Here is a 72089-nt window from a genome sequence, read left to right as displayed (position 1 = left end):
GTGAGTGAGATGCTAATTATAAAGTGCTTAGCACAATAATAATAATAATAATAATAATAATAATAATAATTATTATTATTATTTTAGTTCTGCTTTAGATACATTCTATGATCCTTGGGCAAGGAATTCAGATTTTTTAGTATCACAGGTAAATAAGATTGTATAGTAAATTGTGGAGAATTTACTGCTCTGCCATGTGAGGCATACTAAAGAGTATTCATGAGAAGTTGCAAACATAAAGTAAAATTATAAGTAGAGTCCTTTCCCAGTCTCCTTATCAATATTAAAGCTTCCCTTCTGAGATTATCTTCAATTTCCCCAATTGGTGTATGTTGTCTACTACCTTTGACTGTGAAACCTTTTAGAATGGGAACTATCTTTTGCCTTTCTTAGAATATTCAGTAAAACAAAATATCTGATTCATAGCAAGTATATAATAATGTTGTTTCACTCACTGGAAGTTCAAAAAAATCACTCAGAATAACTAGGTAATATAAAAAATAATAATTATAATAAAATCACTTAAATAATTACACTACACATTAAAAAAAACTAACCACATGTAACAAAAAAAAATCACAAAGTTAAATATTGCAAGACTTTTTCTTTTCCATTGTCACAGGGGCAGCTATTTGGCTCAGTAAATAAATCCCTGACTGGAGTCAGGAGGACCTGAGTTCAAATTTGACCTTAGACACTTAGCAGCTAGTGACTCTGGTCAAGCCATTTAACCCTGATTGCCTCACCTCCAGGATCATCTCCAGTCATCTTGATTCATATTTGGCTCCAGATGGCTGCAGAGGAAAAATTGAGGCTGGTTCATAGCATTCCCTCATCAAATCCAAATCATGTGCATGTCATGGTATCACCTCTCTAATAACATGGTCTTCTTCAAAAACAAAGAACAAACAACGGCAACATTGTCATGACAGCTTGGTAAAGCAAGTGCTATCCATTTTACAGATGAAGTAAACTGAGACAAACAAAGGTTAAGTGAGTAGCCTAAGGTCAAAAAATTAGAAAGAATCTCTGTTTGAACTTGACTCAAGAGCTCTATCTACTGTGCCTCTGAATTTCTTCACTTTTTTCCCTTTTGTGAAATATTCAAGGATTGGATTTTATTTATTTTTCTAACACTTTCCTTTATTAGGAGCAGATTACCTATTCCCTATTCAGCCTTTCAGCTTCTAGTGTCTTTGTTTTCCCCTTTCTCTCACAATGTACCAAACTGTGATAACAATCTTGCAGAAATAGTTTTTTGCTCTAACCAGAGAATAGTTATAAGTCATTTTGGGGGTCTTTAGAAAACTGCCCTTCATAAATATAGAGCATAGACATAATCCATATTCAATTGCCACTAAGCTACATGATACAATAGCACATACAACTATCAGAATCTAGTAATTCCCAGTAATTGCAAAAGCCTCTCTGAGCATACCTTGTGTCTCCCCTCTAAGGGGAGTATAAGCATCAAGAATAAATCTCTATTTAACGAAACAATAGACTATAGGAAGAGATTGAGAATCCAACCCACTTTTTGTATTTTTTTAATACTTTGCATGTTAAAAATACATTTTAATGTACAGTACTTTATGTGCCATGGGGATGAGTTAACATTCCTATGGCAACACGAACTTTTCCATTGACTCCGCCAATTTATGTGCTTAAATTCACAACTCTAATGTCATAACATGTTTAGCACAGTGCTTGTTTAACTTCAGAGCACTTTAGAAATGTTAATTATTGGATATTCAGAAAACCTGTCAGAGACAGGAACTTCACCATTCAGTTTTCATTCCTAATACAGAGAAAAGTGCTCCAATCATTAAACTCTTGGTGATTAAATAATATAAAAGTATAAGATATAGAAAGAACAAGAGTCAACTTTTCTAGGCACCTGTTCGACAATGAAAGCTATAATTTAAAGATTCAGCTGAAAACAATTGCTCTAGAGCGTAATTCCAAAGCTTATTAGGTAATGTATTGTTTTACATTCTAGTATTGCGGATGGTAAGATGAAGAAAGTGTCTTTTTCTCCCCTAATAATTTTCTATTTCCAGTCTCTTGCAATCAATACTCTCATTATATTAATTAAATTAAAATTATATTATAGCATTTGTGTGAGTCAGAGGGATGGTAGATAGAGAGGGGTTTGAGGCTAGTTGAAGCAAGTCATTTAATCTTCCTGCTCTAGGACAGACATTAAATTCAAATAGAAAGTGTGCATAACAACTGCACATATTGACTTAAAATATGACAAATTACTATTGGTTAGTTTTTATTGTTGTTTTATTTATTTTTTAATTTAATTTACTTAAATATTTTAATTTGTCACAGGCTATACACAGTAGAATTGCAGGTCCATGAGTTGGTCACCTTGACTCTAAAATGCTTTCCTAAGACTAAAAATTAGGCATACTTCTTATCCCTTCTATTGGGGAGGACAAGGCTTGTGGATCTCTTGAATTCAAGAGTTTTGAGCTGTTGGAGTATCAAGTCTGGAGATTATATATCGAGTTCCTTGGAGCACCAAAAGAAAGGTAGGGGTTGGGGTGAGATGGGCAGGTTTTATAAGGAGGGCCTCAGTCAGCCCAGGCTGGAAATAGAGAAGATCAAAGCTCCAATCAGTATTAGGAGAGGGTTCATAAGTAGAATGTGTACTTTAAACTTGGGCAACAAAGTTCAATTTAATCTTAAAAAACAAAACACAGTCAACCAAACAAAAAAAAACTATATAAATTGCAGAGAAGGTGCCAACATTCATTGGTAAAAGGAGTCAAATATAGTCTTATTATACTAATTAGTTATAAATAAGAAAATTGCATATTCTACAAAGTCACTAAATAATCTTTCTAAAGCACAAGAGTGACCATGTTATTATGTTAAAGAATATTCCTAGGTTTCCCATTGACTCTAGAATAAAATAAAAACTCCTCAGTTTTTTTTCAGTTATCATCTTTATTAATATGATGACATTGTCAAGGATGGAAGTATACGAAATCATTACATTCTAGCTTTCTTCCCCCTCCAACTATTCTAATAAAGACTGAGCAAAAGATAGTGCATGGGAAATCCAAAGAGAAACAGCAATGCCATTTTACTAGTCCAAGATTGCCAATTTAAGCCACAGTTGAATAAATGGACTGCAACCAGGAGTGAGTCTGGAGCATGGTTACTCTGATTTCGGAGCAGGATCAAAGATTTAACCCATAAACCTGGGCTTTTTTCCTGGACTAGTGCCTGTAGCTGAATGCAAAAAACTGGGCCTGTGGACTTCAGCCTAAAGAGCAGGAATGTTCCTGCAAATGTGAACCTTTGAGTCCTCTGAGATATCATACAGAGGATGGGACCAGTAACTACCTCCTGGAGCTACAGTCAGGGGCAAGCCAATATTAGAATTTTTCTAAGTACCTTAATAGTCTCCCATTCCTGTTAAATGAAGGAAATGGGAAAGCCCAAATCCCCTAAATCACCCAGGCAAAACAAAAGAGGCCTATAGTAACAACTACAAGTCTCATTTCCTGATTGTGGGGATTCTGAATATCTATTAGTCACCAATTCCTCAGGTATTTCTCCCATCCACCTCATAGCATATATCAGCATCACTGTAGGAATAAGAAATAGCATAATAGGATCCTGCTTACTACTCCTAGGATCTCTAGATCCTAGGAGTCCTGCTCAACCAGTAAGAACCCCACAGAGTTTCAGTGCTCTACTCTTTTTGAGATCCTAGGGTAATGGACTTTTTCCATTCTTGATTCTCCTTACATTGTGAGTATTTCCCCTCAACAAATCTGGCTTACTTTACTTTTTTTCTACTGACTCTCTTCTTGGGTTATGCACTATCTTGTACTCCAGCCCCATCTTGTATTGAACCCTGGAATCCTAAAATTCACTCAAACTATGTTAAGACAATTGTCCATATTCAGACCAATACACAAAACCTATAAAGTGCAGGTCACAGGACAACAATCATACCATGTTCTAAATCATATCATTTAGGACACCATAAAAGTTTGCAATTCCTTGACCCGAGTTGGCTATGAATTCCTTGAAGAGCAAGTCACCTCATCTGTAGAGAAAACAATAGTAAGATCACAGATTATCAAAAGCAGGACCAATATAAGTTCAACATTCTCTCCAGAGCCTGAACTTAAGACAGTCCAAATTTAGGAAATAAGACTAGAAGGAATAAACATTTAAATTCTTTCATCATCTGGCTGTAGCTTACTTTTCAAGGTTTACTTCACATTAATATAAGTATACAAAATATATTCCAGGCAAGGGACATCAATGTCATCTAGTTTTATGCATAAAGGAACTGAAACCCAAACAGATAGGGGCTTATCTCTTACTACAGTTCCATGCTGCTTCTCAGTTTCTTCCTCTATGTGTCAGGGTGAAATTCAATTGATCAATTGACCTACCCACATAAAGTTAGTGAAAATCACTGTCCCTTATACCCTTTCCAAATGAAACAATAATCAGTTATTGGTGTGAACAAGGGCTAGAGGTCCCTATTGAATCAATCAATTATAGCCTTTAATTTTAATGTGAAAAATCTTTGACCAATTTGAGTCCTTAATCAAATTAAAAGTCTTTGAAAGTGATTGAAGTAAAATGATTCCACAGAAGATGAATGTTTGGGTTGGCTGAGAAGACTCATATCATTTATTGATTTTTTTTTGTAAAATAGCAAGCCAATTCAGATACAATGCACAAATGTCTTGTACATTGTTTTCCTCTATTTGTTGTTCTTTGCCTCTAAAATTCCAAGTACATACTAAGCAATATAAAGCTATGTACAAACTATTAGAATAAATACACAATTGAGAAAAAAATAGGTCTCTGTCTTCATACAATTTACAACCTAGAGGAGAAGAGATGAAAAGATAAACATATTTTGTAATATTATAAGTTTATAGGAGAGGTACAAAAATTTTTATGCGAGGTTGATGGGATAGGCAAGGAAAATAATTTTGTAGCATTTTAAAAAATTAAATCATGATTTTATTAATATTGTTCCCTCTATAAATGAAAATAGCAACCCATTCCTATCCTCTCATCCTATGTGTCTTTTTTTTTTTTTTTTTTAGTTTTTTGCAAGGCAAACAGGGTTAAGTGGCTTGCCCAAGGCCACATAGCTAGGTAATTATTAAGTGTCTGAGACCGGATTTGAACCCAGGTACTCCTGACTCCAAGGCCTGTGCTTTATCCACTAAGCCACCTAGCCGCCCCGCTATGCGAGTCTTTTATCTTCTCTTAATTTCTCAAAGGGGGTTGTCAATCCTCTCTCTCTCAATATTGTGTGTGTGTGTGGAAAATAATGTAGTACACAAGGTCATTTCTTAGCTTCACCACAAGATCTATCAACCTTCCCCATCTCCCCCCATAAACATATAATGAAGCTACAAGACTTTCTGGCCCTATAATCATATCTTGATGATTGTGATGCATAGATTCATCATTTGTGTTTTATCCAGGTGAAGCTGGGCACTACACAGTTGGTGGAGAGCAACACTCATAAGACCTGCTCTACTTCTATACCAGAGAAAGCTGTTGAGAGAATGGCAAGACTAATTTTAGGCCCACTGAAGAACAAGACTCAGGATTGTAGGGCACTTGTAACATACAGGAAACAACTGGCAAAAAGAGTTCTTAGCAGAGATTAAGTTAGGGAATAGTCTGAAGGCAGAAAGTAAGGATTATTGGGCATGTATCACATATGGTGAATGGATAAAGTAATTGCTGGTTTAAATATTTGAAGGACTGTCATGTAGAGGTCATATAGAAGAAGATTAGTTAGGTAAAACTTGGAGGAATTATAAATTGTTACAAAGAGGCAAATTTAGATTTGGCATTAGGGAAAAAACAAAACTCAGAGCTGCCCAAAAATTGGAATGTGCTATATTAAGAGGTGATGGATTTAGCCACATTTTGACACTCTTCAACAGAAGTTGGACTACCAATCCAAAGGGGCATTTTAAAATTATTTGTTTAGTGAGTAATAAATGTTAGCTTTAAGTTATTAAAGATAGAGAAAATTATACATAATTATTATAAATTTAATCTCTGCTAATAATTTATTTTTTAATTTCAGTATATGATTTTCTGGATAATATTTTGCATGACCTGAATAATGTTTAAAGATAATCTGGTATGGTTGATAAGAAAATAATGAAAAAGACAGCAAAACCTTAATTCCATTTACTTGCTTTTTTAATTTATCGGGATTATTTTTAAAACAGTTTTGTGTGTGTGTGTGTGTGTGTGTGTGTGTGTGTGTGTGTGTGTGTGTTTGGTTTCTGGATATAGTAAGATGAACACATTTATTCTCCAAAGGTTGAAATGACTGGGAATGAGGTAGGTGTATATCATTGAAGAAAATGATTTCCTTGTTAAATGACATTGCTATTTTTTTTGGGGGGGGGGAGGTGGAAGAGACCAGGTTCTGCTGGAAGAAGTGCTGAATTTCAAATAATATGCACATTTCACTTTCTTGTGCTATTTTTTTTGTCAATTTGCCTGTTGGGGGAACAAAACAATGAAAACAGGATTCTGTTTAATTGGATGATGCAGTCCACTGACCCTGTCATCAGGACTGTTGGTCTGCTATGTGAATTGAAAAGTCCATATTGGAAACTAACACAGTGGGAGAGAAGTAGGCATTGCCTAGGGTCTACTAGTGATTATATTTAAACCACAAAAGTCTTACTTGATTCCCTCACATTTCCAAGAAATGTGCATGACAAAGAAAAGTTTGTCCTTTTCTTCCCCCCAACACCTTTAGGTGTATTTCATAATTAAGTCTTGTCTCCTATTATAGATCAATCAGTCTTGACTGACTTAGATATTCTTCTATATGTGAAAACTTTTCAGACTTCATACTTTCTTTATATAGCTGTCTTTGGGCTCTGCTGAGACAGACAATCCATCCTCCTTTCAACCCCAAAGGGCAACAATGTGGAAACATGCTTTAAAACTGGGAGACATGCTGACTTTCTGGCCTGGTGCCCACAAAAAGAGACAAATGAGACCCTGCTGGTTATCATTCCCTCTTTACCTCCTCTAAAATGGGGTTGGGGAGAAAGTAAACTATCCAATTGGAAAAAGAGTCTTATTTCTTTGATCAGGTCAAAAGTTTAAAAAATAATAATTGGAGAAATTATTTAAAGTTAGAGTCTGCTTTTGCACAAGTTGGCTGATATTTTTGTAATTTATAATGAGGCAGAAAGAATGTAGCAAGGGATCCAGAAATGGAAGGATAGAAAGCTTTCCAAATAACCCTTTTTGTTTCTTTTTAAAATCATAGGTATTGTGCATTAGTAGTGTTGTCACTTTAGTTTGGACTATGACCATCCTTTTTTGTTATTTTGTAATCAAAATCTTATTCTTCTGAACCTCAATATTAGGGGAATTCACTATATGTAAAAAAGTAATATGCTATGAATTTTTAAGTGGATGATAATCTACAAACATATAAGTCCAAGTGAAGTTCATTTTATTTATGATTAAAGAACTAAACTCCATACCATAGTAGGTATTGTTAAGAAGATGCCTTTAATAGCTTGTGTAACCACCATTTTAATATCAGACAACTAGACCACTTCAGATTTCTGGAGTCCTGGGAATCTGGGTCTGATTTGGAATATGTCTACAATTTCTATAATAGAATGAATATTTTGGAGTTTTTACTAATTCAGGAGATTGTGAAGAGAGATCTTTTCAGGTTCTGACATGAAAATTAAGTCTTTTTACAAATTCTGTATTCCACAACATTAGTATATTATGAATTTTCGGTACTGGGATCATAGATCCAGAGCTAGAAGGGACCTTAAAGGTCATCCATTCCACCCTCCACATTTTAAGGATGAAAACCTCAGCTTCAGAGAGGTTAAGGTAATTTCCCCAAATTATACAGTGAAAAAATGAAAGAGACAATATTTTAAATTTGGTCTTGCTGATTCTAGGTGCTGTACTCTATATAATACATGATGCATTAAGTATGATTTAGTTTGTTCATAAAAAATCATCATACTTTTTCAAGATGCTAAAGATAGTGTAGAGAAGAGTTGTAATTGAAATTGGAGAAGGACTCTTCCATCTTTTCTTCATTTTAATTAATTAATAATTAAATAACATTTTGTAAGAAATTTAATACGAATTTTTGTGCAACTAGTAGGGAAAACCAATTCTTCTCCCCTAGATTTTAAGGCCAACTGAAAAAAATCTACTCTCTAGGCTTTCTATTCTTAGTCCTTATCTTTTGACTTTTATGTAGCATTTGACACAAATGACTTCTTCCTGGTTATTCTCTTGATTCTCCTCTTATCTGTCTGAATAATTTTTAAAATTGAATTGTTGTATCATTATTCTTGCACCATCCATCTGCTATGAGTGGGTAAACCCCAGAATTCTGTCCTGGGGTCTTCTCTTTCTTATTTCTAGAAATATGACTCCCAATTTTACATATTTAGCATTCATCTCTCTCTTTAGCTCCAGTAACTATACCTACCGGGGTGTCCATGGGCATTTCAAACTCAATATTGTCTTTTCTTCTAGCTATACAGCTAAGTAGTGTATTGGATAGCTTAGACCTGAAATCAGAAAGATTTGAGATTAAAAATGGTTTCTGAAAACTGGGTGACCATAGTCAAGTTGCTTAAACTCTGCTTAACTTAGTTTCCTGGTCCCAACATTTGGGAATACGTTTGTACCTGTTTTATATAAATAAAATGGGATATTTTTAAAGTGCTTTACAAATTTTGAAGTACCATATGAATGTGTGGTAATGCTATTGTCATAATCATTATTCAGTATTTTGTATCATGGAACATTTTGGAATTCTGCTGAAGCATATGAATCTCTTCTCTGAATGGTATTTTTATATAATACTTCTCTCTTTATATATGTTTATATTATATATTTATAGACTAGAAATAGCATTGAAAAACAGTTATCAAAAGACATCTAAAAGCAATTTTGTGAATTCCAAGTTAAAAACCTTAAATAAGCTCATCTTTCTAATTTCTCCAATACTGTTGAGTGTACTATTATCCTTCTACTTACACAGTTTGAGAATCATCCTTAACTCTTCAGTCTTCAACTCATAACTCTTCACTATTATTTACTAGATTTTACCACTTCTATCTACTTCTATAACATTTCCCCCATGTGTTTCCTCTCTCTAAAGACAAGTTCTTTGGACTACTGCAATAGCTTTCTAATTCATTTTCCTGATTCCAGTCTTTCCCTTGTCTAATTCATTCTCCATACATTTGCCAAATTAATATTCATAAAAGCACAGTTTTGATCACAAAACTTCCCTGCCTAATAAACTTTAATTGTCTCCTATTGCTTCTAGGGTAAAATGCAAACTCTTGTTTGACCCTTTTATTTCTTTCAAAATGTGACTCTAACTGACCTTTAGCATGCAGCTTTTTATTCCTCTCATATACTCTCTGTTCCACCCAAATCAACCTAATTTGCTGTCCCCTGAATCCAACTCTCTATTTTCTGTCTCCAGGACAACAAGCTCTCTCTTCAGAGAGAGAGAAAGGAAGAAAAACCTTCTCTTTTTAATCCTCATTCTGTACTCATGTAAGTCATCATTTCCTACAGGAGATATCTTACTCCCTTTGGTGTTAGTGGACTTCCCTAATTATTTTGTAAATTTGCATATTTACTTTTTTATGTGTATAGTTGCATGCATGAATGTGTTTTGTACTTACTTTTGTGTAAGTTCATTTTTCTCCAATGTATAAGCTCCTTGATGGTAATGACTCTTTTTTTTTTTTGCTTTTTGTTTTTTTGTTCTTATATCTTATATCTTTCTTTTGTTCTTATATCTTATTTCTTCTTATAGAAGACCATAGGATATCTGGAATGTAGTAAAAACTTAATAAGTATAAAGTAAATTGAATTGAATCAGTCCTCTACTCTTTTCTCATCTTGCTCCTCCCTCCTTCCCTGCATCATTTCCCTTCCTTGTTTCCTTTCTTACTTCCTTCTTTTTATAACCCTTTCCCTCCTTATTTTAATTTCCTCTCTTCCTCCCTCCCTCCATTTGTTCCTCCTTTCCTCCTTTCCTTCCTTCCTTCCTTCCTTCCTTCCTTCCTTCCTTCCTTCCTTCCTTCCTTCCTTCCTTCCTTCCTTCCTTCCTTCCTCCTCCCTCCCTCCCTCCCTCCCTCCCTCCCTCCCTTCCTTCCTTCCTTCCTTCCTTCCTTCCTTCCTTCCTTCCTTCCTTCCTTCCTTCCTTCCTCCCTCCCTCCCTCCCTCCCTTCCTCCCTCCCCCTTCCTTCCTTCCTTCCTTCCTTCCTTCCTTCCTTCCTTCCTTCCTTCCTTCCTTCCTTCCTTCCTCCCTCCCTCCCTCCCTTCCTTCCTCCCTCCCTTCCTTCCTTCCTTTCTTCCCCTTTCCCTTCCTTCCTTTTTCCTCCTTTCTCTTGTTTTCCTCCCTTCCTTCCCTTCTTCTCTCTCTTTCTCCATCCCTTCTTTCTCCTTTGGTTTGCAATTTGATTTTTTTAATGTATGTAGATTTCAACCAGTCTTTTTATTCTACTTGTGAATGTGTAAGTCCCAGAGACACAAGACTAGACCAAATCATTTAAGAAAAATTTCAGAATAACCAGGGTGATTTTTCAGTCAGTGGGTTCCTTTACAAAACAGAATTCCTAAATTCTGCTAATTCTCCTTCAGCTAAATTTACATATTCCCAACTTTTAATTGAAATCTAGCTGAATCTTTTTAATATGTATATTTTACTACCACACCTCTTCCCACACACTGAAGGAATAGCTATAGTCACCTGAATAATTTTTACAAAGAGGTAAATCTTGAAAGAATGTTAATGTTGAAGATTTAAAGGATTTTCTGTGAAATATGAAACTATGAAATATTTTTCTGATTTTATATACATATGTGTTTGTTTCAGAAACTTAATAATTTTCTAAATCAGTGATCAAAATGGAATGCACATTCCTAGAAATAAGTGGTAATCATTTTGGGTGGAGTGGGTGGAAGAACTCTTAGTGAGATCTATAGTCAGATTTTCCCATTACATGGGAAAATGGATGCTGACCATGCACTTTATTCTCATCTTTCAAATTTAATAGCATTATATTTTCATTCTTAGGGGAAAGCAATAAAACTATTTTACATTAAAAGAAAAAATTAATTTTTAAAAAAAGGTGTGGTAATTGTGAACTATAGTCCTGGCTCTAGCATAAGTAAATGAATTGCTTTTTTCATCCTATAAGTTAAAATATTTTCATTTTCAAGGTTTATTATTTTTTAATGCCATAGCTATTTTATTTGATTCTACACCTATTATTTCTCTGAAAAGAGATGTGAATCCAACTCTCATTAAACTTTTGAATATATATGATTGAGTACATTGAAAAGAACAAGAAATAGAAAAGGAGAAGGAAGAAGAATAATTGTAAAACAAATCTAGTCCTTGGATTTGATATTCATTATCTCCTACATCTCATTTAAGAGGTGGAAAGGTTATTTTACCCTCTATACTTTTGAACTGATAGTTAGTAGAGATTTAAATATTGCCATTATATATATGCATAAATCTTTCTCTCTATATATATAATATACATATACTTACATAAATATACATTCTCTTGTGTAAGTATAAATAAGTATAAATTATATATATACACATATATATGTATATAAATGCAGATGACATTAATTGCTGAATGGAAAAACTCTTATAGATCTGATAGGTCAAATCAATAGAAAAAGAGTCATTTGTATTGCTAAACCAGTTTGAAGAGCATTCATTCCTAATTTATTTTAATTGCTTGTTAACTTACTAATTAACTTCATACATCTCAGAGTACTTAGGTGCCCAATCTACAGTATGGTTTCAGAAAATAAACAAACATGTTTTAAGATTTGTTTAACAAACATAGAAAGGAGACAAATTTGAAGATCTTTGAAGCTATAAATTCCATTTGAAAACAAAAATTGGTGATATATTATTTTCATTGTGGAATAGCAGAGGGAAAATTTGCTTATCATGCCATTAGTAGTTTATGAATGAATTCTACTTGTACTATTTGGTATATTTATAATCTTGGCATAATACACTCTGCTGACTCTTAAAGATGCACTTGGATGATTTGAAAACTTGAGTTCTGAAAATAAGGTAGGGTCCAAAGTAATAAATTAAATAGAACCCTCACAGAAAATTCATTAATAAATGTTCTCATTGAGTTCTTGTTGGATCCCAGTTGACCTCTCCCTGGGCTTCTCATGCTATAGACTACTCTCAGCTCTTTTTATATGCAAATTAGTTCTATCCCTTTTTAATTATGTGAAACTGTACAAGCCATTTCAAACTCTCTTTACAGCATCATTCTTTTTACTGCTCGTATGTTCCATTTCTTTTCTCTGTCTCTGACTCTGTCTCTCTTTATTACATACACATACAAACACACATATGCTTCTGAACTTATTTTATTCTGACTCTGACACATATCTATGCTTAAGATATATTGAAATTGGGGCAGCTAGGTGGCACAGTGGATAGCACACTGGCCCTGGAGTCAGGAGTACCTGAGTTCAAATCCAGCCTCAGACACTTAATAATTACCCAACTGTGTGATCTTGGGCAAGTCACTTAACCCATTGCCTTGCAATGCCCCCCACCCAAAAAAGATATGTTAAAATCCAACACTGTTGGATTTTGAGTAGAAGGAACCTTAGTTAAAATTCTGACTTAAAATCCTGAAGTGGTTCTGGAAAAACAAAATCACTTAAAATGTCTGGGGAGGGGTTGGATTAGATGACATTAAGGTTACTTCTAACTTTAAAACCACATCCTTTAAGGAGATAATAATCAATGATTATTTTTTTTAATATATCATTTGTGTTAAACCTTTTAGTCACTTTCCCCTGTAGATACAATGACTTTAATGGAGATATCTAAAATACATTTAAGGACCAGATATGCAATTAATTAATTTCTTTCCCACACTCTACCATGGCATTCCTCCTACTCCTGCCTTATTGTTTGCCTCCTTATTATTATTTTTGGATGTGATCCACCTGGGCATAACATCTACCTTTGTTCCTGTGGATTTGGACATTATAACTTCCTCATTTTATAGGGAAGAATGGGGGAGAGGTAAGAGAAAACCTGCTTCATATCAATGATTCACTGGTATTTGTTATCTCAGCAGAATAAAGTTCCCGCACTTTTCATACCCTTCCTTCCTTGTTTCCCAGGGGAAGGAGTGGCTGACTCCTTTTTTGAGTAGAATGTTCCCTGGGCTTGGCCTGAGGTGAACAATGATGAAAGTAGATGTTCCTGGAACTTTCTGTTTGCTTTGCTAACTTAAAAGTGCACAGCAAACAGTGAGCGTCAGTTATAAACTATGCAACTAAAAAAAAGAGAGAGGGAAAGAATAGTACTAATCATAAAAATAAGGCAAGGGGAGAAAAAGAGAGATCTGAACATGTACAGTTCTTGACAATAGAATCAATGTGGTTTTCATAAGGATTACTGTTATATAAACACATTTATATTAGATGAAATATGCTTTGGTAAAAAGTTCATTTTGTTTTGCAAGGAGTTAAAATACCGTTTGATTTCATCTTTGAATGATGGCTATTAGACATGACTCCAGAAACTGCTGAACTCCACATTTTGGACAGTGTAGTATCAACAAATAACTTTTCCAACAAAATGCCAAAACGTGGGGGGAGCAACTGAGAACATAAATAATTCAAGTTCAAAAAGTAAATTCCTTCCCTCAGAGGACATGATTATGAATGATTGAAGTTATGCAGCTCTCTTATGGGGATTGTTGTGGCTTACTTGGACATAGTACATAGAATACACATTCTATTTCAACAAATCAGCCACACTTTCATGTCAGTGAATTTTAAATTGACATCTAATGGAGTCAACTAGGCAGTACTGGTCTGTCCACATCTGAGAGGTGGGGAACAAGAAAACAATGGTGCAAATTGGAAAGTTATTTACCCTGACATAGGAAAGGAATACAAAAATATTCTGAAAAGGCAGGTGGTCCAGCTTTTGCAACCTGCTCTTTGGTCATGGAGTGAGCCTAAAAATTCAATGACTCTGGTAGAATTACAGGGATAATATTTTCTTTAGGACAAATTGTACTTGAACAAAGAAACTGGCATAAGTAGACTCTTAGCAAGGAGTGCATCTTTGTTCTTGAGCAGATAAGTTTGTATGTGCTCAATATGTGGAAACATACTAGACTGGTGTCTGCATTTCTCTCTGCTTGTCTTAAGTATCCCAGGATACATGGTGAGCCAAGGATCTTGCTCCTCTCCTGCTGGGTTACTTTGGTACAGAGGGAACTATTTTCAAGTTCTCCATTGTGGGTGGTAGTTGGTGACCACCTTCTCAATCCCTATTTTGAAATTGGAAAGTTTTTTTTTAAATGTCATGTGTGAGAATCTCAAATTTAATGTCAACTTTAGAGAGAACAGTAAAAGATCTATGTGTCAGATAGAAATAATAGAAAACCAGGAATTTTAACTTAAATGTATGCTAGGAACTTAATTGGTCCCTATGTTCAGTTAATATTAACATCCAAAGAGACTTGGGAATTTAAAAGAAAACACTAGATGTAGTCATCACCCATAAGATGCTTAGGGCAATTTAGGAAACAAACTTCAATTTTTGATATCTCCCCAAAAGCCATTACAATACTCCAAAAGTCTTTAAATCACTCGCCAAAGCTGTTCATTTCCTACTTTGCAGGGATGTGTGAAGGAGAGATGCTCATGGAGATAAAAGTAGTGATGAAAAATAATACTTATTTTTTCATATAATTTTAAATTTTTACTTCATATTCTCAGATTGTACCAATCATTTTTACCAGGCTTTGAATTTTACAGTTTTTCTCCTTTCCTTCTTTCCTCCTTTTATCCCCTTCCCCCAACAGAAAGAAATCTGATATAGGCTTTATATTTGTAATCCTGATAAACATAGATCAAAATAGAACTTGCTGTGAGAGAAGAATCAGAAAGGATGCCCTTTTCACTACTATTATTCAATATTGGTTAAGAAATGTTAGCTTTAGATGATGCAGTGGATAGAGCACTGGCTCTAGAGTCAAGAGGACCTGAGTTCAAATCCAGCTCAGACACTTAACTAGCTGTGTGATCTTGGGCAAGTCATTTAATCCCATTGTCTTGCAAAAACAAAAAACAAAAACAAAAACAAAAACAAAAGTTCCTATTTCTACTCTCAATAGGAGATTCCCAATTCCTTTGGCTCCCTTTCATAGGAAATGGACCTAAGGCCCTTCACCATCTTAAACATATTGAGCAAGTTGGGATTATGTAAATATCTATACCTAGAAATAAATCTTTTTTTAAACTTTTTTTTCTCTTCTCTTAGTTGGAGATTCCCAATGCTTTTTATATGAAATAGACTCAAGATTCTTTACCATCCTAAACATATTGGACAAGTTGGGATTACCTGGTATCTATGCTTAGAGATAAATCTTATTTTTAAAATTTTGTTTTGTTTTGCTTTTTTTTGAAACTGGTACTCCCTGTCTAACTAGAAGTTGCAAAAGCAACTGTTGGGTCTGATCCATATTCTATTCATGGGGCATCTTTCTCTAGTTTCTCTAGTTTCTACCAGAATCTAGTTTAAAAAAAATTTTTATTGATATTTTATTTTCCAAATACATGTTATGAAAGTTTTTCCAACATTCATCCATATGCATATATATATATATTTTTAAGTTACAAAATTTCCTTTCCCCCCTTCTTTTCCCAACCTCACACCCCTCAGTGGAGAATAGTTTGGTAAACATTGTACAAACATATTTTGAAAAGCGGACTTATAGATTACTCATTTTCAGTATTAGGAATTAGGATTAAGGGAAAGTGATGCATAAAAGATAATTTTTATAAAGTGTTCATCAGATTCTGAAGGGTATTTTGTTTTGTTTTGTTTTTCTTTTTCTAGATGGGAATAATATTGTCCATGACCTGTCTAATAGGGTTGTCCTAGCTCTCTGAACTGCTGAGAGGAGCTGATTCCATCAAGGTAGATCATCTCAAAATGTTGTTGCAGAATTTACTTTTTAAAGTAAAATTCACAAGCCAGTCTCGTCTTTATCAGGAGGTTTTACTCTTAGACTTTCCCTATAATGCTCCTGCCGCCTGTGTTTTTCTTTTCCTTTTTTTGGTGTCTTTTCCGGGTTAAAAAGTAAGCATCTTACAGTGAATTGAGCAGAACCAGGAAAATGCTGTACATAGTAACAGAAAGATTGTATAATGAATAACTGTAAATGACTTAGCTATTCTCAGAAATATAACGATCCAAGACAACTGTGAATGACTTAGCTATTCTTAGAAATACAATGATCCAAGACAATCCCAAAGGACTCATGATGAAAGCATACTATCTGCCTCCTGAGAAAGAACTGATATAATATGAATACAGAGTGAAGCATGCTGATTTTGCCTTTTCCATCCCTTCCTCCCTTCTTCCCTTTCTCCCTTCCTTCCTTCCTCCCACTCCTTCCTTCCTCCTTACCTCCTTCCTTCCCCCTCCCTTCTTCTGCTTCTTTCCTTCCTTCCTTCCCTCCTTCCTTCCTTCCTTCCTTCCTTCCTTCCTTCCTTCCTTCCTTCCTTCCTTCCTTCCCTCTCTCTCTCTTTCCTCTTGTCCATTTCTTTCTCTCTTTTTTAATTCAAGTTTTCTTGTACAGAAGTAGTAGGATAAAAATGTTTTGTATATATATATATAATGATTGCTTGCTATCTCAGAGTGGGGGAAGAGGACCAGAAGAAGGAAGGAGGGATAGAATTTGGGACTCAAAACTTAGAAAAAAATTTTTAAAGTTTTCTTTTAGTTTTTTTTTTTTTTTTTTTTTTTTTTTTGCAAGGCAATGGGGTTAAGTGGCTTGCCCAAGGCCACACAGCTAGTTAATTATTAAATGTCTGAGGTCAGATTTGAACTCAGGTACTCCTGACTCCAGGGCTGGTGCTCTATCCACTGTACCACCTAGCCACCCCTTTAAAGTTTTTTACATGTAATTGGGGAAAAGGAAAATATTATTAAAAAAGAAGATAAACATCTGGAGAGCAGGTCTATCTGATATTTTTGTTCTCAGAATCTAGTACCATGCCTGGCACATAGTAATCATGTTATCAATGCTTATGGACTTGAACTTATTTTGTTATATTGAATATAACACTATTATGACAAGAGATCAATGGAGACAGAATGATAGAGGAGAAAATGTGTTGGATCCTGAGTCAGAGACCTACATTTGTATCCTAGTTTTGATTATTTACCACTCCTAGCCTCAGATTCCAATTTTGCAAAATTGACTAAATATAAATATATATGTATAGATATAGATGTAGATGTAGATGTAGATGTAGATAGAGATAGAGATAGATATAGGTATAGGTATAGGTATAGATATAGATAGATATAGGTATAGGTATAGATATAGATATAGATATAGATATAGATAGATATAGATAGATATAGATAGATAGATATAGGTATAGATATAGATATAGATATAGATATGGATATAGATATAGATATAGATATAGATGATATAGACATAGACATAGACATAGACATAGATATAGATATATGTATCCTAGCTATTTTCTGGGACTGCTGTCAGGAAAATATTTTATATATCTTAAATTACTACATAAATAGAAGTTTCATTATTTCCCTTGGTGACTAAGAATAGTAATCTTAGAATCCATCCTCTCTTTTTTCTTTACATTCAGGCTGTCATGAATAATTTTTTCTTCCTTCAAAAATATTTGTTCAATAAATATTTTCCTTTTGATTTTTATTTTCATCATTAATAAGTCAATAGATAAATAGTAAAAATCCTTCCTCTGACAAGTCGCAACCTGTTATTCCCCCAGGGAAATATCCAAGATTGTACAATGACAAAAATATTTTAACTTGATTGGTAAAAAAGAGTTCCCTCCTCATACCAGTGAAATTAGTACTTTCATTTAACCCCTCCTTTTTATTCAAATCAAGGTTATATCACTTCACTCAGATTATAGCAGTACTAATACAAATCCACTCCCTTGATACTCTATTTTAAAAAAGTCCACTAGGCAGACCATTGTCATATTTTTTAAAACTATAATTTTCTTCAAGTAACTTTGATTCGGTAATAAATATTTTAATCCATGAAATAATACTGTCTTTATTTGGCCCTTTGATAAACCAGTTAATCTCTACACTGTCAATTTTATGAGAATTTCTTACTCTCCTATCCTATTGCTGTTAAGTTTCAACTTTGGATTACTTCCATCACTATTTTTGTTACTACTCTTGCTGCTGACTGAAGATTGAGAAAATAGCCTTGCTGACTTGTTCTGCTTCCAATTTAGATTGGCTAAGCTTAACTGGACCCTTACTGTGGCAAGTCAGAGCCTTGTCTAATTAATTTACTATCTTAATACAGTGGATTTTAAAATTATTTTCATGCTTCTTGATCTTTTTAAAATGTTTATTTAAAATTTTATTTTTCCCCAATTACATATAAAACAATTTTAATGTATATTTTAAAAAATTTGTTAGTTCCAAATCCTCTTTCCTTCACCTTCCCTTCCTTCTCTTCCACCCTTATTGAGAAGGCAAGGAATTTGATATAGATTATACATATGTAGTCATGTAAAACACATTTCCATATTAGTTACGCTGTAAAAAAAAAAGGACCAAAAAATTCAAGAAAAAATTTTTTAAAGTATATCTTGATCTGTTTTCAGACTCCACCAGTTCTTTCTCTGGAGATTGATAACATTTTTCATGATGAGTCATTTTCTTTTGGAATTGTCTTGGATGACTATATTGCTGAGAATTACTGTCATTCACGTTTGATCGTTATACAATTTTATTGTAACTGTTCTCTTATTTTCTTAGTTCTACTCAGTTTGTTTTTTAGCATTTCATATATTCCTCACCCCTTTCAAACTCCTAAGGCTCTCCTTTCCTTTATCTTAGTGACTGAGACCCTTCACTAGAAAAATTAAAGCTATTCAACAAGTTCTCTCCTTTCTTCTTTCCTTCTCCTCTCCTGTCACTCAGATATTTTCTGCCTCTATCTCATAAAGGTGCAACCAGGGGACCCAATAGATAAATCACTGCTTCTGGAGTCTTCCTGAATTCAAATCTAGCTTTAGATATTTACTTGTATGAGCCCGAGTAAGTCACTTAACTTTTGTGTGCCTCAGTTTTGTCATCTATAAAATGGCAATGATAATAACACCTACCTCTTAGGGTCAGTGTGAGTCTCAACAGAGATAATTATCAAGTGCTTGACACAGTGTCATTTATAAAATAAATGTTATATATCATCATCATCACAGTCATCAGCATCACTACCATCCTCATCTTTACTCAATCAAGAAGTGATCCTTCTCCTAGCCAAGGCAAATGCTTCCACAAGCACAACTGATCCTGTTTCCATTTTATTAACCTGATAGCTGTTATTTCATATCTCTCCTCCCCTTGTTAATATCTAGCTGGAGAAGACAGATTAAGTAAGGACTTTTTAATAGTTTTTTTTTTTTTGCAAGGCAAATAGGGTTAAGTAGCTTGCCCAAGGCCAATCACACAGCTGAGTAATTATTAAGTGTCTGAGGTCGGATTTGAACTCAGCTACTCCTGACTCCAGAGCCAGTGCTCTATCCACTGAGCCACCTAGCTGCCCCTAAGTAAGGATTTTTTGAAGATGGAAGTGCCAATAACATTTTCTGGTGATCTTGTGTTATTTGAGGGTTTTTTTCCTTTTAGTTTGAAGGGCCTTTTTTCCAGATGTCTTGCAGCACTCATTTCTGATGTGAATCATCAAATTTAGTCGCTTATTTGTTTTGGTGTTTGAAGTTTTTTATTTTTTTCTTGCAGGTGATCAATTTTTTTTTCAACTGATATCTACTTTTTATGTCCAAAAGCTCAGGCAGGTTCTACTGTTCTTGATTTTTTTTGGTCCTGTTATAGTCTTCTTTGAGACCTAGATGGTTCCTGTGCATCTTATCTTCAAACTATGCTTTACTTTGTTTTTCTTTGTCTCTTCTTCTAAATTGTCCTTCACTTCTGGGCTTTTGTGTTCCCAATTGTTGGGAAATTTCTTTGTTGACCTTTGCCATTTTAAGTTCAGGTTTTTTTTTCATTCTGCACATTATTTTTGCTATACAGGTCATAATTTAACTGGCAAAATTCTCATTTCTTTCTAGAACCACTTGTTATTTTCCTGTTGACATATATTTTTGTTCATGGTCTTTGAGTTTTCTTCTTCCCAAGATCTTTGATAATTTCAGACTATTCTCCCCCTTTATTTTTCCCTATTTTTTCTAACTTCTTTCATTTTGAATTTCAAAGAATTTTATTAGCCTCTTTCTTTGTATGGTTCAATAGTCTAGGTCTCTATCCCAAGTGATTTTTGTGTGGGCAGAACTAGTTTCAGTTAAATACTGACTACTTTCTCTCAGACTTGGGTGAAGTGCCACAACCTTCCTACACACCCATCCATATGCCCACAGATTCAAATACCCCCTCAGACCCTGGCCCCAATGCATAGAAAACTCTGTCCTGACTGAGTGTCCTGTCCTTCTCTCTTTGTTCCTCAATTCTTCAGACTGTCACTGAAAGATCAGAGAACTGTCACATTGATACTTGGGGCTTTATTTTTTTTCTCCAAAGCTCTGGAAGGAGCTGAGGGGGTGAGATGTACTGCTAAACTATATTGCAAGCCCAGGTATATGTCCGATCCCTTTCCCTCTTCTTGACCCTCCTAAAGCGATCTTTTGAACTCTCTTCAATTTTTGACATTATTAATCACCCTCTTCTTGATATTCTTTTATTTTAGGTTTTTGAGATACTGATGTTGTTTGTTCTTCATTCTCGAAGAAGGCCATGAACTTAGGACGGTAATGTCATGATAAGCACATGAATTGGATTTAAGGGGGTGTTATGCTAAGTCACCAGTCTCATTTTCTCCTCCAGAGCTATCTGGGTCCAGTGGCCAGATATGAATCAGGACTACTGAAGATGACTCTATATGCTAGCCAATCAGGTTTAAGTGACTTGCCCAAGGTCATATAGTAAGTAAGAGACTGGATTCAAATTCTAGTCCTCCTTATTCCAAGTCTAGTGCTCTATCCACTGTGCTAGAATAGTGATACTACTGTATCATAATTCTCTTCCTACCTGTTGGATCACTACTCCTAAGTCTCCTTTGCTGGTGGATTTTCCTCCAAGATATGTCCACTATCAATTAGTGTCCCCCAAGTCTTTTTCTTGGGTTTCCCTCTATACTATTTTGTTTGGTGATTTTGCATATCCCATGAATTCAATTGTTATCTCTTTGGACATTATTTCATATCTACTTAACAATCCTAACTGCTCTCCTGACATATCTCCAACTGCATATTGAATTTTTAAACAACATTATTAAATTTAAAATTCATCATATATAAAATTGAACTCATTGTCTTCAGCATCCCCAATCAAAAAGACTTCACTCTTCCTAGATTTACTATTACTATGGAGGGTGCCACCATTTCCCTAGTCATCTGAGTTTGCAACCTACATATTATATTATCACCACATTCTCACCTACCATATCCAATTTGTTACCAAATCTTAATGCTTTTATCTTCATAATATCTTTCATATAAGATTCTTTCTCTCCTCTGACATTGCTACCACTCCTGTAGTCACTTTTCACTTCACACCTATTTTATTTGCCTTCTATTTGGACTCCTTACCTCAGGTCTCTCCACTTCAATCCATTATCTACAGCTATCAAATTGAGCTTACTAAATATTGAGTCTAACTATATCACTTCCAATCAATAAACTGCAATGACTCCTTACTACCTCTAATATAAAATTTAAAATCCTGTGTTTGCTGTACAAAGACCTTCAGAACTTATTTCTCTCCTACCTTTCTCATTTTTTTTGTATCTTGCTCATGCTCACATATTCTGAAATACAGTGATAAGGGCTTCCTATCTATTGCTCAAGGAAGTTCATCTTCTTCTTGGAATTTCCTCTATTTTCCCCTCATTCATAGACTTTTCTCACTCTTCTTTTTTCTTTTTCTTTTTTTTAGGTTTTGCAAGGCAATGGGGTTAAGTGGCTTGCCCAAGCCCATACAGCTAGGTAATTATTAAGTGTCTGAGGCTGGGTTTGAACTCAGGTAGTCCTGACTCCAGGGCCTGTGCTCTATCCACTGTGCCACCTAGCTGCCCCACAGAATTTTCTCACTCTTAATCTCTACCTCCTAATTTCTTCAAGTCTCAGGTGAAATCCTATCTTTTACATCAGATATTTCCTAATTACCCCTTAATGTTAATGCATTCCCTTTGTTTTGCCTCCATTACTAGTGAACTAGTTTGCTAGCCATTCCCTATACATTGCTTTTGATCCTATTGAATCCCACCTCTCATTCCCATTTGTAGAAATTTATATTCCTGATACCTATCACAGGATCTTGCACATAATAGATATTTAATTGCATTGAATTGAATCGAAAGGAATTTTTTTGTCTCTTAAAACATAATATGCATTCAATTGAAGTGAAATTGATTTTTCTCTATCTCCAAACATAACAATTAACTTTTTATTTATTTTATTTTGAAAGGCAATAGGGTTAAGTGACTTGACCAAGGTCACACAGATAGGTAATTAGAAAGTGTCTGGGGCTGGATTTGATCTCAGGTCCTCCTGACTCCTGGGCCAGTGCTCTATCCACTGTACCACCTAGCTGCCCCTATAGCAATTAACTTAAAAAAATTAATCCACTATTTTTAAAAGTTGTTAACATCTCACTTTGCTATATTTTATTTTTTCCAAATAAGTGCCTCATAGTTTATTAGTTAAATTTCAATTTGATTTTGTTTAAATAGTTGAATAAGTTTGGTTTTGTAGATAAATATCTAGATAAGTACCTGTTATTTTAACTATTAAGTTTGTGATCAAGTTGTCCTCATAACAAGGCTCTTCAAAAATATATTATAGGGGCGGCTAGGTAGCGCAGTGGATAGAGCACAGGCCCTGGAGTCAGGACTACCTGAGTTCAAATCCGACTTCAGACACTTAATAATTACCTAGCTGTGTGGCCTTGGGTAAACCACTTAACCTCACTTGCCCTGCAAAAACTAAAATATCTATATCTATATCTATATCTATATCTATATCTATATCTATATCTATATCTATATCTATATCTATATCTATATCTATATCTATATCTATATCTATATCTATATCTATATCTATATCTATATCTATATCTATATCTATATCTATATCTATATATATCATCTGTATCTGTATCTATATCTATATCTGTATCTAATCTATATCTATATCTATAACTATATCTATATCTATATCATCTATCTACATCTAATCTATATTTATCTATCTCTATCTTTATCTCTACCTCTATATCATCTATATCTATATCATCTATATCTATATCTAATCTATATCTATATTTATATCTATATCTATATCTATATCTATATCTGTATCTGTATCTGTATCTGTATCTGTATCTGTATCTGTATCTATATCTATATCTATCTCTGTCTCTGTCTCTATCTCTGTCTCCTCTGTCTCTATCTCTATCTAAATATCACTCAATGGCTTTAAAAAGTAAGTTACTGTAAATAAAATAACAAATCTTCATTAATTATTTTGAAGCAAGTGAAAAATTAATTTTGTAAGTCAAATAGATGATTGCTTTAGAATGAATATTGTGAATCCTATATAATAAAACAAATTTATCTACAAAGCATAAGGAATATATGTGAAGTATGTACTTTATTTGAGGGGAAAATGGTCAAATCTACTTTTCACCATCTAGTAATTTAAATAGAATTAATTTATATTAAATCTATTAATATAGAAATGATTCAAATTTTATTTATATTTTATACTTTTAATAACTTAATTGGGAAAAGAAATTTCTTAGATAAGTGTAATTACCATTACCATATAAATGCGAAATGCTCAACTGCTGAAAAATCAACTGAAGAATACTTTATATCCAGAACTACTCCAATAACATATAGTTTATAAACATTGATTCCCTTCTTCCCCCATTCACTTTTTCTACTTTTTTTGTCTATATGTTCTGCCTAGGGTTTTCAATGAGCATAAATTCTGGCTTATGGGTATAAATTAATGTTTCTAAGTGGTCTTTGGTCTAATTTTTCACTCTACCTCTGGGGGGTAGGTACTATTATTACCTCCATGTTCCAGATATGTTAACTGAGGCACAAAGTAGTTAAATGACTTGTTCAGGGTCACACAGCTTATAAATATATGTATGAGATCACATTTAACCTCAGATCTCCTGACCCCAGTCTCAATGATCTGTCTACTGGATCACCAAAATTCCCCTATATTAAATCTATCAATGGAATTTATTCACAAGCATTCACTAAGTGCCTGTTTATTTAGAATCTTATTGGATGCTGGATCACAAAGATAAATGATGAACTATCCCTTCCCTTAAGAACTTTCATTCTATTTGGAGAGTTACAGCCTATAATTTAGATGATTTTATTAGGGAGAGAGAGTATTAAAATCTTGGGAAGGGGAGGATCATTAAAGTTTACATAGACGAGATCCCTCCTGAGCTAAACCCTAAAGTAAGTTAGGGAAGGATGTAAGAAGGAAGTTCATTTTTATCAGGGGGAATAGCTTTTGTTAATGCACAAAGCTGAGGCATGACATGTTGAATTCATAGAACAGCTAATACATCAATTTGGCAGGCACAAAGAATGCATGAAGGGGAGTGATATAAAATGCTACTTGAAAAGTTATTATGAGCTAATTTTTGAAGAGCTTTGTATGCCAAATCTCAGGAGCTAATATTTTAGCTTAGACGTGGTAATAAGGGATTAGGAAAAACTTTTGAGCAATAGAATGAAATGCTAAGACCTGTAACTAAAGACTATTAATTTGTCAGTTTTAGGGCAAACATTTTGGAGACAGGTTATCCCAGAAGATGTCCCCAGTATAATAGGGATTATATTGAAAAAGTTCAGAAGATAAATGATCAGGTATTGAACTTGGGTTGTATTTGTATGATTATTAGACAGAAATGTGATTCAGTCACATGTGGGTGCCAGTTCCTGATGTAAAATTTTATGGAAATGATTGTTTTATTCCAAACTTTAAAAATAGAATAAATTTCAAAAACTTTTTAAAATGCAGAAATTTGCAAATGTTACAAATCAGGGCTTTATTTTTTTCTTGTTTGTTTAGACTTAAGCAAGTGATGGAGAAATTGTTAAAAGGGTAGATTAAAATTAAAAATGCTGTGAATTTTTTTCTAAAGAATCTGTTGTTAAATATTTACCAGCACCACCTTAGTTATAAGGGTTAGAAATGTGTAAGTACACTGTTTAAGAACCAAATTCAAGCTTGCAGGAAAACAGGATGGTGGTAGATGCATTGAGTTCTGTCTTTTCTGAATTTTTCATTTAGTTGTAAAACCTTGGTTTGAATACATTTAGTTGTTTTGTATTTTTACATTTCATTTCTTTTCAGCCTCATTGATCAAATAAAAATTAATGCTTTTCAGTTGTGTGTTCATTTCTTTTGTTCCTGCTTTTAGGTATCAGGGATAAGAACTCCTCTCCCCATCACCATATATCATTTGATCTTTTTCCCTTTAGAATTCTGAGTCTACAAAAGTAACAACTATTAAGATCAAGAAGAACCTACAAGCAAATGGGGTGGAGGTTAGGGCTTATATATTATTTATTATTCTCAAAGAGAGAAGCTAGGTGGTGTAGTAGATTGAAGTAAGGAAGATTCATTTTTCTTTTAATTCAAATTTGGCCTAAGATACTGATTTGTGGGACCCTTGATAAGCCGTTAATCCTATTTGCCTCAGTTTTCTCATCTATAAAATGAGCTGGAGAAGGAAATGACAAACCAATCCATAACCCCATATGAAATTAGGAAGAGTGAGACATAATTGAAACAACTCAATAACAGCAAATTGTTATAATAGACTAACATCAATGGTATAGTAAGCAATTTTCAATGGCTTGTAATTTCCATCCTATAACATTGATATAGTTTATTATAGTAAAAGAAGTGACATGTGGCTACAAGAGAAATTTAAATATGATTTAATTCTTTTGAAACATTAGGAACATAGAACTTTATGTCTATGTTCGTGTTTATTATTTCATCAAATATCATTTTCCAGGTGATAAATGAAGGACTGATAACTTAGGAGGTGGTATGGTGCTAGCTATAGTCTACTGACTCTAGGGTCAGATATATTGGACTGATATCTTGCCTTTGGTATTGACTTCAAACCTTTGGAAAACCTTTAAGCTTCTCTGGGCCTTATTTTCTTCATCAATAAAAAGATGGAATTGCATCAGATGACTTTGAGGTACCTACTTGATTCCTAACTTTAAGTCAGACAATATTAAATACGTTGTTGTTGTTGTTGTTGTTGTTATCATTTAGTTGATTAGGCCTTTCCAACTCTTCATAACCCAATTTGGAATTTACTTGGTAAAGATACTGCAATGATTTGCCATTTCCTCCATCAGCTCATTTTAGAGATGAGGAATCTAAAACAGACTTAAATTACTTGTCCAAGGTCACATATCCAGTAGGTGTCTGAATCAAATTTGAACTCAGATCTTATTGAATCTAGTGCTCTAACCACTTCACTTAGCTGTTCCTAAGACTGACTTTATCAAATAATAACAGAACATTTGATATATTATGGAGAGAACATCAATACTAAAGTTATGGAAGACAAGTCTTTAGATTGAGAAAATAAATTGGCTTGATATAACAAAATCTCTGAGTTAAAAACATCAACAGAATGCTAAAAGACTTCTGAGAAAGGCTTATTTGCTTTGGTGTTGTCATTAAAAAAAAAAGAACAAATAATCCAGTCAGTTGAACTCAAGATAAGAATTTCAGAACTAGAATGCACTTGAAAAGTCATCTAGTCCAACCCTGCCCTGAAATGGGAATCTGTCTATTCTTCAGTGTTTATATTCATGTAATGGAAGAGGAAATAGATTCTGCACCCCACCCCACCTATAGTTTATGTGCAATTGCTCATTCCACATCACAACTTCCACCTTCATGATCTCTGGACAAACATAAGAAATTAAATAGGAGGCAGAGTCAAGATGACAGAATAAAATCAGGGACTCACCAGAGCCTTCTCCCAAGCCCTCTTAAAAACCTTTAAATAAAAACTCTAAATAAATTCTAGAGTGGCAGAACCCACAAAAAATGGAGTGAAACAATTTTCTAAGTGACAAGAATTTGGAAGTTCTGTGGGAAAAGTCTGTTGCACCAAGGTGAGAGGGGAGAACAGTGCAGAGCAGGCTCTAGAAGCATGTACTGGTTCCAGCAATACAGGTACCAGCAGGCTAGTGACTGAGTTAGTGGCAACAATGATGTTTCCCAGACTTAACAGTCCAGAGAGACTCCAAAAGACAACTTTGAAAGTTAGCAGACAAAGTCTGTCACACCAAGGTGAGCGTGTAGCAAGGTCCAGTTCAGACCTCAGCCCCAACAGTCAAGGAGCAGTCCTTGGGAGCCATTGAATCAGTGGCAGTGGCAGCTGCTCCTAGAGCTCTCTGACCACTGACAATTAGGGGATCAGAAGGAGATTACAGAGGTTTCTTTGCTATTCCAGAGACAAGACACTCTTGCTTTACTCATACTTGGATCTGAGTCAAAGACCTGGGTTACAGTCCCTGGAAGAGGAGGAGCAGAAGCACAAAAGAGCTTCCTGCTTCAAGGGAACTGGGGAGTCTTCTCGTAGTTTGAGGTCAGAAAGGAATGCTTATGGTTACCCACAGATCAGACTACAAGTCAAGAGAGTAGTAAAAAAATCTCTCTTTACATCATACCACCTTGGAAGAACTAAAAAGTTGCAGGTGCCTAGAAGTATCTCTGAAAACAGCTGCCAAAAATACTTCAAAACTTGGGACAGTGTATCCTCTACCCTGGAAGCAGACTTCAATCTTAACACAGAGTTAAAATCAAGTCATAGGACAGGGATATGAGCAAACAACAGAGGGAAAAAAATCTGTCTGTGAGAAGTGTTAAGAAAAAACAAAACACATGCTCAGAAGAAGATAACAAAGTCAAAGCTCCTGCAAAAAAGATTTTTGAAAATAAGGAAGGCAGAGGAAATATTGGGAAGAGAAATGACAGTGATGCAAGAAAAATCATGACAAACGAGTCAGCAGCTTAGTGGAGAGAGAAAAAAATATTGAAGAAAATGATGTCTTTAAAACCAGACTGCAATTGGAAAAAGAGTTACAAAAAGTCAAAGAGGAGAATACTTTAAAAAGTATAATTGGTGGAGCAGCTAGGTGGCGCAGTGGATAGAGCACCAGCCCTGGAGTCAGGAGTACCTGAGCTCAAATACAGCCTCAGACACTTAATAATGACCTAGCTGTGTGGCCTTGGGCAAGCCACTTAGCCCCATTGCCTTGCAGAAAAAAAACAAAACTGAAAAAAAAAGTATAATTGGTAAAATGAGGTAGTAAAGAAAATAATTCCTTAAAATATATGTGAGCAAAGAGAAACTGCTGATTTTGTGAGAAATCACGAGACAATAAAAAAAAACAAAAAATGAAAAGAATGAAAAACTAGAAGACATTGTGAAATATGTCATTGGAAAAAAAAAACAATTGAGTTGCAAAATAGAATCAGGAGAGTTAATTTAAAAATTATTGGACTACTGGAAGCCAAGATTAAAAAAATAAAACCTAGACATCATCTTCCAAGAAATGATCATGGAAAACTGCCCCTGATATTCTACATTGGAAAGAATACATTGATCACCTTCTGAAAGAGATCCAAAAATGAAAACTCTCAAGAATATAATAGGCAAATTTCAGATCTCCCGTCAAGGAAAACATACTGTAAGCAGTCAGAAAGAAATAATTCAATTATTATAAAGTCACACCAGAATAACACAAGATTTAGCATCTTCCTTATTAAAGGATCATAGGACTTGGAATATGAAATTCTGGAAGAACAAAGAGCTTAGATTAAAACCAAAAATGAACCAACCAGCAAAAGTGAGCATCTTCTTTCAGGATAAAAGATGGAATTTCAATGAATTAGGAACTTTCAAATTTTCCTGGTGAAAAGTCCAAAATTGAAGAGAAAAATTGATTTACAAATATGAGCATAAAAAGGTAAACAAGGAAGGGAAATCATAAGGGACTTGATACTGAACTGCTTATATTCCTGCATGGAAGATGATGCTGATAACTCATTTGAACTTTCTCATTAGTTATTAAGGCAGTTAGAAGGAGTATTTATGGACAAAGACTGAGGTGGGAGTTGAATATGAAGGGATAATATATTAAAAAGATAGAATTAAGGGGTGGGAGAGGAATGTACTGGGAGAAAGGGAAAGGGGAAGATAGAAGGAAACAAGTTATTTCACATAAAAGGGGCAATAAATGCTTTTGAGTGAAAGATGGGTAGATGAGGAGGAATGAGTGAGCCTTACTTTCATCAGAATTGACTCAGTGAGGGAATAACATATAAACTCAATTGACTAGAGAAATTTATGTTACTCTACATCAAAGTTGGAGGGGAAATAGATGAGAGAAAGGGAATGGAGGTTGTTAGAAAGAAGGCAGAAAATTTTGAGGAGGGAGAGTGTGAAAGGAAAGAGAGAATGGAACAAAAGGGGGTGAGGGGAATAGGATGGAGGAAAATAAAGTTAGCAGCATTAACTGTGGGCGAAAATACTGCTACAAATTTCTCTGATGAAAACCTTAGACATAGAGAACTAAGTCAAATTTATTAAAAATTGAAATTATTAACAATTAAAAATTAAATTAAATCAAAATTGTAAATAAGCCATTTCTCAATTAATAAAAGATCAAAAGAAATGAACAATTTTCAGATGAGGCTGTCAATGCTAAGACCATATTTAAAAAAATTCTAACTCACTATTGATTGGAAAAATGCAAATCAGAACAATTCTGAGATACTTACCTTATGCTTATTGAACTGGCTGAGGGAACAGAAAGGAAAAAATGATAAATGTTGGAGGGGATATAAGTAATATAAAACATTAATGCATTGTTGCTAGAATTGTGACCTGATTCAACCATTCTATAGTACAAATAGAACTATGCTCAAAGTGTTATAAAACCATGCATTCCCTTTGACATAGTAATGCCATTACTAGTTCTAGATTCTGAAAGAAATGAAAAATGGGAAAGAAAAGGTTCTATAATGTATCAGGTTTCTTATAACAACCTTTTCTGGTTGCAAGGAACTGGAAATATAGGGGATGGCCATCAGTTAGGGAGAGCTAAACAAATTGTGGTATGTGATTATGATGCAATACTATTCTACTATAAGAAATGATGATTAAAAGGCTCTCAGTAAAACCTGGAAAGAGTTACATGAGCAGATGCAATGTGCTATGTGAAATGTACTTTACACAAAGTAGCACCAATATTGTAGGATAATTAGTATGAATGACTTAGCTTTTCTCAGAAGTGCAGTGATTGAGGACAACTTTGAAGGACTTATGGTAAAGAATGTTGTCCATTCTCAGAGAGAGAGAGAGAGAGAGAGAGAGAGAGAGAGAGAGAGAGAGAGAGAGAGAGAGAGGCTGAATACAGAATGAAGCATCCTTTTATTTTTTTTAATTTTTATTTTTCTTCAGGTTTCTTTTTTTGTGGGGGGAAAGAAGGTCTTCAGTTTTCTTTCACAATACGACAATGTTTACATGAGTACACATTTTCAACCTATATCAAATAATTTGCTTTCTCATTGTTGGGGGAGTAAGGTAGGACAAAGGAGGAGAATTCAGAGCTCAAAGTTTTAAAAGTGAATGATAAAAATTGATTGTACATGTAACCAAGGGAAAGTTAAATTAAATTTATAAAAAAGAAAATTAAATGGTAATTTTGGGAGAATGTTTGTGGTAGCCATAGACAAAAGCCTGTCAATGACCCAGAACCTAAATATTTAAGCCAAATTTTAAAATGTGAAGGGAGGGCCAAAAATTTTTACACTTCTTTTCCATATCTAGGGGATTCCAGATCTAACCCCCATGATGTGAAAGGAAAACTGTAGCTTTATTAAGTAAGGAAAAATTAATAGGTTTAATGAGGGAATAGGTAAAGGGAATAAACATTTATTTAGTTCCTATTATATCCCAGGCATTGTATTCAGTGCATTTATCTACACTATCTCCTTTCATCCTCACAACAACTCTAAGACATAGCTGTTTTTGAGGGAAATGAAAGACATGTTAAGTGACTTTTTCAAGATTACACAGCTAGTAAATATCTGAGGTTGAATTTGAACTTATCTTCCTGACTCCCAGTGCTCTATCCATGTATTACCAGCTGCCACAAAGGAAGATGTTAATGGGATCCTTTTATGTACGCAAACTTTCCCAATCAGAGACATTGTGGGAACCACCTCATTACATGTTCAAAAATTGGACACATTTTTCACAAAATTTTAGATTAAGTCCTAGATGAATTCATGAGTTCAAGTGATTACAGACCCAAGTAAAGTACAAGTGCAACCTGTGGAAGAGAAAATTGAAAGTCTGGTATAGAGGAGGAGATTTTCTTCCTCACCACCCTCTTCCACTTTGAAGGGAAACTGTTAACCAATAAAAGACACTGAAATTATAGAACAGACAAGCACAGGTACAAAGAGGCAGGGACTCAAATAAGGAAATATCTTAGAAAAGTCAGGCTACAGATGAGAGAGAGAGAGAGAGAGAGAGAGAGAGAGAGCGCTATGGACTGAAGAATGAGTTGCCTTTGGTAATTCAGAGTTCAGTTGATGGGAGCAGACTGCTTTAAACCCACCAGAAACTGCCCAGAGAGAACTTTTAGGTCAAAAAAAGCAGGTGTGTCAAAAATATGGGCCAAATAATTCCCAAGTTTGGTCCAAACCAGATTAAAATATAACTGGGAAATATTTAAGAAAAAAAGTAAAGATATGATAACATTATATTTTTAAATGAATATAATATGACATCTTGAGAAGAACTTATGCATGCTTTAGTGGGCCTTGTTTCTATTTGATACTACTGACTTAGAGTATCAAAGAAGTATCTTTGGCCTCTTGTGTTTCCCACTTATGCACCTAACTTTTCATTGTAGTTTAAGTTTCTGACCAAGTTTTCCATATATACATACATACATATCATGTTTATTAATGAAGGAGTGCTTCATAGGAGTATGGGGCAAGATGCATTGTTTTCTTAATTATATCTTTTTAATAAATTCTTTTACTAAGAGATAATATATATGATTATTATTGAGAAATACATTTTGAGGCCTTGTGAGTTATAGTTTAAGCGTGAGTATACCAGAATGTTCTTTCCTCATTTGCCTGTAGTACTTATTAATTGAACCCTCATGCATGTGTGCAGATTAGAGGAGGCGCTGCTAACACTAGGCATAGCAGAAATTGCTGAATGCTCTGTAATTTCTATGATTTTTCTATTCTATTAAACTAATTCTGGGAGCTAAGATGGTGGAGTAAGCAGGAAAATTCTCATAACATTTCCCTGTTAACCTCCAGAGAATCACAAAGAAGTGTTCCAAAAGTAATTCTGAAATAGCAGGAATGATCAAAAGATGGGCAGGAAGCAAGCTTTGTACCCAAGAAATTTGGAGGGTTGTCTCATTCAGGTAAAAGGGAAGCACAACTAGGAAAGAAAACATCCCAGCAAGCCAACAGCAAAATTCAACACAGTGGGAAATTCTGAGCCCCAGTAGAATGTAGCAGACAAATGCCAACACCAGGACCTTCCATGTGCCTCAGTATAGCAAGGGAAATTGTCAGTCTTCAGTTCTGAGAACCTTCAAGTGCTTTAGTACAACCCCAGACAATCAGATAACTTCTTGCAACACAGAGTTCCATGTATTTCAATGTATCTCCAGGAAATGCAGAAATACTCTACCAGCCTCAGCACGTATAAGACACCAGAACTATGATCTTGCCTCAACCCCAGGTAAGATGCCAGATTTCTGCAGTCTCCAGAAGTGTCAACCATGACCCATTTCCTTTATATATACCTGATACAAGGATCCCCTATGGGCCTCAGGGACATACCAGGACAGCAACCGGTAAATAGCCAGAACCTGCAGTCCCTGGCACAAATAAGCTGAGGCATTGCTCCTCTATCTTAGCAACAGAGTTCAAATTTAAAAGAAGAGAAAATAAGCAAAAACACCGTAGAAAATTATTTTGGTGATAGGGAAGATTAAGACACAAACTCAGAAAACAACAAAATCAAAGCATCCATGGGTAAAACCCAAAGAAAAGTGGGAAATTGTATCAAGTTCAGAAACTACTAATGGAGGAGCTTAAAAGAGACCTAAAAATTATAAAAGAGACTTAGAACAAAAGTTGGGAAAAGGAATGAATGATGCAAGAGAATTATGAAAAAAGAGAAATTAGTTAGGAAAAGGAAAACAGTTGCTTAAAAAAATAGAATTTGTCAAATCGAAAAAGAGATACCAAAAAATCCCAAAGTAGAATTGACCAAATAGAAAAGAAAATACAAAAGTTAATTGAGGAAAACGCTCCTTAAACATTACAACTGTACTGATGGAAGCTAATACTCCATGAGACATAAGGATCAATCAAACAAATGCAAAAGAATAGAAACAAATAGAAGAAAATGTAAAATACCTGAAGGGAAAAAAACAAGTGACCTGGAACATAGATCTAAGGGAAACAATGTCAGAATCACTGGATTACTTGCAAGTCACAACCTAAAGGAGAACCTGTATAGAATTTTTCAAGAAATTATTAAGGAAACTACCCCAGTATTGTGGAACCCAAGGGCAAAATGGCCATTGAAAGCCTCCATCATTCACCTCAGGAAAAAGATCCCAAAATAAAAAAATCAAGGATCATGCAGTAAAATTTCAGAGCTATCAAGTCAAGAAAATCAATGCTACAGTTGGCCAGAAAGATACAATTGAAATATCAGGAGACACAAATAGGATTACACAGGACTTGGTAGCTATAACATTAAAAGATTGGAGGTCATAGATCATGCTATCCAGGAAGGCAAAAGGTTAGGATTACAAACAAGGACTACTTACCCAGTAAAGTTAAGCATAATATTTCAAGGGAAAACATGGCCATTCAGGAAAAGAAAAAGATTTCAAGTTTTCATAAGGAGAAGACCAGAATTAAACCAAATATTTGATCTCCAATATCAATGCCCAAGAGAAAAATAAATAGATAAAAAGGAAAAAAGATAACAAAAGGGGTTCATTAAAGACAACTGTTTACAACTCTATTGGGAAGATAATACTTCTTAAATTTTTTTAATCTAAAATGTTTTGCCATTAATAGTATAGGTAGATAATATATAGATAGAAGATATGGATATAAGGTGAATTTGAGAGAATTGCATAAAAAGTAATTAAACATGAAAAAGAGCAGTATATGAGGTACTAAAGGAAGGGAGAGGTAGATTAGAACAAATTGCTTCCACAAAAAGAGGCAAAAAAGATTCATTACAATTAAATGGAAGATGGGAGGTTGAGTCATTGGTATCTCTGGAATCTAACTCTTTTTAATATTGGCTCAAAGAAAAAAATAATATACAATCATTTGCATATAGAAATCTATCTTACTTGACAAGGAAGTAGGAAGGAAGAAAATTTATTATAGGGAATTAGGAAACTGCCAGAAGATAGGACAGATCAGCAAAGTACTAGGCAGAAGAAAAACACAGATGGAAAAGAAAAGGATGAAAGAAGAGAGAGGACAAACAGGAAGAATAATACGATGGAAGGAAATGCACAGGTAATAATCATAAAGGTGAATGTGAATGGGATGAAATCTCCCATAAAACAGAAGCAGATGGTAGAATGGATCAAAAACCAAAATCCTATAATATGCTTTTTACAAGAAATATTCATGAAACAGAGAGATACACAGTGAGTAAAGGGGCTAGAACCAAATGCATTATGCTTCAAATGAAATTAAAATAAAAAATCAGGGTTGTCAATCCCAATCTCAGACAAATATGAAGCAAAAATAGACCTAATTAAAACAGTTAATAAAGGAAACTATATCTTATTAAATAGATAATAAAGCAAATCAATACTAAACATATTTGCGTCAAATGGTATAGCATCCAAATTCTTTATATGTTGTTGGGGTTTTTTTAGGTTTTTGCAAGGCAATGGGGTTAAGTGGCTTGCCAAGGTCACACAGCTAGGTAATTATTAAGTGTCTGAGACCGGGTTTGAACTCAGGTACTCATGACTCCAAGGCCAGTGCTCTATCTAGCTGCCCTGGCATCCTCAATTCTTAAATGTGAAATGAAATATAGGAAGAAATAGCAAAACTTTACTAATAGGACCTCAACTGTCCCCTCCCGGGGGAAACATGTAACCAAAAAGTACACAAGAAAGAAACCAAGAAGGGGAATAGAATATTCATGTGACAGACCTTTGGAGAAAACTGAATGGGAAAGAAAGGACTATACATTTTTTTCCTAGAAGCACATAGGAGTATTAGGGTGTGTTCAAGGAAAATGGTACTTTGGTGTGAGGGCTGTTGAATTCTTTTCAGGGCTACTTGCCACCTTTGATGTCCATCTGAGACACTTAACCTGTGGCTCCAAGAAATTGTAGCAAACACAGTAGCCACACTCCAGTAAACCATTTCAGCAGGTGGGCTCAATCAGGTTGAGGGCAACAAAGGGAGTTTCAAACTCATTGCTGAGTTGTGGGGGATATCTATCTGTCTCAACCATGTGAAGTCTTCCACTGGTGGAATGGGCAGGTAAGAACATTTCATTCCAACAGCCATGAAACCAGTGGAAGTGGGTACTGTGGAGCTTGGTTAGATATCCAAGATGCCAAGATTATCCCTGCATCTAGACCATCACCACTTGCCTTGATTCTGTCTTTTCTTGCCAAATCATGATGACTTTGGAAGAGAGAGTGAGGAGAATGACTTCATGCAGCTTTACCTCACTTAAATCCCATAAAAATCTCATATTTTTACCACTCCTCAAAGTCCTGTGGTGACAGCCAAGTGATGAAGCAGCAGGTGCAGATACACTGGGAGTTGTAGTCAGAATCCTGCACACAGATGACCCAGGTCATGGGGTTATTTCCCTACTGAAAGCAGCAGTGAGATTCAGCTGCCCCCTGGGTGACTGAGCAGTCCTTTAAAGATCTCACTGCTCATCTCTGATGTAAGGAAGGAAGAAAATTTTCCCTAAAAACTGCTTACTGACCCAACCCTGCTCTGATTACTGCAGCAGGCAGGGGTCATGATACCCAAATATCTATAAAACTTTCAAAGAAGATTCCACTCACCCCTGGCACATGGAACTTGCACACACTCATAGACAACACGAGATCAAATAGAACTAAAAGATGAACAACTCTTTTTGAGAGAGAACTCAGCGGGTATCATATCCAAATAGCAGTCCTGAGAGAAGCCAGGCTGGCAAATGAAGTCCAACTTACTGAAGTCAGAGTTGGATACATGTTTTTCTGAAGTGTAAGCAGTGAAGGAAAGCATGGTGAAGCTGGGGTAGGTTTGGAAATCAAAACTAATCTAGGCAACATTCTTGCATGCCTACCAAAAGGAGTAAAAATGTCTCATGACACTGAGATTGCCACTTTCAGAATACCATGCTACCATCATCAGTGCTTATGCTCCCACCATGACAAACTGATAAAGTCAAAGAAAAATTTTGTGAAGACAAGGGGATCTTTATCATCAATGTACCAAAAGAGGATAAGCTCAGAATTCTGAATGACTTTAATGCTAGAATAGGTTATGATTACTAGATTTGGCAGGGATTCTTTGGGAGGAATGGAGTTGGAAACAGCATCAGCAGTGATCACCTACTCCTGAAGTCTTGAACATCTCATGACCTTCTAATCACAAGCATTGTTTTCTCATTTACTGAAATGTAATAAAACTTCCTGCTTGCACTCTCATAGCAAACAGCGGCATCTAATAGACTATGTGATCATTAAGGAGAAGAGTGATAGGATGTGAGAGTGACAAAGGCAATATATGATGCAGATTATTGGACTCATCACAAACTCATCCTCTTTAAGTTAAATATTCACATTCAACCAAAGAAGTAGTCCCAAGGTGTTAGGGACTGTTGTGTGTGACAATTCTGTAAACCTTCACCACCTGGTGTCTTTGAGCACCAGAACATTATTTTACTAAGTGCTATGGGAGTGGGAGTGGACCAGGGACTGGGGAGGATATTTAAGCCCTTGTATTTGGTTTAATAAAAGGAGATCTTGATGGAGAATTGGAGAACTTGTTATTCTTGTCTCCCTTGTCTCCTGCCCCTAGGCTAGCTGACAGGAACCTAACACTTCCTGAGCTTCTAGCCAACAGGAACATAACAATGGCATCCTGAACATGGACACAAAGGCAGAGTTATCTGAGTGGAATAGGGGATAAGATCCAGCAGATACAAGCAATATCCAGGCTACATCCTGAAGCAGAGGACTTTGGAGAGGTAACAGATTGATTGTTACCAGGGGCTGATTTTAAGTTGGAACAAGGAGGTGTGAAGGAAAGTGAAAGTAAGAAGAAACAAATAAGTATTCAGCATTTAGGAACCAGCAAAAGTGAGAAGAAATAAATAAGTATTCAGCAGTGAGGAGCTAGCAGGAAGTGGAGTCTCTGAGGAAATGAAGCAGGGGCCAGAGCTTCTTCCTTAGCAGCAGTCTACTGTGGAGCATCAGTGCTATGAACTGGATGTGGAGGACTTGCTTGCTGTTCCTTTGGCCACTGCTGCCTGCCTGGCTATGCTAAGAGTGACCCAAACCCCTAAATATATAGTCAACTTCAGAGACTCCTTGTCCATGCCATAGACCCTGATACCAACCCTGTCTCTTATGACAAATTCCACTCCAGAAGCCACAACTAATTTCACTCTTCAACCTATCTACAAGTAAGCACTCTTGCTCCAGCACCAGAAAGCCATGAAGTACACACTAATTGCACTTCCTCTGTTGAAAGCAAAAATGTCACATGCTATTGGACAGTTTGTAATGGTGTTGACTACTGTTCAGAAAATGCAGCAACTCCAAATTCTACTGTTGTCAACAACTCAAGTAATTTCAAATGCTCTCTCTCATTCTCTGCTGCTTCCACCTTCTGCAGAGGGAGTGGGGAGGGAGAAAGGAAATCTTCCTTTGTGAAACTTCGAAATTCAAGCCTATGTCTCAAAAAGCTTATTTTAGAAATCAAGGGACCCCTATGCCTTTTACTTGGTTTGGGAAGGAGGCTAGATTAGGCAATGAGTACATTTTTCTTAGGCTTCTGATTGGGAAACTTCATGGTCACTTTTTTTAAGAAAAAGAGGAGGAATTTTCTGGGACTGGAAATTTCAGATTTCATCTTTTGAATGCATTCTGTGCTCATGGCTAAAAATTTGATGTCTTATATATGTATTCAATCAACCATAGGACTTTCTTTTAGCTTTTTACAAGGCATTGGGGTTAAGTGACTTGTCCAAAGGTCACACAGGTAATTATTAAGTTTCTGAGGTCAGATTTGAACTCAGGTACTCCTGACTCCAGGGCCAGTGCCCCAGATCTCTACTAGTCTGGAGTGGTGGGAAAATGTTTCTATATTCTGAGATCTGGTACTGACCAGGGTATCAATCTCAGCTTGGTAAAAGTGATACAAGAGAGTTGTTTCTGTAAATGTCTAAACTCCTGTGTGTCTGTAATTCAATTCTTGAATAGTTAAGTAAGGTTAAATGTTACTCCTTTTAGTTTAGATTTTGAATTTAATTGCTTAAAAAAGCTTTAAAATTAAGGAATTAATGACGTTGGGATCTTCTAAGTGGCAAAGTTTGTGAAATTTCAGCTGTGAGTTAAGTTTTTGTTAATGTAATATTAATTGAAGGCTGTATTCGACTTAGGTCAATTGAGACTTTAAGGTTTAGTAAATGTAGACTTCTTGCCCTCAAGGGGCTTTGAAAAGAGGGCAGGAAGACTACCTTGTGTTTAAAAAAATGCTACCTGAGAGCTAATTTAGTCACCTAAGTTCTGTAACAAGTCTTGTGAATTTGTGTATGCTATTAAGAAGGAAAATATAATTGGGATAAATTGTATTTCAAGGAATTTGGGAATATTGAATCATATATACTCTATTGATTTCTTTTAGGAAAGAGTTATTTGTATTGTCTTATTTGTTTTGATGTTAAATTGATACAATTGTGCTTCAAAAAAATGAAAGGGGGGAATATGTTAGGGATTATTGTGTGTGGTAATACTGTAAACCTTCATTACTTGGTGTTCTTGAGCACAAGAAAGTTGTTTTAATAACTACCATGGGAGTGGGAATGGACCAGGGACTGGGGAGTATATTTAAACACTTTTATTTGGTTTAATAAAAGGAAATCTTGGAGATCTGGGAGAATTTGGAGAACTTTCCATGCTTGTCTCCTGCCTGGGTAAGGATAGGCTAGCCAGAAACCTAACACATCCTGAGCAGCTAGTCTAACTGGAACTTAACACCAAGTCAAAATGATCACTAGAAGAATTAATGTCAAGAGATTAGAGTGCCTCTCTGAGGGGGAACAGTTTGTTGTTAATTTGGAGGGAAAACTGAGCCATCACACAGCTGGCAATAGTGGTGCAGAAAAAAGAGTTAGCAGCTTTCAGAGATCTGGTGTACAGCACTACATTTGCTCATCTGGACCAGAACACTTGCAAACATCAAGACTGGTTTGATGAAAATGATGGGGAAATACAGAAGTTGCTAAATGAAAAATGAGACCTCCACAGAGTTTACTAGCAAAAATAGTTCATCCATTTCTAAGAAGGCAGCATTTAATTCCATCAAAAGTAAAGTATAAGCGAAACCTAGAGAGATACAGAACTCTTGCCTCAGTAAGAAGGCAGATGAAATTCAGTTTTATGCAAATGGTAACAAACAAAAATGTTTTTAAGATAGCCTGAACATTATTTATGAGCCAAAGACATATGGCGCATCTCATTTCCTTAGTGTTGATGGATCCACATTGAGTAACAATAGGGACATGGTCCTAAAGGAATGGCCTGAAAACTTCCTTAGTGTTCTTAACAGACTATCATCAATAAATGCAGATGCCATTGACCATTTTCCTTAAGTTGAAGTGAATCAATTCTAAGCTGAAGTTCTAACTGAAAAAGAGGTTTGAATGCCATTAGGCTTCTTTCAAATGGAAAAAGAACCTAGTATTGATTCTATTTCACCTGAGATCTACAAGGTGGGGGCCCATTGCTCATCCAAAAAATGACTGAAATTTTCCAGTTTATATGGCATGAAAAGGTTATCTTCCAAGTATTCAAGGATTCCTCCATTATCTATCTCTATAAAAGGAAAGGGAATAGATTGTCTTGTAACAATCATAAGGGTATTTCTCATTTGATCATTGCTGGTAAGATTCTTTCCAGAGTCATTCTCAATAGGCTGGTCCTTCACCTGGAAGATGGTCCCCTCCCTGAGAGTCACTGTGGCTTCAGAAAGGGTAGAGGAACAGTCAACATGGTATTTGCTGGCCAAACATCTCCAAGAAAAATACCAGAAACAGAAAAGAGGTCTGTGTACAACATTTGTAGATCTGACCAAGGCCTTTGATACAATCAGCCATGAAATTTTATGGAAAATTATGTCAAAATTAGTTTGCCTGGAGAAGTTCATCAGTATTGTATGTCAATTTCATGATGACATGCTTGCCCCTTCAGTATTCTTGATTCCAAGCTGAAGGTTTTATCTAATGCAAAGATGTAGCATGGTATTGGAGAAAAGAATGCTGGTTTCAAATTTAGAAGACAAATTTAAATGGAAGCTCTCTCTCTCTCTTTCATTTACTGCCTTTGTGACCTTCAGCAAATTAATCTTCTTTTGAGACATTTTCCTCACTTGTAAAACAAGAGTGTCTGATTAGATGTCCTTCAAGATCCTTACAATCTCTAGGTAGCTGATCAGGAGAGTTTCTGGCTCAACTTGATGAGCATACAGGGTCTAAGTGTTTATTAGGGTAGTTGATCATTTCTCCCTGAAGAGCATATGGACAATTTCATTCAGAGAACTGGGAAGCATCTATTGTGAGCATGCCCATAGAAGATGTTGAAATCTCTTTAAATGGTCATTAATTGGTTGCCTCAGGCCATTATGATTTAAAGTCATCTGTTTTATACTGGGCCTATAAAAGTAAAATTTATTGTACAGTTAGTCTTTTTTATGTAGTGGAGAGATCCTGAGAAACTAAGTAAAGACAAGTGAGCAACAGAGTTAAGATGCAATCTTTCTCCCTATGCATGTATAAACTGTCCTCCCTGGAGGGGAGAAACTGTTGATACTTGTTCTTCATTCTTGAGGAAGACTCTGACATCAGGGAGGTGATGCCAGGACAAGCAAGTGAATTGGATTTGAGTAAGGGGTTACCAAACTCACTTTTCCTTCCAGAGTCATCTGTATCCAGTGGCCAGACATGAATCAGGACAACTGACTTCATCTCTAGGACAACTGGAGATGGCCCTAGATTTGATGTAATCTGAGTTATGTGATTCATCTAAGTTAGTGTCAAGTATCTGAGGCTGGATTTGAAATCAAGTCCTCCCGAATCCAGGATTGGAACTCTATCCACTGCACCATATAATTATCCCAGATACTAAACCTTATCCCTCCCCTCTCCTCCATCTCCTATCAATTTTTCCTTTTGCTGTAGGAAATTACAGCATTCTCCTATTTCCTCAGATTCAAAACTTGCATGTCATTCTTGACTTTTCACTATCTTTAAACTATCCATATCCAAACTATTGCCAGTACCTATCAATTTTATCTTTGCAACAACGCTCAAATATTCTCCCTTCTCTTCTCTGATAGTGAAATCATTTTGGTTTAGGACCTCATGAATTCATTCTTGGACTCCTGTAATAACCTGCTGGTGAGTATGCCTTTCTCAAGCCTCTCACCACTCTAGTCCATTCTTCAGAATTGTTTCACTCATTGTATTTGTGTCACTGGCATTTATCCTGGTACAATGTTGTTTGTTGTTGTTGTCATTGCTAGTGTTGCTAGTAGCAGTGCTGATGTTGATGTTGATGTTGATGTTGATGTTGATGTTATTGTAGCTGGTACTTTGTTTTAAATGAAGACCAAGGACATTAGAAGTGATGACTTACAGGTGAATTTGACTTAATGAGGCAGAGTAGTACAAAGTTGTCAGCCTCACTCTCTTATCCAGGTCAACTGTGATGTTGGCATATAATAGCTGCTTCATAAATGAATACTGATTGATTGATGAGTGAGAGGAAGGCAACTAAATAAGCCATTGTAGTTCACCTAGATTTTATGGAAGATGGTCACCTCCCTGAGAGTCACTGTGGCTTCAGAAAGGGTAGAAAATTTCAGTTCACCTGATTTTAAAATGCTTAAAAGAGAAAATATATAAGATTTGTTGAAACCTAAAATTGGTATCATGAAGATTAAAGCCCAGCATGAACAAATGCCTATGAAAATATTGAGAAGAATGGGAAAATAAATTGGGCAAAAATGTTATAACTAATAGGAGAGAGAATGCAAATTACTCAGCTGCTATACCATTTTACTCTTTTCTATTCATTTATATGCTTTAAGAAAATTAAGTGGTAGGGACGGCTAGGTGGTGCAGTAGATAAAGCACCGGCCCTGGAGTCAGGAGTACCTGGGTTCAAATCCGACTCAGACATTTAATAATTACCCAGCTGTGTGGCCTTGGGCAAGCCACTTAACCCCATTTGCCTTGCAAAAACCTAAAAAAAAACTTAATTAAGTGGAAGACATTGTAAAAGAAAATTAAAACAAATAATTGAAGTTGTAGTTGCAATGACAAAAGAGGAATTGGTTATTTTTAAGATCAGTCCTTAAGGTCTTAATAGATTATATGGTCAGACACTGAAAGAACTTGAATATGTGACTGAAGAACAGCAGGAACTGTTGAACTGTGGAGCTTGGTAAATATGCTAGTGATATCAATCTACATGTTCCAGTTTACAAATAGATAAAATGGAGAAATTCTTGAAACATCTAGCCAATCAATAGGCATAGTCTATCACCATCTTAGCAGTCAGATTAAAGTAGGTTGAAGGTAGCCAATGAGCCATAAACCTATTGGTGAGTTTGGAGTACGTCTACCCTGAGCATATGAAGACTTCCTCCATTGGAATGACAGATGGGAACAATATGTTCCATTGACTATAAAGGTGGCTGAAACAGATACTGTGGAACTCTTGTACCTTTTTCAGATATCTAAGACACCTGTAATATCCTCCTAACTTCTGTACTGCCATTGAACTTTAAAGACTCTGGAAGCGAGACTGAGGACAAAACTTTGTGCAACTTTGCCTCACTTGAATCTAATTCACTGGCAAGTTAAGACATTACCCTCATGACATCATTGGCCCTCTTTCAAGGAAAAACAACAACAATAAATAATTTTTAGGACAAATTATTAATTACAAGGATTTTTTGCCACTTCAGGAAACATTTTATGGTTTCATGATAGACTTGAATAGGTTCTAAAGTGGTACCTATTGAGAACTGAGCATCAAAAATGAGCTATAAGAGTCTTTTAGATGGTAGGCCTTCTCTTATTTTTTATTTATTTATTTTCATTAATATGCACATGTATATTTTTAAGTTACAAATTTTTCTTCCACCCTTTCTTCCCACTCCCCTCCTCTCAGTGTAGTCAGGTTAGCATTGTACATACATATTTTGATAAATATTGTTATAGATTTGCTATTTTTGGTATGAGGAATTAGGATTAATGGAAAAAATGTAATTTAATATAGTTAAAATCATTCATTTTGCAATTTATAATTTGCTCTAATTCTTGTTTGGTCCTAAATTTATCCCCTTTCCATAGATCTGATAGAGTATTTCTTAGTCTATTAATTTATCTATAGTGCTGCTCTTTATGTCTTAATCCTGCACCCATTTTGACCCTATTTTGGTATAGGTGTGAAATGTGGATCTATGCCTACTTTTTGCCATACTATTTTCCAGTTTTCCCAACAATTTTTGTCAAATAGTGAGTTCTTATCCCAGAAGCAGATGTTTTTGGATTCATCAAATAGATTGCTGTAGTCATTTACTGAGACTTCTTTTAAAACTATCCTAATCCACTCATCCATTACTCTATTTCTTAACCAGTATGAAGCAGTTTTGATGACTGCTACTTTAAAATATAATTTTAGATCTGGTAGAGCCAGGCCACCTTCCTTTATATTTTTCCCCATCAATTCCCTTACTGTTTTTTCCCTTACTCAAGATGAATTTTGTAACCATTTTTTTCTAGCATGGTAAAGTAGTTATTTGGTACTTTGATTGGTATTGCTTTGAATAAGAATTTAATTTGGGTAGAATTGTCATTTTTATTATATTAGTTCAACCTATCCATGAGAATTTGACTTTTTTCCAATTATTTAGATCTGACTTTGGGTGAGAAGTGCTTTTAAAATTGTGTTTATACAGTTTCTGAGTTGTCTATAGTTATATTAAATGGAATTTCTCTTTCTATCTCTTGCTTTTGGACTTTGTTTTTCATCTATAGAAATATTGATGATTTGTATCAGTTCATTTTATATCCTGCTATTTTGGTAAATTTGTTAATTGTTTCAAGGAGTTTTTTTGAAGATTTTCTGGGGTGTTCTGGGTATACTATACTATCACCTGCAAAGAGTGAAAGTTTTGTTTCCTCATTACCAACTTCAATTTCTTTTTCTTCTCTTATTGCTACAGCTAGCATTTTTAAAACTATATTGAATAGCAATGGTAATAATGACATTCTTGTTTCACCACTAATTTTATTGTAAATTCTCCAAATTTATTCCCATTAGATATAATATTTGTTAATATTTTTGATAGTTCTATTTATCATTTTACAGAAAACTCCATTTATTCCTATACTTTCTAGTGTTTTTAATGGGAATGGATGTATTTTTTCAGACTTTTTCAGAATCTGTTGAGATAATCATTGGTTTTATGATTGATATGTTTAATTATGTTGAGTGTTTTTCTAATATTGAAACATCCCTGTCTACCTGGTATAAATCCTACCTGATCATGGTGTTTCATCCTAGTAATAACTTGCTGTAGTCTCATTACTAAAATTTTATTTAAGATTCTGCATCAATATTCATTAAGGAGATTGGTTTATAATTTTCTTTGTCTATTTTGGTTCTTCCTGGTTTAGGTATCAGTACCATGTTGGTGTCATAAAAGTTTAGCAGAGTGCCTTCTCTTATTTTATTGTATATAATTATTGATTATTTGCTGTTTGATCCACCATTATTTAAGATCAAGTTATTTTATTTCCAATTAGTTCTTGGTTTATTTTTCCATAACCCTTTATTACATGTAATTTTTATTGCATCATGGTCTGATAAGTGTGCATTTATTATGTCTGCCATTCTACATTTGATTATAAGGTTTATGTACCCTGCTACATGGTCAATTTTGGTATAGGTGCCACATACTGAAAAGAAAAAGGTATATTTTTTATACCCATTAAGTTTTCTCCAGAGATCTATCATATTTAACTTTTCTAAGATTTCATTTACCTTCTTAACTTCCTTCTTGTTTATTTTGTTGTTAGATTTATTTAGTTCTGAGAGAGGGAGATTGAGGTCTCCCATTAATAAGTTTTGCTGTCTATATCTCCTTGTTATTCACTCAGCTTTTCCTCTAGGGATTTGGATGTTATATCACTAGGTGCATACATGCTTAATAATGATATAGCTTCATCACCAATGCAGCCTTTTAAGAAAAAATCAGTTTCCTTCCTTATCCCTTTTAATGAGATTGCGTTTTGCTTTTATCTCAGACAAATGTGGATGGTTTGCAAGGCAATGGGGTTAAGTGACTTGCCCAAGGTCACACCACTAGGTCACACCCGTGAGGCCAGTTTTGAACTCATGTCCTCCTGACTCCAGGGCCAGTGCTCATTCACCGTGCCATCTAGCTTCTCCAATTATTTCATTCTTATGTAGGAATATGTGGAGGATATCAACATCTCATATCCCATTTGTGCTTTGTATAGAGCATTTTCTATGACAATTGACATACTACTTTACTAATAAAACTTTTGTTACCAAGAAAGTGAAGCAGTATAATTTGTGACCTTACTGAAATGGTGTTACAACTAACGCAGTAGACCTAGCTATGTGACTTTGGGCAAGTCACTTAACCCCATTGCCTCACAAAACAAAACAAAACAAAACAAAAAGATTACTAATTCTGCATTTCCCTCTGTACTGTCTTTCTCCATTTATATTTTTCTCTTTCTTTTTCTTTTATTCCTTCTCATCAAAATTTTACTACCTTTCCCTTTTGACTTTTCTTTTAAAAATTTAATTTTAAGTTTATTTTGACTTACATCTTTGCATTCCCTTTTATCAGTCCCTTCTTCCCTTATCTTTCCCTTTCTCAGCTCCCCCCCTCTTTCCTGTAGATTAGGGTAGATTTTTAAATCCAAGTGGGAATTTAACTTATTCCCTCTCTGGGCTAAATCTATTGAATAGGATTTATTCAGCATTCATATTCTCCCTTCTTTCCCTCTAAAATTATAAATCTCTGTGCCTCTGCCCCTGGTGTTATTTATTGCTCTAGTACTATTAATGAGGTATCACATTCTGATGATTTGATTGCTTGATAAGATCATATTATTATCAAGGTATCAATACAGATTGTTTACTTGTTTGCTTGATTAGCAGCATTGACTCAAATTGCACTGAATTATAATATAATCAGTTTTTACCTTACCTCCTTTTCAAGCATCTTTCAAGTACACCCAATCCTCCTCATGAGCCAAAATATCATCTAAAGTCATATCATTTCTTGAACTATTTGTGCTCCCCACCCAGGTCTATTTTCTCTCACACTTTTCTCCCTCCTTCCCCTCCACTACCTAAGGTCAAGGTACTATCAGATTGACGAAGATGGATTACCCTTGTTAAGTGAAACAAGACCTATTTTCTTTCACACTTTAGCCCCCTCCCTCCTTATCCAAGTTACTTAACCCGTGGTTAAGGGAAGCATGGGTTAAGACAAACCCTGTTCCAATTAATTGCAAGAATCTTAAAGATTTCAAAGTATTGGGAGTCTCCTTTTCATTTTTTTTAACTTTATAATTTAAGATGCCTTGATCTCCTCTTATGCACCACAACTCCTCATGACACTTCTCAGATGGGCTTTCCTTCTTTAGTGGCTTTGTAATTTCTTCATAATTAACTCCTTCACACCCCTCACATCAGATACCTTTCTTTTGCTCTAACTTCAAATTTACTAGTAGAGCAATGATTATAGATCATACATAAGATCAGTCAACAACCTTTATTCTAAAGTTGTAAAGATATATGTGAGATTCTATCCATAAGACTGAATTATTAAAACAAAAAGCAGTAAGCACATGATGTTTGCAAAACCATATAATCTCTCAATTTCTCTAGTGTGACCATTCATGGTTTCTTATACAACAATAGCACTCCATAATATTCATATATCATAACTTGTTTGGCCATTCCCCAATTGATGAGCATCCTTTTTTCAATTTCCAATTCTTCACCAAAAAGCCCTCTAAGAATATTTTACATGTGGAATTTTCAATTTTTATGATTTCTTATGGATATAAGATTAGTACTGGTTTTGCTCAGTCAAAGGGTATGATCAGTTTTATTACTCTTTGGGCATAATTTCATATTCCTCTTCAGAATGGCTGGATCAATTCACAGCTCCACCAACAATTCATTGGTAACGCAATCCTCCCACAACCTCTCCAACATTGATCATTTTCCCTTTTTGATCATCTTAGTCAATCTGATAGGTATGAGGTGGAATGTCATAGTAGTTTTAATTTACATTTTTCTAAAGGGTGATTATTTGGAATATTTTTTTCATAATATTACATATAGCTTTAATTCCTTCCTTTGAAAACTGTTTGTTTATATCCTTTGGCCATTTATCAGTTGGGGAATGACATGTAACCTTATAAATTTGTTGCAATTCTTTATATAGTTTAGAATTGAGACTTTTATTTTTATTCTAATTTTGGCAGCATTGGTTTTATTAGTGCAAAACCTTTTTAATTTAATGTAGTAAAAATCATTAATTTCGCAATTCATAGTGTACTCTATTTCTTGCTTTGTCATAAATTTCTCCCCTTTTCATAGATCTGACAGAGTATTTCTTGATCTTTTAATTAGTTTATAGTGTCACACTTTATTTCTAAATCTTGTATCCATTTTGACGTTATTTTGGTATAGTAGCAGTGTTGATATAGGGTATTTGGTATAGAGTATGAGATAGGAGTTTGTCTAGTTTTTGCTGTCTGATTTTCCAATTTTCCCAAAAATGTTTTTGTCAAGGCAGTGTGTGGTTTGCCCAAGGTCACATAACTAGGCTATGATTAAGTATCTGAGGCCAGATTTGAACTCAGGAATTCCTGACTCCAGGGCCAGTGCTCTATCCACTGTGCCACCAAGCTGCCTAACAATTTTTGCCAAATAATGAGTTTTTCAGGAACCATTTTGGGGTATCTACAATGGAGAATACCATCTGGACTCAAAGAAAGAATTGTGGAATTTAAACAATGATCAAAGATTATTACCTTTAATTTTAAAAAAGTTATTTTGTCATGTAATTTTGTTATCTCTTATACTTCATTTATTTTTCCCTTAAGGATATGATTTCTATCTCATCACATTCAAATTAGATCAATGTATACCAAGGTAAAGACTAACAGACTGCCTTCTGTGGGGTGGGAGGAGGGAAACAAGATTAGGGGGAAAATTGTTCAATTCAAAATAAATAAATAAATTTTAAAAAATAAAATAAAAAAATAAAAAAAAACAAAAAGTGAGTTCTTATCCAAGAAGCTAATGCCTTTGAGTCTGTCAAACAGTAGATTACTGTAGTCTTTTACTACACTTCTTGGGGGGAACTATCCTAATCCACTGATCCTTTACTCTATTTCGTAACTGGTATCAGGTAGTTTTCTGTGACTGTTACCTTACAGTATAGTTTTAGATCTGATACAACTAGGCCATCTTTCTTTGCATTTTTTTAATCAGTTCCCTTGATATTCTTAACCTTTTGTTGCTCCAGATGAATTTTATTGCTATATTTTACAGCTTGGTAAAATAGTTGTTTGGTAGTTTCAATGGTATGGCACTGAATAAGTAATTTAATTTGATTAGAATTGTCATTTTTATTATATTATCTCAACCTAACCATGAGCAATTGTCATTTTTCCAATTGTTTAGATCCGACCTTATTTGTGTGAGAAGTGCTTTGTGATTGTGTTTATACAGTTTCTGGGTTTGTCTTGGTTTAGATTCCCAAGAATTTAATGTCTTTGATTACTTTAAATGGAATTTGTCTTTCTATGTGTTGCTCTTGGACTTTGTTGTTTATGTATAGAAAGAAACGCTGACGATTTATGTGGGTTTACTTTATATCCTGTTATTTTTCTGAATTTACTAATTGTTTCAAGTAGGTTTTTAGATGTTTTTCTCAGGTTCTTTAAGTTTGCCATCATATCTTTACAAAGAGTGAAAGCTTTGCTTCCTTGTGGCCAATTCTGATTCCTTCAATTTCTTTTTTTTTCTCTTAATGCAGAAGTTAGCTTTTCTAATAATATATTTAATAGTAAAGGTGATAATGAACATTCTCATTTCACCCTGACCTTATTAGCACATTTCTAACATTTAAAATAGCATAAAAATAAAAGCAGTTGTCTTTTATAGGGTGAATACCCTAGTACTAAAATGGTGAACCCAAGGTTAAACAATTATTACTTAGGCAATTTCTTGAGGTGCTTCTTATGATGATTTAGTGAATGAATGAATGTAAAAGCAAATTCTGAGGTACAAACTAAGACTTCTTTCATTGATGATTTCTCTGACTACAAGGTCGGATGATTTCAAATTTTCAAAAATTTTTTAAATTATCAGAAATGCTGTGACCATATAACTTAATATTTCCATAGAAATTTTTAACTTTTGTTCTTCTTCAGCTGACAAATCTCATAGAGACATTTGATTTCTTTACTACAAGAAAAACTTAAAGATGCTAAAATGATAAGATGGGAAATCATTATAACTGATTAATATAAATATATAAACAAATATAATAGTATCCTAAAGATTTCTAGTGGCAAAAAAAAAATTCTTATGTGACCCTTGTCTGTCAGCAGTATATACAGTAGAAAGAAAGAGTGCTGGGTTTGGAGTCAACCGAGTCTCAAATAATTTTCCTTCTCTGGGCCTCAGTAAAATGATTTCTAAAATTCTTCTAATCAATCCATCTTTAAGTATCTATCAAGTATTTATCACCCTCTCAGATCTATTCTAGCTTTGCTAGACTATGTCTCAGCCCTTTTCTCACCCTAAAGTTTCCTTCAGCTCCTGAAGTCTTCTCGCTTTGGAATACACAACCACCATGTTGAAATATCTCTCTACTATATTGTTTCTCTTTTTCGATTTGTGAGCTCCTTCTGGACCTTCATTTTTGTGGAAAACACATGCCAACCAAACTTCATTGTTCTCTTGGCTGTGATTATGATTTTCTGGACTTTAAACCCATTCCTTAGCCATAATCTCATCTTGAAATTTTTTCTCAGGTTCTGAAGCCTATTATCTCTAACTACATCTAACCATCATATGCTTCTCTACTTGGAATAGGTTTCCACCAGGTCATGATTCTCCTATTGGCACATTCCTATAGGGACCATGATTTTGTGAAGGGTCCTAAGTTAGCCAAACTTCATTCCCCCTCTCACTCTGCTCCTGATAGTCTGGATTTAATTACCATTCAACCTTCATCTTACACCCCTTCACCTTACATTACAGTTTCCTTTACTATATTATCTCCATCCATTTAAATTTAATCTCCTCTAAGGCAAAGATCAATTTTCTTTTTGGTTTTATTATATTCCTAGCACAAAGAATAGTGTCTGGCACATAGTGAATACTTATTATGTACTTACTTTCTGTCTAATCAAGTCAAACTCTGTGATCCCATTTGGAGTTTCTTGGCAAAGATACTGGATTGATCGACCATTTCCTTCTCCAGCTCATTTTACTAATAAGGAAAGTGAGGCAAATAGGATGAGCTGACTTTCCTAGGTTCACACAACTAGTACGTGTTCAATGTACAATTTGACCTTAGAAAAATGAGTCTTTCTGACTCCAGGACCAGTACTCTATCCACTGTGCCATGTAGTTGTCCTTAAATATTGGGTTGGGTACTAATAATGCAAAGATAAAATGTAATAATCTCTGTCTTTAAGGAACTTATATTGGAAGAGGCACTCTCTATATATTTAAATATGTATAAAGATATGTATAAAAATATAAAAGGTACTTGGGGTGAGAAACAGGAAAGGTGTGAAGAAAGTGACATATAAGTGACTTTTTTAATTTTTTTAAGGTTTTTGTAAGGCAAATGGGATTAAGTGGCTTGCCCAAGGCCACACAGCTAGGTAATTATTAAATGTCTGAGGCTGGATTTGAACTCAGGTACTCCTGACTCCAGGGCCGGTGCTCTATCCACTGTGCCACCTAGCCGCCCCATATAAGTGACTTTTAAAGAGTGAAGAGGATATGCATTCTATATGTGGCTACAGCAAGACATGAGGATGGTAGATGAAAAGCTATATGTGAGGAACAAGAAGGACATAGATCACTAAATCTCTCGTAATCCATACAGTAATTTTAAAAAAATTGATCATTTTATGACCAAAAGTTTACTTGATTTACAATCTAGTTCCTTTGTTTTCATCCCTCTCCTTTAGTCTCTAGATTTGTGTTATCAAATGAAAATATGTACTTAGTTTGCACCAGTGAATGCATTTTACAGTTGGATAGAGGATAAGTTCAATTAAGAAAATGAAGGTATTAGAAGTCTCTTTTCATAAAGATGCTTATTTCTTGGCCTCAGTTTCTTCACTTATAAAATGAAAACTGCTCTGGCAGTCTAAGACTTAAAGTGTAGTCTACAAAAGTGAAAAAATGCTTTTGAGATTGTCTTTTATCTCACTTCTCTGTAACAGGCAACTCATAGAAAATAATTTGAAAAGGTAATTGGTTAGAACCACCCCTAAACTATAGAGCAGGAAAAAAATAAGTACAATTAAGTTATTACATTCATTTGCAGAGCTGCTTGTTGTGATAATTAAAGAGACAAAGGAATATTATACTGTCTGAAATGTTGGGAGGAGGAAGAGGTTGAACTGAGAGATCAAATGAAAGCCATTAGAGGGAACTATGATGATGCATTCAACTTTTATAAAACATATGTTTTCATTTAATTGGGTATGGCAAAACTATTTTAATGATAGTGCCTCTTTTGGACTTTTTATGTCCCTTGCAGTTTTTTTTTCAATTGCAGCATTCTTAATAAACAGATGTTGATTGGATGATTGCTTTAAGAAAACTATCTGACAGACCAAGTAACTGTATAGATCAAGGTACAAGAAATCATTTAGAAATGATTGAAATTTTCAGTTTTGGATTATAATTTATTAGGATTGGGACAATAGGGGGCCCCAGGAGTTCTCTTGGTGGTTCAAATTGGTAGCCAGAGACACATAAAAGGAAAAAAAACCCTCTCCATTGGAGCACTCCCCTTTTTTAACCAGAAGAGAAATGAGATTAAAAGGCAAGTTTTATGATGTTGTCACAAGAACTAAATTTTTTGGCTTATGTTCCATTTCATTTATTTTTCCCTTGGCTTTGTTTCCATTTAACCCTTCCACTGTACTCAAAATAGCACAGCAACCTTTTCCTGTTCTTGCTGAGCTATTGCCGTCAGAGACAACAATGTATCCCAGGAGAATTAAAAAAGTGAGTTGTATTGTACCTGACTCCTAAATTGATGGTTCAATTTCTGGGTCAATTAGATCTTACTAGTAATCCATAGTTATAATCAGTAAAAACCATGATTTACAGATAAGTGTATATATCATAGAAATGTAATATTTTGTCCTGTTCAAAAACAGTAAAAGGTCTTGAAAAGGAGTAGATTCTGAAGAAACTATATCTTAATAAGGGGTAATTTTTGAGAAAAAATATTATCTGTGCAGCCTACTATATAACAAACACTTTCATTTCAGAGCATGTGGATATCAAAGACTGAAGGTATTCAAAAGGGAGCCATAAATTATCCTTAATGAGTAGAAGAGTGAATCAGGCTCAGATTCTCTTTGTCAGTGATTTGCTCATTCGCTTCATTTCTTCCAGAACCCAAATTTTAAATCTGAACTGCAGTGAGTAACCCATTTATGGGAAAGGATGAGGGGTTGCCAGACAAGGGTGTTCTTAATTAAGTCCAGTCAATGGTTCTTAGAAAAATTTCATATAAAGCAATGTAATGCAATACTCTACACAGAACTGAATGTCATTCAGAGGAATCTTTGGGAAAGGAAGCTTGGGGAAAAAGTGAAGAGGATCAAGAAATTGCTTAAACGAGTAAAGATTAGTGAAGCACTACCAAGGACATGTTCTGCCTTTCTTTTGTGTGTTTGTGTGTGTGTGTATGTGTGTGTGTGTGTGTGTGTGTGTGTCTGTGTGTGTGTGTGTGTGTGTGTGTGAGAGAGAGAGAGAGAGAGAGAGAGAGAGAGAGAGAGAGAGAGAGAGAGAAATGATCTATGATTACACTGTGTAGGAAATTTTCTGTCTTTTGTAGAAATTTCCTCAAACTATGCTAATCAAGGACTCATTTGTAACATTTATTCTTTGTAAAAAACAGAACTCCTTGTTTTTACCCCAGTCTCACACCTCTACCAAAATTCTATTTCTACAGAAAGTACCATCACTTTTTTTGACTCTCTTTGGTTCCAACTTCTGACAATTAGGTGTTTCATCTATTTGTCAAGACCAAACTCTTCTATGTGGTCTTGCTCCAGTTCTTCCTGGAAATTGGCCCTCAGTTATATCCTCCTTTTCTCTACTTTTGTTTTGTTTTTGATACCTTCTAGTTTCCTTCCTCTTATCTTTGAAAGTTCTCTCATTAAGCAAAACAAAAAACAAAGATCATATCAAAATGAACAAACACATAACTACAACAATAATAAAAAAAAACCTTTGTTAGATCCTACTATCTCCTGGAACTACTATCCTTATATTTCTCCTCCTATTCTCAGGCAAACTCATAGAAAATGCTATCTATATTTATTTTCTCCCTTTTATATTAACTTATTCCTCATTCTTTTGCAATCTGACTTTTGTCTTCATCAGTTAATAACAAAATCTTAATTTTAATATGTGATGATTTTCCTCCATTTTCTGTTCTATCTGGAGTTTTTGACAATTCATTTTCCTGTTTATCCTTCTTCTTCTCAGCCTCCTAATGTAGACGCCTCCTACATTATTTACATCATATCCTGTTACTCTGTTTTCAAAATTACTGTCATGGACCACTGCTCTTCTTTATTTTTTTCTCCTACCCTTTCTTTTCCATCTCTCTTTCATATAATGCCTTTGTACTAGTCATCTTTCATTCCTAAAATATACTCTCTCCTTATGATCACTTCAATAAATCCCTCATAGTTTTCAATATACAAGTCAAGCAAGAGCTAAAACTTCTGATTTCTCCCAGCTGCTCATGTCCTCCTCATTAACTTCCTTGTATTTATGTACATAGTGTCCCAAGAAAATGTAGCCACTTTTAAAGATTCTTTCTTTCCTTTTGTTTTACTTTCTTCCTTTCTTTACTTTCTTCTCATTCTCTCCTTCCTTCCTTTTTTCCTTTTTTTCCTTTTTTATTTTTATTTGTTTTCTTTATTTCTTTCATTTTTTGATTTGAAACCCTAAGACCTATGACTGGTAATATTTATTTAATAAATATTTATTGATTGATAGAAAGTTATCTAGAACATTGAGAAGTTAAATCAATCACCAGTGTTCATATAAATTATATGTGTGAGTCTGAACTTGAAGTCACTTCTTTCAGTCTCCAAGGCCAGTTCTATATCCATGCATCCTCTGTGCTTCTAAAAACTTAAGTATAAATTCATTTGCTCATGTACTAGATACCATTATAAGAGAATGTGGAGACACTTTCCTGAAGTTAGCTTTTTACCTTGAAAAACCATCTGTTCTGTTTATGTATGTGAAGCACACATGCTTTCTTTCCTATTCATGTTTGAAATTGTGTTCTTTGTATCAATTGGACTAAAAAAATACTTCACTCTAAAAAACTGATAACACTACAGGCATTTTTAATGATGCTTTTCATAGCTGTATGAAGACACCTCTTTTGAATTGTTATTTCTTATACACAAAAGTAATACATAGAATTTCCATAAAATCTAGAATCAGATTTTCCTTTTTCCCCTATTTTTTTCAATAGTGTGGGTTTAAAAGACTTTTATTCCATTGCTCTTGGCATCTGGAGTAACCTTCTTGCATTTCTCTGGCTCATTGAGTTTATCTTTTCTTCCTTTTAAATATTTCCTGGAAGTATCTCGTTTCTCTCTTGCCTGAAGCTCTCTTAATTTCCTTCTCCCTCTGTGCTTATTTATCTGTGTAATTGTATTATTTAACTTTATAAATCATTTTGGTATACAGTATATATATGCATATATATATATATATATATATATATATATATATATATAGTACTATGTGAAATTTAAAAAAATATGTTCCTTACTTTTTTTTTGTTACTGTGAGTTGAAGGAAAACCTTTGCCAGTGTTGCAGGAACAATTCAGAAGATATAGTTTTTTTCTTAGTCATTATTTTTTTCATTATTACTAATACTAAGGGGAAAAGCATTACTGTAAGTTGACTTGGCCATAGGTAGTATATAACAATTGGATGAAGCTGCTTAAATTATACTTCCATCAGATTAACTTATTCCTATTCCTATTGGTTATGGAAAATGAATATTTTAAAAATTCTAATGTGATCAGCTCCCAATTAGCCACTCTTACATATTTTGCCTCAGATCTGGAAGCAATTTTCTGCTACAATACCCAACTAATATGTTGGTATGCCACTCTTTATGATGAAATAGAACAAATGTTAAATTTGGCTTCATAAGACAAAGGATTGAATCTTAACTCTGTCACTTATGGTATTAAGTTAGTCACAACCTCCATGGCATTATTTCCTAGTCAATAAAATATAATGGTTGGAATCAGTTTTATCTAAGATCCATTCCCATTGTAATTCTGTGATCCTAAAATGTGGTTTTGGTAATCAGGGATTGGATTGTCACTGGAAAGGGGGACAGAGGAAAGAGATAAAATCCTCCAAAACTATGTGAGGTTGTCACAGTGATATGAAAATTCATTTAGGATAGTAGTATAGAGTTTGTCTCTGAAGCCTCAGTCTGGTATGGTATATAGTAGGCACTTAATAAATATTTATTGAACTGTTGAATAAACATACTCCCTTCTTTCCTTATTCTCTCCATCCTCTAGCCTAGGGAAGTCAAAAATTGGGAAAAAATGAGAACATATCAAATATTATTTCTATGCTTCACATAGAAGAAGAGACATAGGAGCAAAATGACTTCAGTAATGAATTTTTCTTAGTATCCTACCAATGAACAGCTTTCTCATTCCAAAATATTCTCCATTCCAAAACTAATGATGTTCATTATTTTAAAAAATATTTTATTCATTTGTTTTTATAACTACATGCAATGGTAGTTTTTACCAATCATTTTTTTTTCAAAATTTTGAGTTTACAATTTTTCTCCCTCCTTCCCTTCCCTCTCCTGTCTCCCTGACAGAATGCAATTTGATATAGGCTCTATATCACCATGCTAAAAATAGATAAATAATGAACATGTGAGAGAAGAATCAGATCCAAATGGAAGAAAGAACACATTAGAAAGAAAAAAAAACAAAATACAGAAAACATCTTTTAGAAACCGAAGATAATAAGCTTTGGCCTTCATTTAAACTCCACAGTTCCTTCTCTTGATATGAATGGTATTTTCCATCACCAGTCTTTTAAAGTTATCTTTGATTACTGTGTTGCTGAAATGAACAAGTCCATCATGGCTGATCATCACCCAATGTTATTGTTATTTATTATTTTTTCTAAGAATATTTAAGCTATTTTCAAGTTTTCTCAATGATACGTCATTATTAGCCCTAAATATTGATTCAATATCCATCTACATATGAGGCCATTATAAAACCTATGTAGAGACAATTATATTTGTTTTATTCAGGAATATATATACTAAGATAATATGGGCATATTGAATATGTTGAAGATTTTTGGAAAAGGAAAGGTAGAGTCACATAGGGAATAGAAAACCCAACTCAGATTCAACAAGTTCTGGCTTCTAATCTTATTTCTGGCATACATCTGTAACAGATTTTCTTACAGTCTTCATGCAGCTTTCTATTATTTTTTTGTGGCAAAACTAATATTTGCTTTTGAGTTGAGGGTTGGTTGAGAGTTTCTGCAAAAGGAGCTCCTTACTTCTAGATGATTTGGTGGATAGAGCACTGGACCTATAATCAGGAAGACCTGAATTCAAATCTGGTCTTAATTATCAGTTATGTGATCCATGACACTTTTTTACTTTATTCTAGTGGGAAAGAAAATGGCAAACTATTCCTATATTTCTAGCAAGAAAACCCCATGAATGGTATGACTGAACAAGTGCACATCTTTGACACAATAGATCTGGATCAGACAGAAATCTGAGCCATAGAATCATAGACTATTGTAGTTGTATGGGAATTCATAGATATAAGGTAGAATTAAAATTTTTGAGAAGGTAGAATTTCAACAGAAATATATCAGCATCAGAGAAGGGAGGATTTAGGAGAAAAGAGAATGAGTTCAATCGTTATAGACATGTTGAGTTTAAGAAATCTTTGGTATATCCAATTTGAAATGTCCAGCATGCAATTGATGATAGGGACTATAGTTCAAATGAAAAAAACTATGTAGGAATACAGTGTGGTGTGGAGAGAAATAGCAAGATATAGACAAACAGAGACAGAAACACAGACATAAAGAGAGAGGAGAGGGTAGGGAAGGATAGAACCTTGGAAATATCTTCAATTGGAGAGAGTGATATGGATGTGATCAGTCAGCAAAGATGACTTTAAAAGGACTGCTTGTTCTGAGGAGAATTAAGTGAGCTACAAAACCTAGAGAAGAAAGAGTATCCAGAAGATTGTGATGAATAGTGTCAAACATTGGGAAAAAAGACTATATGATTTAGCACCTAATACTGGTAAACTTGGAAATAGCTATTTTTAGTTGAGTGACGAGACCAAAAGTTATAATGAAAATATTTAAAGAGTGGGTGAGTTAGAAGGAAGGGAACGAAGGCATTGTTTTTAATCAGAATTTTTTCAAGAGTTTGACTAGATAGGGCAAACATGTATAGAATGGTAGCTTGAAGTGATGATGGTAGAATCCAGAAAAAAGTTTATTTTAAGCATGCACTAATGCACATTTTTTGAAACCAGTAGTGAATAGGTGAATATCTAGAGAAAGATTGAAGATTAAAGATATAGTAAGATAATTGAAGGGATGATTTGATAAAGAAAATAGAATCATTTTTGTAGATAGTGGGAAAGGAACCAGTAGAGAAGGATCATGCACCTTACTTTTATTATATGACCAGCTTATTTTTATATTTCTAATTGAGATATTCATTTCCATTATCATAGTATTTATGCCACTTCAAGCATAAAATGTAATTTAATGTAATGTGTCAGCCTGCTTACACCCATAATATTCCTTCCTTCCTTCTTTTCTGATCATCAACATCATCATCATCATCATCATCATCTTCAGTTCTTCAGATAATGCAATATTATATGATTTACAGACATATAACATTACCTTAAGGACACTGGTATTAAAAATAGTAAGACTTTTTTTGTCAGAGAATCTTGGAGTAATACTAGAACTGCATAGTTGCTCAAAACCAGTCCAATATATTTCCCATCCTCTTTCAATTTTGGGCTTTTTATATTGTCAGTCTAATTCCATTTCATGGTCCTCCTAAGGTATACAGTATAGATTGATGAATCCATTCAAGAAAATATCCTGTCTGGAGAATAGATATTTCTAATTCACTTGTTTTTTCAAGCATGAACAATTAGACTGAACTCTTTTGAGGGATATGGTTCTCATTTTGCAGATTCTACAATGTTCCTGGGCTGGATGCAATCACAAAAATATCATTTGGATAACCTCCCCATTAATAGGGAAACATTATGTTTGGACTGTGCAGTAGATATCCTCCTGAGGGTAGAGTGCCTTTAGTAAGTTTCTCCTTATTTAATCCTTTGCTTATATAGTGAAGGACGCTTCCAACATATCGTGCAAGGATGTCATTGTATCAACTTGCCGGGAGGTAGAATAGAATAGTCTCTTCTTCCCCATACCCTTCTCCAAGTGAGCATTTCTTGTTAGAAGGGGAAATAAAAGGTTTATTCTAGAAACTTGTCCACTCTGCCTGCTTTCCTTAGAGAGAGAGAGAAACAAGCCAGAATTATAACTGTCTGTTCCTTTAAATATTAATAGTCTAGGGAATGTGGTTTTTCAGGTTCATACTGACTTCTGATCATTGTTTCTTTAATGGGCCAAGGACTTCTATCTTTATATCCAAGGCTTGATTCTCTTTCTATCAAATACTAGTTCCACAATGAACACATATAGGAAGAAATGAATATATTCTTTTATCCTATTCATTTGCAAAACATAAACAATGCAAAAGCAATCACAGAAATCAGAGAAAGTAGATATACTTGCTAATAAAGAGTGAAGGAACTCTCTCATTGAGGCTAACTCTGTTCAACCAAGAGAGAGACTACTAGATCTTACCCAAGGGAAAATTCACAAAGTCTCTAGCACAGCTTGAGCTTCATGGAGATTGTGTCCATTACTTTCCAGAGTCTTTTATTTCAACAATCTGATGTAAGGTTGACATTTTCCATTTTTTTCTCTCAGAGCTGGAAGCTAGAATCATCCAATCAATTGAAGAATCAGGACAAAAGAACAACTTAAGAAATTCAAAGAGCTTTTTGCTGTTGTTTCACCCACTCTCTTCAACTCTGCCCTACCATTCATGCAAGAAAAAGGCACTGATGACCACTAAAGAGGAGAAAAGCCCTTACCAGGGAGCTTTTGTACTCAGTTCACATTCCACATTACCATGTACTAGGTATGTTCTTACATACTGGATTTACAAAAACAACCACAACAACAGAAACTATAATCCCTGCTCTTAGAAGTTTTATACAAAGTGATGATATGAACTTATGTACTTGGTTGTAACAAATGGAAAGCTCTGAATATAAGAATTGTATGTATCCCTAAATTCCTTACTATTTATTTCTATCACATATTTAATCAGTAAATAGTACTTAAATGACTACTATTTGCAAGTCATTATGCTTGGCACTTTAGAATACAAATTAAAAATGAATGTTCAGATCTTCAAAAAACTTACATTTTATTATTTAAACAACACAAGCATAAAAATAGATATAAACTGAGTAAATGCATGAAGGATTTAGATTGCAACGTTTGAACAGCTGGGAGAAGAAGGAAAGGCCTCTTAAAGTAGATGGCAAATGAACAGAGCTTTTAAAGAGGGTAGGGATTCTAAAAGTCAGAGTAAGAAGGGAACATATTCCATGTCTAAGAAAAGGAAGAAAACAAAAGGTGAAGAGTAATTCATGAGAACTGGCAAGTTGGCTAGTTTGGAGAGATCATAAAATGAAAAGAAAGTGAAAGAAGCGAAATAATGTGTAAAAAATCTGGAAATATATTCTGGAGACAGAATGTTAAGGACTTATCATCAATGAGTCAGTGCTGTACTTTGAGTTAGTAACAGTCATTCTCTATTGCGATAGAAGTGATTAATATGTTTCCCATGTCAATCTGGGCCTTTTTTTAAAGTGAACTATTATCTGGATATTAAGCTATGTTCTCTATATACTAAGGTGCTATTTCTCATTCACAAAAGCATTTTGACTTATTTAAGCTTATAATATTCACCCTTGATTCTATGATGCTTGTAAAATTCAGACATGAAAGAACATGACTTCCTGTCTTTGTACGTTCAGTTGACTCCTATCACAATCATTGATCTCTGGCCATATAAAAATATATGCTGGAGAGGTACTTCAGTAATAATTTTGACAGTAGCTATTTACATTCCCTGGTTATTAGTACCCTAGATTCTATATGGTTTCTTCAGTTTCATAAAGTTGTGGGGGGATACCTATGGGCACTTAAAAGCAGGAATGACAGTTAATCACTTAGACAAAGACCTTTCCAGTATGGCTATCGAGCTAGGAAATAACTTTATTTAAAGAATGAAACTTTTGGGAAATCTATTTTCTATTTTTTCAATTTTTCTCCAGGGTGTCAATATATCTTTTGTGTGTCAAAGTCTTGGTCACTTGTGTTTGCTATAGAGTGAAGAGTAGTGCCCAGTTGGAAAAAAAGTAGGGGTGGATATATTGAATTCTTTTGTTTCCTTTCCCTGACATATTATTCAGACAATAGGTTAGATAGATAGAAGGAAATCTATGCACAAATGCGCATATTTATATATATGCATACAAATAAGTATATTGTGTTTATATTGAGATAAATTTATATATATTTGAATAAATGTTCATGCAGGTGTATATATAAATCTATATGTGCATGTTATGTATGTATATATCATATTGTTTGTGTCTATATGTGTGTGCATGTCACCCAGAAAATATTTATTTATTTTTAATGAAGATCTAATCCTATCAATGAGAAGATATTTTGTTTTTACCTCCAATAGGGAATTGAATCAAGTAAATAGGGTGCTGACATTATATATGTATATATAAAAAATATATATATATATATACATATACATATATATGTATATATAATATATATATGTATATATATATATATATATATATATATATATATATATATATATATATATATATTTCTAACACTCCAATCTCATTTTCCTTCCACTATAGAAATGTTTGAAGATTTTTGGTCCAGCAGAAAAGTCACAAAAAACAAAGGACAAGAGAAATTGCAGATAGTACCAAAATGTGAAAATGTCAGTTCCAGGGGTGTAAACAGTTTCATTTTTGTTTTGTATATTCTAAATGCCTAGGATAGTAGCTGGCATAGATTTAGTGATATTTAACGATTATTAAATACTTCTTGATTAATTTTAAATGGTGGGAAGCAAAATACTTCTGACTTCTGGAGGATTAGCTCTCATTAAATTTATACAATGAGAGATCTTCCTTGGCCTGTACTTCATGTCTGAGGGACAGTCTAGGCCCATTGTTCATTTCTTTCCTGAGACAAGTTTGTATGACATTAATAGGTAAAGAACAGTAATACCAGGACATTCCAAACATAGTTTCTTGAGTTCTTCTTTTGTGTTTTTATTTCCTCCTTCCCTGCCCTACTCTTAACCCCATATCTGTTGACTTTTCTCCCTTGCAAAAGTGATAGGTTTCAGACTACGTGTAATTTAAATTATCACTAGACTTTTCTGAAAGTCTGTAAAATAAATTGAGCAATTCTGCAATCTATAAACTGCTACTCTCTGCTGGGCTGCTTTAAAGGAAGGAAGAGTTCTGTGTGTGTCAAAAATTTCTAATCAATTTTTAGTCATTCATTCTACTAGTTCAGCACTGACTATAAATAGCAAATAGTGTTCACTCAACATTTAAAAGCATTTGAGATTTTATGAGGGTATTCAAAGTTCTTTCTAATTTGATATTTTAAAAACCTCATGTTATTATTTCCAACCTTCTTTCTCATCTCTGACTACCCCCAAATAAGTATTAATTATAGAAAGCTTAACAACTTGGTTGTGGGTAATTGTACCTAGCTGTCTCCAAAACACCTTACTCATGAATAGAAAAGGAAGAAAATGGTGCAAAATATTCATAAAGTGAGACCCAAACTATGTGCCAGTTAACATTGTCATGTGATTTGAAAGGAAAACTTAAGAAATAAAAAGATAAGTGAGTTAAAATAAAAACTGATGATTAGTGAATATTCTGGCTTGGGCCCTTTCATATGAGCTCAGCTTTGAAAAGTGATTATGTTATAGTTTTAAAAATCACAAGTGAAACTTTTCTGCCATGTCATTATAGAATCTTATGTTTAAAATATAAGTTTTAGGTGTGAGGGAGATAAGAGGGAGGATAGAATAGTGAAAAGGAAAAGTTGGGAGACAAAGGGTATCACAAAGCTTACTTAAATTTGGAGCATTTGGATAGAGTCTTCAGCATTATTTCTCTGCCATATGTTCAAGAAACTTTTACATTTTTGCTGAATTTTCACTGAAGCTAGAGTTCTTACCTTTTTTTTCCTGCTATGGACAACTTTGACAAGTCTAGGTAAACAATATGTCCCCTTCTCAGAATAATACTTTTAAAAAATACAAAATAATGTGCATATGAATACAAAGGAAATTTCTTGTGCTAAAGCACAATTAATAAAAAGAAATCTTTTCATAAAAGTTCATGGACTTCAGGTAAAAAATACCTGAAGATGTCTTTGAATTCAAGGAATTACAATGAAATAATTTAAAACTGAGACAATCTTCTGCCACTCTCTCCCATAGTATCCACAGATATCCATGCAGTTCCTTTCTTATTGTTTTAACATACTCCAGGTATTCAGGGTTTCTTTCGTTTGTTTTTATTTAAGCATACAGAAAAGGCTATTTATTTTGTAGATATATCACCATGCTCCTTCCCTAAAACCTCAGATTATTGCCCCCTGTAGCTTCTGAGGAGTGTATAGATTTAGACTGTACAATTTCTCAATAGCATTGGTCTAATTAAATTCACATATATATTCAAGCAATGTTTTGTTCTTAATATCAGATATAACTGGATTATTCACAAAGGCTGTTTTTCACTTTTGATGGTATCACTACTTGATTGTTTGTGAAGGATTCCATGGTTTTTAATCCCTGGATCCCTTGCCTGGTTCACTTTTTTGGACTTTAGAATTTAAAAGGGATTTTTATTTTCTTATGTCTTCACTTAAACTGGAAGAAGAAATGTAAAGGCAAAATATTGATGACTCTTTTCATGAAGCCACATGTTGTTCTCTAAGGGAGAGAGACCCAATATTATCTTTAATCTGATGTCTTCAGCTGAGGAAGCAATCCAAGAGGTTCATCCAGGAGAGAGAAACTTCCAGGCATGTTTTCATAATCCCTGCACTCAAGGAGCTTGCATTGTAATGGAAGACTATAAATCAAAAAGGAAGCAGAAAAACAGGGTACAAAGTATTGGAGAGGAGAAAATCCAGAGAATCAAACAGAGACTGGAGAGGAATGAAGAAATGATCTTTAAATTGGAAGAATAGATCTAAACAATTAGATGAAGGGGACACAGAGTTTGAGTTTATGCCATTGAGAGAACTTTCAGAGTAAGGATGAAGCTACTGAATGGAGGAGAAAATCTTGACTGTAAGGAGAGGAATCTGAAAATTAAAGATGTAAAATTAAAATACTTTATTCCTTTGAATCTCCTTTTAAGGTAGGCAAAAAAGTAGGTAAAAAATTTCTTAGGTTATTATGCTGGAATGCATCACCAGCAAAATGAAGTATCTGGAGTGCTATATTTCATGAGGAATCACCTCATCTTTTAGATTCTGAGTTGAATATCCTCAATGATACTGGGTAATAACTGAGAAAATTGTCTCCCTGGTTCAAAACTTATTGTTACTATTATCCAAAGGTCTTCATATAGGATCCTTTTGTCATGTCTATCAAGGAATTTTCTATGATTTTAGTACATGAAAGACACCTTTTTGGAGAAGAACATTAAAGACAAAGCTTAACTCCTTGATTACAAATAATTTTTTCAATAGCTTACAACAACAAAAGCAATAATTCCAGTGGGATCTTATATTCTCTGAACATTGAAGAGAAATTTGTTTGCCACACATAACATGCTATTGAAGACTGTTAGTGAAATCTGCTTCATCTAAGCTCATATTTTGATATCATCAATGCACAAGAAAATTATTCTCAAAAAACTTTTTTGATTAGTTGAGAAGTTAGGTATGTCAGTCAGTATGAAATCTTCTTGGTCATCATTTTTTATCTTGACAGTAATAGTCTGTGGTTTTTCCCTTATACTAACAGAACACAAATCCTGGAGACGTTCTTCTACTTCCTCAATACAATACCCTACTATACTGTAGAGGTGTTGCTGGGTTCTTGATAATTATTTTGGTGGAATATAAACTCAGTCCAAACAATTCTGAATTTTATAAGCATCACAGGGAAACAATAAATTAAGCCTTTAATAAAACAGAAAGAATAGTATGATCTTAATCAATTTTGGAAAATTGCAAAGCTGCTTCAATGACTTGAAATTTCTCCATTAATCAAAGGTCCATCCTTTTAATATCGATACTTTACCAACATTGCATGACTGCAAGTTGAAAAAACACATTTCTAGAGGATCAAAAAATGAGTATCACATAGAGGTCAATGCAGAAGTGTGTGCAAACTATATGTGATCATGTTTCATTACACAACAAATAAGGAAATATATAAAAAGACCAGAGTAATATCAAAGAAATGTATTCTTAAAAAAGAATACAAGAACAAAAAGAAAGGCATAAAACCCAGGGACTTTCATTACAAATTTGACTAAATTGAATGCATACCCCATTTGAACAACCCATTTTCACCATTTTGTTGATGTGGAATGGTATCTTCTTCCTTATCACTACTCCCACTCCCCAACTAGAGTGACATGTTATGATTTCATTGACTTTCTCCAAAAGGACTGACAGCTGGAAGGTATTTTTACTCTTGAAGTAGTTCTACTTATTTACAAGTTTTCAGGCTCAATAAGAACTGAGAGGATGTGACCCATTGATGAATTATAAATACCTGAAAGCAGATAGGGAATATCTGTGCATGTTCTGAATATGGGGGAAGGCAAAAGGCAAGTGCTTGATTGGAATTCTCAAAATAGGACACTACTAAGGGATACTATATTTGCCCTAAATGATCTAGTTTCTGACTTCATTATTCAACCAAAAATACTCTTTCTAAAGTTACCAATAATTTCTTAATATCTAAATTAATGACCTTTACTTAATTGTCATCATTGCCTTTTAAAAAGATTTTGATTTTTCTATAAATATTTCCTCCTAGATATACTCTTCTTTACAGGATTCTTTACACATAACTTCTGCTTTTTCTTGCACCTTTTTAGCTGATCTACCTTGGAGTCCATTGCATGAATCTTCAATCAGTTTATGTCCATTAGCCATAAGTATCGTTGATGGCTCCATTCTGAACCTAATTCTTTGTTCCATCTAAAGTATCTCACATGGTGATTTCATCAGTTCCTATAATTTTGGTTATCCTCTGAACATAGATTTTTATGGATCTATAAAGCCATCTCTGTTTTCTCCTAAGCTTTGCTAGCTGCTTCTTTTGATATCTCAGTTTCAGTGTCCTGAGGCATCTAAAAACTATGTTTAAATGAGGACATAGTAACTTTCTCTTAAAATGCCTTTCTCTACTTTTCTATTAGTGTTGAGGACACTACCATCTTCCTAATCCCCCAGGTTCACAACCATAATGTTATCTTCAACACCTTTTTTGTATTTACTACAAATATCCAATCTATTTCTAAATATGACCATTTCTGCCTATCTTGATTATATCTTTTTCATATTCTCTATTCATATATTTACATATATAAATATATGAATGAATTTATGAATATGACCATATACCCATATGTAGCACATATTTACATTTGTAAGTAACAATGTTTGTCCTTCATTTTTGAAGAGGACCACAACCTCAGGGAGGCGATGGATGCTATAACAAACATGTGAATTGGATATGAGTAAGTGGATGCTGTGCTAAGTCACTAGTCTCACTTACTCCTCCAGAGTCATCTGGGTCCAGTGGCCAGATATGAATCAGGACAACCAGAGATAGCCCTGAATAAGGAAGTGTATGAGGCTGGATTCAACTGTCTCCTGTCCCCCTGACTCCCAGACCATTGTCCTATCCACTGTGCCATCTAACTGCCCATACATGTGTAAGTAAGTACACTTTAACTGGGTAGAAGCAAACTATTTTTTTTATTTCTCCCTTTGCTTTCTTGTGTGGATTTTATGGTTTTTTTTTTTATAAGCTAGCCTTAATTCTGTGTTGATCATATCCCGTTTTATTGCTGAACATTTTTCCTGTTCTTTCCCCCCACTAGATTTTTTTTCCATTTACCCATCCCAGAAAGTCATCACTTATGACATATAAAACCAGTAAAAAGAAAAGAAGAGGAAGAAGAAGAAGGATCACAACTATGAAAATCTTACCTCTACACAAATATGAGACATTCTTGTTTTATGTAATTTGAAAAATTCACTTCTGATTCTTTTGAGGTTGTTGTATTTTATTTTCCTGACTCTGCTTAGGTCACTGTGTATTATGTATAGTTTTCCTTTTTTTCTTGGTATTCATCATATTCAAGTAATCTTAAAGCCCAGCAAAATTCCATTACATTAATAGTTCACAATTTGTTATACCCACTTTTGCAGAGATCAGAATTACTCTCCCCCTCCCAGTTCTTTGATATAATGTACTTCTAAATACTTTACCATATTTGGAGACTTTCTTCTTGAAATATTTCCTTGGGTTATAATCATAGTAATGAAATCTCCAGGTCAATGCATATCAATATTTTAGTCACTTTATGTGCAAAATTTCAATTTACTTTCCAAAATGGTTGTAGTTATCATAGATTCATCAATAATGCACTTATGTTACTATCTTTCCACAATCATCCTAATATTTATTTTATCATCATTTTTCATATTCACTTGTAAGGTGTGAGGCAAAATTTTTGGGCTGTTTTGATTTGCATTCTTGTTATTATTAATAATTTGGAACATTCCTTTATAAGATTAAGTATTTCTCATTCTTCTTTTGAGAACTACTTGTTCTTATCCATAGTTATTGAGGAATGGACATCAGTTTTAGGTTATTTATGTTAATTAAGTAATCTCTTTGATACCACATCCATATCTAAGTAATTTGATAAATATGTACATAAATATAAACACATTCACACATGCACACATGCACACATATATCTTATTCTATTATTTGCTTTCTTATTCTCAGTTCATTAGTTTATTTATAAAGCTTTTCAGTTTAATGAAATTAAAGCATTTAGTTTCTCTTAATTGTCTCAATCCTTTATATGCTTTAAGAATACGTAATCTCCTCATATCTGTGAAAGGTATTTTATCTACTTCTCTTCTATTTGTTAATGTTATGTTTAATATTAATATCATATAATCATTCTGAATTTATTGTGGAATAAGGGAAATGCAGCTGGTATAAGCATATGTTTTTCCCAAATAGCTTTCCAGTTTCCTAGAGGTTTTATCAGCCCAGTCACCAGCATAGAATATTACTTCAGCTATTTAGGTAATTAATTCCTTAAGAAACACTTTGTAATTGAATCAATACAAATACTTAATGTGCTTTGAGTATGATGATCCCCAAGTATTTTGGGTATTTTCATTGAATTTAAATTATACTTACATGTATTTTATTGATTCTTACTATTTGCTACCATAATGTATATAAATTTGTAATACAAATGGGATTTTGAGAATTTATTTTGCAGCCTACTTCTTTTCTGAAATTATTAATTATCTAAATCAATATTATTGCTGTTTCACAGAAATTTTATAAGTAAATCATATGACACAGAAATGGGTTTATTTTCTCTCTCTCATATATATATATATATACATATATATATATATATGAACTTCTGTATTTTTTCCATGTTTTATTGCTTTTGATAACATTTTCAAATTTTTTGTCAAAAAATAGTGGAGAAAGTAGTCATCCTAAATTTGCATACATATATGCACACATATTTATGCATATATATTGGCATATGGAGAACCTGTAATGTATTTCCATTATACATGATTGCTTGCTTTTAATTTCAGGTAGATATCATATCATGATGTTAAAATATAGTCTTAATGTCTATGCATTATAAGATTTTTAGTGCAAAACAAGGTAGTACTTCATCAAAGACTTTTTCTATAACTATTGAATTAGTTGTGGATGTTTTTATTTTTAATATTATTAAATTGATGATTTCCCAGTACTGAGCCTTTTACTTCTTCAATTTTTGAAAATAATTTTTATTATATCAAAATTGATTGTTTCTTAAAAGTTCAGCATTATTTACACCTTTGAATTGATCAGGACAAATATTTTTTACCTCTGGTTGTTACTTTACAGCTAGTATTATTTTATTTTATTTTATTTTTTTATCAGTTTTTGCAAGGAAAAAGGGGTTAAGTGGCTTGCCCAAGGCCACACAGCTAGGTAATTGTTAAGTGTCTGAGGTCACATTTGAACTCAGGTACTCCTGACTACAGGACCAGTGCACTATCCGCTGTGCCACCTAGCCACCCCCTGCTAGTTCTCTTTCTTTTTCTCAGATGATATTATTTAAAATATACACTTAGTCTTTGGGTAGTTTATATTTTGAAACTATTTCTATTTCTATTTTTGGTTTTCTCAATTATTTTAGCATATAAAACAGCATACTAACTTCTAATAATTCTATTTGATTTTTCTGTTTTATTTTTGTGATTTCACTTTGTTCATTTGTTATTTTTTGTTTTATTTTTTTCCCTCTTCTTAACCAGTTTATCAACATTTTACATCTTTTCAAAGAACCAGTTTTTAGCCTTGCATATCATTTTTTTTTTTTAGGTTTTTGCAAGGGAAACAGGGTTAAGTGGCTTGCCCAAGGCCACACAGCTAGGTAATTATTAAGTGTCTGAGATGGGATTTGAACCCAGCTACTCCTGACTCCAGGGCTCGTGCTTTATCCACTGCGCCTCCTAGCTGTCCCTTTGCATATCATTTCAATAGTCATTTTACTTCCCAGCATATCTATTTCTTTTCTGATCTTTAGCATGTCCTCTTTTGTGCTCTTTATAGTTCTGATTTCCAATTTTTATTCTTATTCACTTCTTCTTCTATAGTTTTCTAATGCATATTTTAGGAATATATTTAAACTTAAGAACTAATTTAACTGAGTTCCAGAAATTTTGATATATATCCTTTCTTCTTTTACATAATTATTTGCTGTTTTAGGATTTTTTTGTTATTTCATTATTAGGATTTTATTTCTATGATTCCATTTAGATTTATGTCTTTTATTTCTGGTCCTTGAATTTGTTCTTATTTTTTACTGTATAATGGTTGGTTTGCAAAGGCTGCATTTATAATTTCTGTTTTAAAAGTCATTTGTATCCTGTCTCTGTAAAAATGTACATTCTTTTTTAGGTAAAAGTTCAATATGATAATTAGAAATATGCTTTTTTTGTAGTTCCATTGAGAAGTCATCATAAGTCTTTTTGCCATCAATTTTTTCTTCAATTTCCATTTTGTTTTAATTTCTGTTAAATTTGTCCAAAATTAGCATTATTGTATTACCATTCAAGTATTTTTTAAAGATTCATTTAATTTTTCTTCTATAACTTAGATGCTGAGATATTTGGATCACTTAACTTGAATATGGTATTAGGTTGTCTATGTTTCCTTTCACAATAACGTGAATAAGTTTTGCTTCTTCTGACACCGTGGTTGCAACTCATTTTCTTTTAAATGCATGTGATGCATTGTAAATATTATTATAACCTCTCATTTTATTTTGCTTTTAAGCAGTCTTTTTTTTAAAGCACTCATTTCTTGGGTTTTGTTTTTTATCTAATATATAACTTTATTTTGTTTATTGATTTTTTCCAATCATATTTGAAGCAATGAGATGAAACTTGTTTTTTTTGTTTGTTTTGCCTTCCGTTTATGTTAATATTGCCTTATTCTGAACTAGAGTGATTTGTTCTTTTTTTTCTTTAAGGACAGTACTTTGTCTCTTCAGTTATTTTTGCTTAATGTAATTTCAGACAACTCTGTTATCCCAAAAACTCATATCTGCAAGCTCAGATTCCTTCTTCCCCCTTTGTTGTCTCCCTTGTATTGTAGATGTATTTATCTTATGATTTTTAAAATTATTTTTATTTATCTAATTCTTATTATTTCCCTCTTTAATGTCTTAACTAATCAATCCCTAACCTTTCCTCTTCTCCTTTTCAAGTTTTAATTGTTGGCTTTTAATTTCCTATACTTTTTTAAAAAAAATATTCATTCCTTTATTCTCTTCATTAATTCTCTATTTTATTTTTAAAACTAGTTTCATATACATGGAACTTATTTTTTATTTCTTTTTTTAGTTTCAATATTATGGAATAAAAGCTTCCCATATATCTATTTTAAGTTCCCTCTTCTAATTAATATTTAAAATTTTTTTGAATAATTAACTGTATACTGACTTCCTTAATTCCCTCCTCCAATAATCTTAGGGATATAAATTCTTGGAGAAGATAAAAAAAGTTAAAAATTATTACTCCTTAGTTTAAATTGTCTTGGTTCCCTTATAATGTGATTCATTATCATTCCCTTTCATCTATGATACTATAAAATATTTACTATATTTACTATTTATTCCATTTACTATAAAATACCTTCTCTATGCCCATGATTTCTGACTCTTCTGAATAACATTTTCCATAGGAGCTCAGTCCCTAATTCCCCTGACATTTCTATTCCTAGAGATATGAAACATTGTCAGAATAGTCTCTCAGCACTAAATTCTTCCCATTGTAAGCTTCTCATTTTCCATTATTCTATAGAATATTTCTTCTATTATTCTTTAGAATATTTATTTCCCTCATGGTAACTGTTCTTCAGCGAGTACCACTCCTATTATTAGCAAATCTTCCACCAACCCCCTTTTTTCCACTAATTCAATTACTACTTTTGTCACCTCACTCATTCTACCTAGGGCAGAGTTAAGATGACTGAGAAAAGCCAGGGACTTCCCTGAGCTCTTTCTAACTTCCTTTAGAAATGACGTTAAATCAAGCTTCTAAAAAT

This window comes from Macrotis lagotis, chromosome 1 (genome assembly GCF_037893015.1).
Source record: "Macrotis lagotis isolate mMagLag1 chromosome 1, bilby.v1.9.chrom.fasta, whole genome shotgun sequence".
In the NCBI taxonomy this organism is placed as follows: Eukaryota; Metazoa; Chordata; class Mammalia; order Peramelemorphia; family Peramelidae; genus Macrotis; species Macrotis lagotis.
Note: the sequence above shows the minus strand (reverse complement) of the source record.